This window comes from Erpetoichthys calabaricus, chromosome 7 (genome assembly GCF_900747795.2).
Source record: "Erpetoichthys calabaricus chromosome 7, fErpCal1.3, whole genome shotgun sequence".
Taxonomy (NCBI): Eukaryota; Metazoa; Chordata; class Cladistia; order Polypteriformes; family Polypteridae; genus Erpetoichthys; species Erpetoichthys calabaricus.
In genome coordinates, this window is record NC_041400.2 from 90,301,960 (window position 1) to 90,374,048 (window position 72,089).

The 72,089-nt window shown below is 37.7% G+C and overlaps 1 protein-coding gene across 1 annotated transcript; it reads right to left on the reverse strand.

Annotated features, from left to right (window-relative positions):
* Positions 1 to 4,002: 4,002 nt before the first annotated feature.
* LOC114654550 (caspase activity and apoptosis inhibitor 1) lies at positions 4,003 to 55,701 on the reverse strand. Its single transcript, XM_028805164.2, has 6 exons — positions 55,397 to 55,701; positions 50,345 to 50,533; positions 43,998 to 44,082; positions 17,540 to 17,618; positions 12,584 to 12,651; positions 4,003 to 4,585 (listed from the first exon to the last, which is right to left on the reverse strand). The coding sequence occupies exons 1-6, from the start codon at positions 55,496 to 55,498 to the stop codon at positions 4,176 to 4,178; spliced, it is 933 nt and encodes a 310-aa protein (XP_028660997.1). The 5' UTR covers positions 55,499 to 55,701; the 3' UTR covers positions 4,003 to 4,175.
* Between the last annotated feature and the right edge of the window lie 16,388 nt (positions 55,702 to 72,089).

Below are 72,089 nucleotides of genomic sequence, written 5' to 3' on the forward strand. Positions count from 1 at the left end.
ACACAACAAGCATAACACAGATTACTAAAACATTTTCCTACATGGTAATGGACCATCCATAAGCTAATGAACAGGCACAGCAACCTGGAAAAACTATATTTACTGTATGTATTTTCTCCATTTTACAATACTGTCCAAATAGAACTGCAAGACTACCTAACAGGGGTGGTCAAAAGCATCTTTTTACTATCCAAAAAAAGGAGATCATTTGTGCTATGGTGGTTGCAAATAGTGTCATTCAACTACAGGAGATACAGAGAGGTGTAATTGAAGACAACAATGTATTTTAGAACATCCTATTTGTAAGTGTCTCGACAATTGACAAGAGTGTTGAAAGGGCACCAAATGTGCATGAAACAAGTCTATAGGGTCCCATTTGAACGAAATGATGACAGAGTAAAGGAGCTGAGTTACCAATATGTAAAGGTAAAATATTTATTTGCATACTGTAATCTATAGTAAACAGTACAACTTTTAGTTATATTTCTGCATAGTACAATAAAGTGAGTAAAATCTAACAGGTTTGCATTTATTTGATGAAATGCTTTGTCCAAAAAATGTAAACAAAATAACATTTTACAACACAGTATGTATTATAATTGTTTTTTTTTTTCTGTTAGTGTATTGCATATAATGGATATGGACTCGAGGGAACCACTTCACAATTTCATATATGTTGATGAGGCAGCCTTCAATCTGGCTAAAGGCAGTAGGCATGGAAGGAATCTCATTGGTCACAGAGCTACTGTATTCCAGGCCAGCTGAGAGGGAAAATCACCATGTGTTCATCTATCTCTGACAACGGTGTGATTACTCATATTCCCCTAGCAGGCCCGTACAACATACAATATCTGTTGTCCTTTTTAGACATCCTGTACAGAGATCTTATACCTGAGAGGGGTTTAAATCTAGAATGATCTCCCAAAATATGTGATCATTTGGGATAATGTAAGTTTCCATCACTCACACACCATCAGAGAGTGGTTTACTAATCATGACAGGATGATCATGGAATTTCACCCACCCTATTCCCCCCTCCTTAATCCAAATGAGAAATTTTTTTCTGCTTGGCGGTGAAAGGTTTATGATCATCAGCCTCATACCCAGCTGAGCTTGCTGGATGCCATGACTGCAGCATGTGAACAGATAAATATGAACCCCTGCAGAGGATGGATCTGACATTTAACAAGGTATTTCCCACGCTGTTTTGCTAGAGAGAATATCCACTGTGATGTGGATGAAAATCTGTGGCCTGACAGAAATGAACATCAGGATGTGTAAAAAACGTATGGCTATGCCTACACTGGTGTGTTCTATGGAGTGTTTCCTCCGTTCATTTGCACCTTTTCCTTTATGCAATTTGTTGCTGTAAAATACATTCTTTTCTTTTTAACTATGTTATTGTAACAAATTTCTGTACAATACAGTATAAAAAATACTGTATCAGTATATCCAGTCTCTTTCAATCCCTGAACAGTACAATGAGTTGTCATTCTGATGGCACTGACAGTTTCACTGACACAAATATTTGCTTTTGGGGCATAGACTAAATATTTTGAGGAAGTTACTTGCTTTTGCAGGTAATACAAGGTGTTTTGCGATTTGCACATATTGTTGTGCAAATGTAAATTATGTTTCAAGAAATGCACCAAAGCGACTGAGAAAAAAATGTAAAATACCTGTTTTTTATTTGCTTTGACAGATTCAGTCTTCATATGGTGCTGTGCTGATTCTAGTATGTTCTGTTATTAAAGCAAATTTGTTTGAAGTGCCTGGTTTCTGCTGCCCCTTAAAAAGATATTTATTGTAGGATCAATTATTGGCCACTTTCATGCTACTAAAAGAAGATAATGTAATGCAGAAACACTGCAAAGCACTTCTAAAGATAATTTTACATGATGCAAACACACATCAACAACAAACATGTTTGTTTCAACAAGATCTAAGTCGAGAAAAGGAGAAACATGGGAGGGGAAAAAGCACAAGAAAAAAAAAAAAGTAACTGCTAATGAGGGCATCACTGGAAAGCCACCCTGTACTACTTGCCTACCTAATCAAGCTGTAACTGATTAGGTTATAATTACAGTGGGTATAGAAAAGAATCATCCCCATCAAAATATTCCCATTTTTTTTGCTTTACAGCCTTAAATGAAAACACACAAACCAGTATTTTTTCCAGCTTTACATACTCAATGCAATCTATAACATCCAAGTGAAAGATATCACACCTACAGTTCAGAAGAATTTTAAAAAATAAAAAACAAGAAATACTGAGATCAATCAAGGATCACCCCCCTCCTAAACAATATTTGTAAACTCAATCAGGTATAAGTAACCACCATTTCCATTGCAGACCATGGTTACTGGCTTCCACCTGTGATCAACTATAATCAGTGTAATTAGTGAAGCATAAAAACAGCTGTTCTGTTCTGCAACTGACAGCAAACAACGGACTATGGGTGGCAAGCCACTTTCAAAAGATCTCAGGGATGGAGTTGTGGACAGACATAAGGCAGGAGGTGGATACAAAAAAATCTCAAAGGCTTTATCAATCTCAAGGAGCACAGTAAAATCCATAATAAAGAAGTGGCAAGTGTTAGGTACTCCTAGGACCCTCCCTGGATCCGGCCGTCCCTCCAAACTGGATGGATGAGCAAGGAGGAAACTGGTAAGAGTGGCACCCAGAAGCCAATGGCCTCTTTGAAGGAGTTACAGGATTTTATGGTAAACAGTGGCCATTGTGTGCATGTGACAATTTCACAGGCGCTCCCAAGGAGGAAACTGGTAAGAGAGGCACCCAGAAGCCAATGGTCTCTTTGAAGGAGTTACAGGATTTTATGGTAAACAGTGGTCATTGTGTGCATGTGACAACAATTTCACAAGCGCTCCACAATTGTGGCTTGTTTGGGAGGGTCACAAGGAAAAAGCCACTTCTCAAGAAAGGCCACATTAAGGCTTGTTTGAGCTTTGCCAGAATGCACCTTGAAGATTCTGATGCCAAGAGGAAAAAAGGTCTTATGGTCAGATGAGACCACAATCGAACTATTTCGCCTCAATACCAAACAGTACACCTGGCGGAAATCCAAAGCAGCTCACCATCCACCACACACCTTACCTACAGTAAACCATCATGTTGTGGGGGTGTTTTTCTGCCGCAGGGCCTGGTGCTCTCGTTAGGGTAGAAGGAAAAATGGATGGGGCAAAATACCATCAAATTCCTGAGGAAAACCTGCTACCCTCTGTCAGAAAGTTGAAGATGGGCATAATGTTCACCTTTCAACACGACAACGACCCGAAGCACAAAGCAAAATTGACCACACAGTGGCTGTAGGAGAAAAAAGTGAATGTCCTCATGTGTCCCAGTCCTAAATCCCATTGAAAATCTGTGGAAAGATTTGAAGATAGCAGTCCACCAAAGCTCACCATCCAATTTGACCAAACTTGAACAGTTCTGTAAAGAAGAGTAGGCAAATACTGATAAGAGAAGTTTCCCAACAGGCTCAAGGCTGTCATTAAAGCAAAAGGTGGTTCAACAATATATATTGACATTTGGGTGATCCTTTATTAATCTCAGTATGTCTTGTTTTTTGATTTTTTATAATTTTTATAGGTTGCATTGAGTAAGTATAGCTGGGAAGAAATATTTTTTGTGTGTGTTTTCATTTAAGGCTGTAAAGCAAAAACAATGGGAATATTTTGATGGGGGTGAATCTTTTCTATACCCATTGTAAATATAAGGTACAGCTAAAAACTAAAATAATGGACTGATTTTAAAATTCCAAAAACATTATACACTTCACAAGGTTTACAAAATGTATTAACTAAAAAAGAACAGCTTTTACATGATAAGGCACTTTTAAAACTAAAATATTATCTTCCAATATTAAGAAGAAAACATCAAAACACAACTGTATTCTACAGACTTCAAATACATCTTAGGCCAGGTCAGGATAATTATAAAATAGTGTAAATCTGACTTGCTGTACACAGTTAAAAGATAAATAAGTAATAAAATAAATTTATTTTCTGAAATAACAGTCAGACATTTACCACATACTAAACACATTTTCAACATTATTTTATAAAGCCTTTTTCGCCAAATGGCAGTTAACAAATACCATCATGAACTGTTTTTCATTCCCTCAACAGAAATACGCTTCTTGAAACTTGATGCTTTAGCCCAGTGCCTGCTTCTTTGCTTCATTAGCCTTCATCAATGCCTTGATCGCTCTTGCCCTCATCTCTAGTTCAAGGAGTTCCAATTGCTGAACTGATGGCTGTAGTCCTGTTAAAGGTTTATTAGTGTCTAAGGCCTCAGCTGCAACTGCTACAGGCTCTACAGGTGGTGTTGATTTGGGGTCCACTTGATTGGGAACTGTTAAAGCCAGAATTTCATTTACACTCTTTTCAATATCCTTCTGTAGCTCTTTTTTGGGGTCTTGGTTTTGTATTTTTGCAGCTGCAGTATCACTTTCCTCTGTTATCTTCTCCTTTTCTTCAGTTTCTTCTTTATGTCCTTCTATATCACTGTCATATGTATCTGCATTAATACTGAGTGCATCACTTTCTTCCCCTGAAGCAGGTCCTTATACAAAAGAAAAAAAAAAACTAGTAAAGAGGGTCTAACATAGGACCATTTACAACAGAACTGCTGCGACAAATGTGCAATTTGTCCAAAAATAATCAAATTAAAATTTCATGAAATTGAGCTATAATGAACAAAAATATATGAAGTGCAATAATTCAGTTTATGTCAACAAAAATACATCAACAATCCATTGTATTGTAACAAGAATTGCTTGTAATATTACTTACTCAGCAAATAAACACAAATATCAACAAGTGATACTGTATGTGAAAATGGGATTTGAGAAAGATGATCCTTTCATACAAAAGGGGATTAAAGTGAAAAGGTATTCAGCATGACTTAATGATAACCCATGCTGTCTTAAATTAAAACATCAGAAACTGGAGTATAAATGGAGATTAGTAAAGTCGCACATTTACTAGTTTACATGGACTTAAAAGTACTATGTAAAATAAGAAAGGCATATTATGATTACTATTCCAGATCAATAGATGGAAATATAACCAACCCTCAAGTTTCACTTACAACAAACAACCTGACAAATAAAAAATGTAAACAGTTGAAGCAGTTATATTTAAAATTTATAACTTTAATAATTTGTTCTAATTCCTTGACACTAATAACAGATAATAATAATAATAATAACTTTACAGTATCAGATTACAAGTAATTATCCTATAGTTTTGCTAACAGTAGACCACAATGTCACCAACATGAAAATAAGAATTTCACTGTACTTTGTGCATGTGAGAATACTACTAATACTATTATTGGTACAACTACACTTAATTAAACTGACATTTCATTTCTAAAATTAAACCTACAACCTGTTCATTATTTGTGATAACTGCTCTGTTGAAAAACAAGGTTTCATCCGTCGACCAAGAAACACTGGACATAATTAATGTTCTAAATAATGAGAAACCAATTTCAGTCTTACTTTCTGTGTAAAGCTACAGAGGAAGTAGAAATCTTGGTAATTGCATCTTAAAAAATACAATCCTTATGAGAAATGTCTGTCTGGTTTTTAGTCCAGTCATTAAAAAACAGACTTAAATCCAACTGTGGATGACATTTTAATCTCCTCTTGTGACAGAAACCTCACCAACATTATACTTTTAGATTTAAGGGTGCTCTTGATGCTATTAACCAAAACATTCTAGTATAAAGGCTTGAGAATTTATTTTGACTGTCAGGCGCTGTATTTTGATTATATACTTACTTTTGTGAAATATTTTTAATTATATGCATTTTTTTTCTTTTAATATTTTATTTTCTAAATCCTGAAAAAGGTGATTATCTTGTAAAGGAACAACATGTTAAGAGCTTCCCTACCCTAAAATATGTCCTGCAATGTTTCCATATTTTAAGTAATTGGTGTATGACTAGGTTACTGGTGAACTGATGATAGTTAGCACTGAATGGAGCACAAAACAGGGAATATAAGGAAGATTTAGAGCAGGAATTGATTTCCATTGTAAGACAGGCTTGTGTGGAGTCATGAATTTCAGCAGATTTTCAAGATTTTATTGTGCGTACATTTGCTGCCCCGTAGTAAATTTGAAAGTTATGTAATGCCATACCACCTTATGCTTCAGATCTTTGTAGTGTCACCTTTTAAATGTGTAGATATTTTGAATTTCATATAATGATGTTATAATTGAGCCTAATTTCTTAAAAAATATTTTGTTTATCTTTATCAGGATACAAAAAGCAAATCAAAATGTATTTGTCACATACAAATTACACATAAGAATACAACATGTAGTGAAATGCTTAGTTGCTCAGCTCTAATGACAGTGTCTTGAATAAGAATATAAAGGGACGATAACAATAATACATGACATTATAAATAGTCAAAATCATTAATAAAATCGGAATATGTTATAAATAATAAATAACTAAATGAATAAATTAAATAACTTAAGATAACTTAATATAAGAGAGTTAACAGGATATAATGTAATTCTAGCCACTTTATCAAGATGAAGATGGACTGTGGGGAAGAAACTCCTCCTTTAGTCTCTCTGAACTAGACTTTAGGCAGCAGTAGCGTTTACTTCACCGCAACACAAGGAGGTCACTGTTCGGATGGCTGGTGTCACTGGTAATTTTCTTTGCCCTGGTTCGACATCGTTTGGTGTAGATTTCCTAGAAATAAGGAGTTACATACCCAGTAATATGTTCATCCTACGGCATCTCTCTTTTCAGGGTCTTGTGGTCCTGCTGTATGTTGTTTCCAAACCTGGCAGTAATCCTTACTGTCACAATATTTTGGATGACGGATGTGTAAATGTTCATCAATATCTGGGAGGGCAGCCTGAAGTCCCCGAGGCATCTAAGGTTGCAAATACGTTGTCGTGCCTTCTTCACCATAATGTTAATAAGCTTGGATCAGGTCATGTCCTCTGTGATGTGGACACAGAGGTATCTGAAACTATCCACCCTCTCCATCTGAGTGCTGTTAATACTGAAAGGACGGCAGTTATTCTATTGTTTTCTCCCAAAGTCCCCACTCAATTCCTTTAATTGCTGACACTCAGAAAGAAGTATACAGCTGTCCTGACTCCAGTGTTACAGACTCTCCACTTCATCCAGATAAGCCTGTCTATTGTCAATTGTAGATATTAAGGCTTGGGTGAATGCCTGGGGTAAAATTTTGCTTTCCTTAGCACTAATAAGCATTTTTATTAATAAAAAAGCCATCTTGATAAAAATGTTTTTAGAAAACAAAAAAATGGCTAGCCATCAAGGTTTGTAGTATTCCCAGTTTTGGGTAAGTTTATAGTATCCTGTATCTCTAAAAGTCCCAGAGGTTTTTCAAGTTCTTCCACACTTACAACATCAACCCTGTAGTATTTGTAATCTATCAAAAACACTCCTTAGGTTGTCTATAGTACACCCTATTTTTTTAACCAGTTATGTTGGTAATTTCAGTTATCATGTTGCAAAATTCTTGCTTGTGGATTCATGAATCTAAAATCCTATTGGTACTTTCTCTGAGTTCATAAAAATGATGTTGAGATTTAAAAATAAATTGTTCAGCTTCTCTTGTTGTCAAGAGAATTCTGATTGCAAAAATCAGTCCTTTATTAAAAAGAACCTTATCAGAAGATCTGGCATCTTAATGATCTATTCTGGAAATCTCTGATCAGTTCTAATGATTTCTTAGACTCTAGCTTGTTTTTGAGTAAGAGATATAAAATAATTTGCCCTCTTAAAACAGCCTTCATCATTTTCCAAAGAGCTCCCGTGGAAACAACTGAGGATACATTTGGCCTCCAAGAAATAATAAATTTGATTGGAGTTGAACTCTATAAGGTTTTCATCTTCTTACGACATGGTGTTAAGACACCAGTTAGAACACTAGAACAATGTAGACGAGAACAGGCCGTATCCCAACAAAGCTTGCCAGTCCTATCCACTTAAGCGAGTTGAGAGTATAAGCATCAATATAAGAGAAGAACGGTCGGAGGTGACAAGAGTGTTGTACTTACAAGATCGGATAGTGGGCAAGAAGTATTCAATGAAGAAATAATTCATTTTTGAGTAACGATGATGCATGGGTGAGAAGTAGTAATATTATCTTGAATTTGTATATAAAAATCTCCATTGATCTGATAGATTGTGATCCACAAAGAATTGACAAATTATCTTTGAAGTTTTAGATGTTACCGTACCTAATGTTGAAGGCCTAAACAAGTCTAGATTTCAAACACAATTAAAATCTACAGCCATTATTATTCAAGAGTGCTCATATTAGGAACTAGTGAAAATAAATACTTTCTTGTCACTATTAGGTGAATATATGTTTAAAAGAATTACTAGTTTAATACATTCCTGAAAACTTCAGTGTCAGACATTACATCTGTTGCTACAAATGGGATTGTCTAATGGATTAAAATTCCCACACCACTATTCTTTTTATTATAGCAGGAATTAAAGATTTGGTCAATCCAGCCTCTTTTCAGTCGAAATTGGTCCTCACTTATTAGGCAAGTCTTCTGTAAAAGAGCTATATTTGCCTTTAAGCCCATGAGATGGAAGAATACTTTTTTCTCTTCAGATTGTTATTGAGACTTTTGACATTCCAGCTTACAAATTTCAGTGACTGATCAGTGATATACTACTTCTGAGAATTACGGGATATTTTGTGATCTTAGGTAAAAGTGGTGTTTTTTCACTTTCCAGATTTTAGTTTTAACACTAATATCAAATACTTATTCATGGCAGTTATGGTCAGTGGCTATCACACAAATTGACATTTATAGCTGTGGGGGTAAAAGCAATACGAAAAACAACTTGCTATCCCCCCCACAAACAATTGGCCTCTCTAGATGAGGCTAAGATCAAATATCACAAAGTCCCTGTCCTCTAACATGTAAAACTCTGAAGACAGTACTTTGTCATTCTTGTATACAAATGCATAGTGTCTTCCACTGTTTTTTCTTCCCATTGCCTTTAGGAGTTGTATCTATACTATACTATACTATACTATCTTTAAAAGAGCTTTATATTATAAAATTAGCATATAACATATATAATATTATCTTAAAAATCTGAATGAAAAGAAAAAGATCAAGTGTATGATATTTTCACATTTTTAAATCAAACCAAAGCACTGAGATGTCGAACGTCTAAAGTGTGCACTGCATGATGCTTATAAAAAGTAATAAAGCCCAAGTTGACTTAAATATAAAGAATAAACGCCATTAATAACAAAGCTATTATGTTATGCGCTATCAACTGATGATTATATAATGCAAGAAATTTTTAAGTATTAATGAATAAATCATCTGCAGGAAAAGCAGGGGCAACCGACAAGCGTGGGAAATGCAAAATAGAAGCTACCAGTGGGAGCTGGATGATTAGCTCTAACGTATAAGACAAACATGTCAAAAAAAACTACTTTTTCTTTTAACTGGTCTGAAGTACCATTTCTTGGTTCGACAGAACATTTTATTTCAGTTTTAAAATATATATATATATGAATAAATAAATAAATACACATGCATGTTTTTTGTAAAGTAACTGTTTTAGTATTAGTAAATCATGTATAGGATTCTGGACTTTTATAAATGGAAAGCGAGTTCATAAAAATACATTAATACATTGACACTGAATTGAATATACATATATATTGGGCAGTACAAACTGAAATGAACCACAACTTCCAGCTAAAATATTTAAATAGTAAGTTAACCAATCAAAGAAATTGTATATGATGCTAGCTAGTACAAAAAGGTAAGAAACCCGGTAAAGTTAGAGTTTAATTTATTGAAATGTGGAAGTCTTAGTCATTGTCTGTTTGCACCTTTCAATGTTTCTATGTTAAAAGAGAGTCTATCCAAATATACAGAAGGTGATGGACTGCATTGAAGAGAGCATAATGTTTTGCCTAGGAGAGCATAATGTTACCAAAATTCCCATACTGTAGCACACCCTCCCACTCATGATGCAAGTCAATTTACAATAACAGCTAATACACTAACAGCAATAATATAGTGAAAGAAAACATATAAATCCTTTTAAAGTTGATAAAAACGTTAATTTGTATTTTTTTCTCTATTCATGTAAGAGTGTGCGCAGCAGAATGTGACTTTTGTAAATAGTTCAAATAATATGATTTTGTATATTCCAATTACAATGATTATTTCTTTTCCATTATTAGTTATTTCTATTGGTGTCTTTTGTATTTGTGACTGTGGCTAATAAGGAAGTAGTGCTGGTCACTAAACTTTCTGGAATTTTCTATTTATCTGCTGCACTCTGGGAATCGGTAGCTTATAATCATGCTAGTTTAAATTGGGAAAAGTGACTCAGGGTGAGGTACAAGTATAAGAGTGTTATAGAACCAAAACAATTGTTTTGAAATTTATCAGTTACCTGTAAAACCGTAAAAAATTGAGACAATTTAATGTAAAGATGGCTCTACGCTATGTCCCCATTCATAATTTCAACAGTAATATGTACTGTTGTAAAATGCACAAAATGACATTAACAGGGGTTACCAGAAAAATTTGTTCTCAAAAAGACTACACTTCACATTAAGTTCACATCAGCTGAAAAGCTTTTGAAGGACTGTACTCAACACCTCAAGCCTAAAATTGACCCTTTTAATGTCCACCAAATGCCATGAATTCTGAGTAATTCAAATGGCTGAGTCATATTTCATCTCTCAATTAAAAAGAAAGACCTGACATATGCTGCTGAAGCCATTTGCTGGAATTAATAGTTAAAAATCCCTCCAAGCACATGACACTAAAGAACATGTCACTGCTTTTTGAACTAGAAGGGTTATATACTTTTGCACTTAAGGATTCAAAGTTCACTGCTATATAAGCAAATTTCATTATTAATTTGCATTTATCTTTATATGTATGTATGTTATTCAGGTTATTTCCATTAAATATTTAAGTTATCTTTTTTTTATTTATCTAAGACGTGAAAAATAGAAATGTTCATATACTTCAAAGCAGCACTGTACTTCTATTTTTACCATAAGTTGACGGTTTAATTTTTAAATGCAGTTTGTGATGTCCACTATACTGGTATTTGCTTTTTAATTTACTTTAATAAGGGACATTTCCTACTGACAAATTCACAGCACTGTACACATTGACAAATACAAGTAAAATAATAATAACATAACCAATAACAACTGAAAACACCATGAACTACGCTACTGGTCAAAAGTTTTAGAACACTTCTGTTTTTTCATGTCTTAATGTTTCATGAAATTGAGGCATAGAAAAAAATAAGCAAACGTAAATAAAAAAAAATAATAAAAAAAAAAAGTCAAGGAATCATTGCAAATACAAATTGTATTCAAATTTTTGATTCAAAGTTGCCACCTTTTTGCTGATACAACAGCCAAACTGTGGCAACCCTTTTGCTTCAGAATTCCAGACACTGTATTCAAGTCACCAACTCTGCTTCCATCAAAAGAACCCTAGACCATCACATTCCTCCCCCATGTTTAAGAGTTGGTGTCACACACTGAGGAACCATCCTTTCACCAACTCAACAGTGTATAAACACCATAATGGTATTCATGCTCTGTCTCATTTAATTTGTTAATTGCTGTTTTCTTGCCATTATCACTGGAATTTACAACTTTCTACACACATAATTTAATTGCTGCAAAACATCAACAGGTTGTAACCTATGAATTTTTCCCAAAAGAAGGACCATTTGTAATATCCTGAAATTTCCTTTTTTCTGTTTTTGCTAACTTAAACTTTAAATTTAAACCTCTGACAGTTTACTGCTTACCTTTTCACCATTTTAGGCCATTCATTGCATTTCAACTGATTGAATTTGAAGAAACACTGGAAAAACTGAGGTGTTCTAAAATTTTTGACCGGTAGTGCATGTACAGAGCAAACTATTGTATTCTGGCTGGCATTACTGGAAAAACTCTGAGCTGAGCTATGGAAGCATTTGAGCAGAGTTGTATAATTAGGCTAAAAATAAGAGTTGACTGAGTTGCAAAATTCATGCAAACAGGACCAGGTTTTAAAGCCAGTCTCCTGCAACTGTAGGGAATCACAGTTGCAAAATACCACCATACCACCTGCTTTTGACCAAGTAGATTATATCAAAGATTTATTATACTACATACTCCCTCAAAACTACCAAAAATCCAAAAAAGTATAAACAGGAAAGAAAAACACATTTTTACAATCAGATTTGCTAGTCTGATACTGCACACGCAATTTTCTTTGGGAGGACTTTTGACATTGAAGGCAAGAAAATGCCTTAGCACACTAGCATTATTTTTTACGGACAGATTCCACACAAATGCCCAACTGCAACCACTTTTCAATATTAGAATACTGTGTATTTTATTTTAACTGTTTCCCTTCATTTAGAATAATCAACTTCAAGTTTAATATGAGATAAGAAAATCAAATTTCAACCAACAGAGATTGCATGTTCAAAGACTCTTTAACAAACACTTTTTAACTTTCAGTATGCCTCTCAGTAAGATACCTTGTTTATGTTCTTCATTTCCAACAGCCTGTTTGAATGAAGAAGTAGAATCCACTCTGTTATCCTGCCTGGGGAAAAATACAGTGTTATCAATAAGCAATACACTTAAATGTAAATGTGAAAGTATTCCGCGTTTAACAAATGATACACATCTACTTCCAATCTTTATTTTTGACTGAAAACTCAAATGTTCAAACAGACCACTTTTAGACACTAAATTGTGTGCTTGACAGCAGATACCTTCTTTTTAACAGACTTAAACAATCCTCACTGAAAATATTTTAGGATTTTTTTGTCCATTTCTTTCTCTTAACTCTACAGTTTCCTAGTCTCTTCTGATGACAAGCATTCCCAAATAATAAAGATATCACCACCACCACCACCACCACACATCACATTAGTTTTATGCAATACATGGAAACTTCCTCAAATTTCTGTCGATAATCTTTACTGTTTTAATGAAAACCTACTTCTAGTGATGGTACAGCTTTTATATTATATTATATTATACTAGCCAACCCGCGGCGTAGCATACGCCGCATAATTATGTATTGATGGGTGAACACTTCCTGAAAGACACAGTTGTCCAAATGGGGTTGGTTTTGAGGATACGACTGTAGGTGAATGAAAAGATGTAACTCTGGAGAGGGCAACATACAATACAGCGTTTTACACGCTGCATACAGGGATTCACATCGAAGTATAGACACTGCTAAGACCATGGAATACCCCTCGCAAACTGTTTTACACGCTGCATACAGCGATTCATATCCGCGACAAATTGTTTTACATGCTGCATACAGCGATTCACATCCTCGACAAATATGATTCTTCTTAGATGGTGCTGGCGCGTCCACCCTCACTCTCGAAGCATACACACTGCCTGGTCATGTGCCCACTCGCAAGAGCAACTAACAGAAACCCACCCACCAACTGTAAGACCATGGGATACCCCTCGCAAACTGTTCTACACGGCGCATACAGCGATTCTCATCTGCGACAAACTGTTTTACACGCTGCATACAGCGATTCTTATCTGCGACAAACTGTTTTACACGCTGCATACAGCGATTCACATCCGCGACAAACAAACTGTTTTACATGCTGCATACAGCGATTCACATCCGTGACAAACATGCCTCTTCTTAGATAGTCCTGCCACGTCCACCCTCGTTGTCGAAGCATACACACCTCCTGGTCATGTGCCCGCTCGCAAGAGAAACTCACAGAGACCCGCCCACCAACTCCAAGACCATGGCGTGTAAAACAGTTTGCGATGGTGGACGCGGTCGTGCGTCATAACCGAAAAGAATACACTGGAACCTTGGTTCACGACCATAATTCGTTCCAAAACTCTGGTCGTAAACCAATTTGGTCGTGAACCGATGCAATTTCTCCCATAGGATTGTATGCAAATACAATTAATTAGTTCCAGACTGTACAAACTGTATGTAAATATATATTTTAAGTTTTTAAGCACAAATATAGTTAAGTAAACCATAGAATGCACAGCGTAATAGTAAACTAAATGTAAAAACATTGAATAACACTGAGAAAACCTTGAACAACAGAGAAAACTAACACTGCAATAGTTTGCGCTATAGCAGTACCAACCGCTGGCTAAAAACACTTTTTTTTTTTTTTTTTAATGAGTTTTAAGCACAACAAAAAAAATGAACATTTGAAACAATCCGTAATTTAATAAACCACCAAGAAAAGTAACATTGCAATAATGCACACTACAAACCGATCGCTGTAAACAGAAGTGAAAACAAAATCAAGCCCAGTGCATTCTTTAACTGCCTTCCTACCTTATGAGTCCAGCCCCCTCTCTCTCCCGCTGCCTGTGTGTGTGCGTCTGTCTCTCTCTCGCGCTGCCTGTGTGTGTGTGTGCGTCTGTCTCTCTCTGGCGCTGCCTGTGTGTGTGCGTCTGTCTCTCTCTGGCGCTGCCTGTGTGTGTGCGCGCGGCTCTCTCTCTCTCTGGCGCTGCCTGTGTGTGTGCGCGCGGCTCGCTCTCTCTCTCTCTGGCGCTGCCAGTGTGTGCGCGCGGCTCTCTCTCTCTGGCGCTGCCAGTGTGTGCGCGCGGCTCTCTCTCTCTGGCGCTGCCAGTGTGTGCGCGCGGCTCTCTCTCTCTGGCGCTGCCAGTGTGTGCGCGCGGCTCTCTCTCTCTCTGGCGCTGCCAGTGTGTGCGCGCGGCTCTCTCTCTCTCTGGCGCTGCCAGTGTGTGCGCGCGGCTCTCTCTCTCTCTGGCGCTGCCAGTGTGCCTCTGTCTCTCTCTGGCGCTGCCTGTGTGTGTGCCTCTGTCTCTCTCTGGCGCTGCCTGTGTGTGTGCCTCTGTCTCTCTCTGGCGCTGCCTGTGTGTGTGCCTCTGTCTCTCTCTGGCGCTGCCTGTGTGTGTGCCTCTGTCTCTCTCTGGCGCTGCCTGTGTGTGTGCCTCTGTCTCTCTCTGACGCTGCCTGTGTGTGTGCCTCTGTCTCTCTCTGGCGCTGCCTGTGTGTGTGCCTCTGTCTCTCTCTGGCGCTGCCTGTGTGTGTGCCTCTGTCTCTCTCTCTCGCGCTGCCTCTGTGTGAACCGAGGTTCCACTGAGGTTGACTAATGAAAAGTCAACGTGGCTCAGAGGTGCATGTGGAGTGTAGCAGAGACGAACGTGAATGACGCCCAGTGTTGTGAGTTGCTGCGTCCGAGTTGGTGGGCGTGGCTCTGCGAGTTGTCGTCATATACAAATGGTCTTACAGTTGGTGGGCGTGGCGTGCTTTCCATGGGTGGCTACTTGTCGGCGGCTTAGTGAATTATATATATAGATTGTGAGAGCTTCACCCTTTTCCTAATCTGTGCATTTTATCACTTTACATTTCACAATTTTGGGTTTTCTTTTGTCCTCATTTCATACATGTCCTTCATATTTATTGTGTGACAATTGATAAATGAAATTGAGTTTTAACAAAGTAAATGTGACACTGACTTGATGTCACTGCTGTATAAACAAAGGAAGCTGATAAGGCAATTATATCCCCGTTACAAAAATGAATATCATAGTTGAAACCTTTAGGATTTATATTCTTTGTTGGGGATTTTGAAAGCTGATGTACAGTGACCATAGGCTAAATCCTCAAACTGGACACTGTCTTTGTAGAGTTTTAAAGTTTCCCAATTGAATTACAGGTTTAAAATCACTACTCCCTCTGGAAATACTGGTACCACCTTAAAAGCCAACAGGTTCCACTTCTAATAGACTGTAAAAGGAAATGTGTAACTGCAATACCCAGGATGGTAAAATTGGGAAACTAAATGCAGTTGGTGGGGATTGAAGAACACTATGTGATTCTGGTCAAAAGACAAGTTTTATGAGAAAAGATTTCTTCCAGCATGTTTTTATAGAAAAAATGAAGACCCCAAGAGAAATGTTTTTGTCAGCAGACAAACAAAAATGAAAGGTAAGTGGATGTGATGGTATGAGGATGTTTAATGTGAATAAAAGCCTTTTCTACGTTCTTGGTTCAAATACAAGGTAAAATGGCATCTGCATATGCATATTATGACATGTATAATCCGCATGTGAACTTGAACTTCATTGCTAGGCAACATAGTTGCTAGGAAATTCTCTTGGTGTTACATCTATACACTAACAATATACACAGTATTAAACAATACAATACACAATACATGACACCATCACAACATTAGATCCAGTAAATATAGACATATATAACAATATACAGTACCCACCTAGTAATATATTAAATTCTATATACAATAAGCATAAAATAACTATAACTAGAAATTAGGAGAAAATAGTGATGAATCAGAAATTGTGTTTAACCATAGTGACTGTAGCATTTGTGTGTGTGTTCTCCCCACGATGGACTGGAACCCTGTCCAGGGTTTGTTCCAGCCGTGCACCCCTCCAGGACTCTGTTAAGGGCAAACAGGTTAGAAAATGACACGACATGACATAGTGAGTGCAGTAGGAAATAAACCATCTCTATGTCTAGTAGTTCTTGCCTTTTTTCAAGTTTCCTCAAAGGTAATAACTGAAAAAGATAGTTGCCTGGGTGTGTGTAGTCTTTGCGTATGTTGCTGGAACCTGTGATGTACAAAGGACGTTAATGGAGTCCCATTTCAGGCCTACAATCTTTTCTGCTGTCCAAATAACAAACCAGTTTATATTTTGAATGAGCAGATATACTGCCATACCACACTGTTAAAGAGAAAGTGAGGATGCTTTTCAATGACGATTCTATAAAGCTGTACCAGCACTAAGTTAAACAGGTTAAACCTTCTAAGATGACAGAGTAAAAAAGTGAGTGAGTTGTGCCAAGAAATTTAAACAATTCTACGCTGTTGACAGTGACATCATTAATAACTAGGGAACTAGAAGGTGAAGAGTGTCTTCTAAAATCCACAATCATTTCTGCTGTTTTCAAGGGATTCAAGTTAAGACTGCCAAGGGTACACCAACTGGGCCACTCAATCCACCTCCCTCTGATAACGCTTGTCATGCTGTCTGTGATCAGGCCATCAACAAATTTCAGCAGTTTAGCAGATGAGTCACTGGAGGTGCAGTCATTGGTGTAGAGAGAGAAAAGGAAAGGCGACATAACACAGCCCTGAGTGCACTCATCTGCTCAAGGTCAGGGGGACTGACTGATATTCACCCATGATAAGGAAAATGACAATTCCTTTCAATATAAAAAGAATTCAGACTGGTAATAACTTTTAAAAAAGTTAACTATGGCATATATTAATTGAACTGCTTTGCTCTTAATCACTGCACATTAGCCCAAACATACATATTCTTAGCCACAGTAATACCTATAGTTATTAAAATTTCAGATCAGAATTTGGCAAAATCTGAACTTTTACCCAAAAACTGCAAGCTGTTGTGATTAAATAAAATTCTTACATGTAACAGGTTTAAACAGGAAACATCAATGTTTACTGTAAAAAAATACTTACTGTGTTTCTGTGTCAGTTTTCCTCATTTGTACTCCTTTCTCATCATCTTTAATCTCAGCAGATGGAGGCAAATCTTCACCTTAACATGTAAAGAAAAAGAAAACATAAATTCTGATTGTAAAAATGAAAAGTATAATTTAATATGCCTACTATTAAGAAACATAAAATGCATTTTAAAAGACTGTCCATGTACAGTCTGCATACTGTAACCATACCTTATGTGGGTTTTCCACCTGGTTGTCCAGTATTTGTTCCACACCCCCAAAGACATTTCTGTAATTTTGAGTGTGGGTCCGTGTGTGAGTGGGCTATGTGGCAGATACTGTCAAGATTGCCTCTAGACATCAGCCTCCCTGAATGGGTTTAAGCAAGTTTGAGAATGTCATGTCATTTTAATACAGTAATCCCTCCTCCATCGCGGGGGATGCGTTCCAGAGCCACCCGCGAAATAAGAAAATCCGCGAAGTAGAAACCATATGTTTATATGGTTATTTTTATATTGTCATGCTTGGGTCACAGATTTGCGCAGAAACACAGGAGGTTGTAGAGAGACAGGAACGTTATTCAAACACTGCAAACAAACATTTATCTCTTTTTCAAAAGTTTAAACTGTGCTCCATGACAAGACAGAGATGACAGTTCAGTCTCACAGTTAAAAGAATGCAAACATATCTTCCTCTTCAAAGGAGCAAACAAATCAATAGGGCTGTTTGCTTTTAAGTATGCAAAGCACCGCGGCACAAAGCTGTTGAAGGTGGCAGCTCACACCCCCTCCGTCAGGAGCAGAGAGAGAGAGAGAGAGAGAGAGAGAGAGAGAGAGAGAGAGAGAGAGAGAGAGAGAGACAGATAAAAAAATCAATACGTGCCCTTCGTGCTTTTAAGTATGCGAAGCACCGTGCTGCATGTTGCTTCACGAAGCAGCTGCACAGAAGGTAGCCAACGTGAAGATAATCTTTCAGCATTTTTAGACGAGCGTCCGTATCGTCTAGGTGTGCGAACAGCCCCCCTGCTCAATCCCCCTACGTCAGGATCAGAAAAAGTCAGCGCAAGAGAGAGAGAGAGAAAAGTAAGCTGGGTAGCTTCTCAGCCATCTGCCAATAGCGTCCCTTGTATGAAATCAACTGGGCAAACCAACTGAGGAAGCATGTACCAGAAATTAAAAGACCCATTGTCCGCAGAAATCCGCGAACCAGCAAAAAATCAGCGATATATATTTAAATATGCTTACATATAAAATCCGCGATAGAGTGAAGCCGCGAAAGGCGAAGCGCGATATAGCGAGGGATCACTGTACTGAGAAAAAAAAAAAAAAAAACACTTTACTATTATAATGGCTAAAGGGTATGTTTTTTTTAGATTATCCTACCTAGCATGTAATGTAAACGGGACAGATGCTGGCTCCCCTCAACCCTGAACCAGTTAACCTAGTTAGAAAATGATTGGACTAATCCAATTATGGTATCAATGCACATCAAATGCATTTGTCTACTATACACTGTGGAATACAAAGTAAATACAGTGCATCCGGAAAGTATTCACAGCGCATCACTTTTTCCACATTTTGTTATGTTACAGCCTTATTTCAAAATGGATTAAATTCATTTTTTCCTCAGAATTCTACACACAACACCCCATAATGACAACGTGAAAAAAGTTTACTTGAGATTTTTGCAAATTTATTAAAAATAAAAAAATTGAGAAAGCACATGTACATAAGTATTCACAGCCTTCGCCATGAAGCTCAAAACTGAGCTCAGGTGCATCCTGTTTCCCCTGATCATCCTTGAGATGTTTCTGCAGCTTAATTGGAGTCCACCTGTGGTAAATTCAGTTGATTGGACATGATTTGGAAAGGCACACACCTGTCTATACAAGGTCCCACAGTTGACAGTTCATGTCAGAGCACAAACCAAGCATGAAGTCAAAGGAATTGTCTGTAGACCACTGAGACAGAATTGTCTCAAGGCACAAATCTGGGGAAGGTTACAGAAAAATTTCTGCTGCTTTGAAGGTCCCAATGAACACAGTGGCCTCCATCATCTGTAAGTGGAAGAAGTTCGAAACCACCAGGACTCTTCCTAGAATTGGCCGGCCATCTAAACTGAGCGATTGGGGGAGAAGGGCCTTAGTCAGGGAGGTGACCAAGAACCTGATGGTCAATCTGTCAGAGCTCTAGAGGTCCTCTGTGGAGAGAGTAGAACCTTCCAGAAGGCCAACCGTCTCTGCAGCAATCCACCAATCAGGCCTGTATGGTAGAGTGGCCAGACGGAACCCACTCCTTAGTAAAAGGCACATGGCAGCCCGCCTGGAGTTTGCCAAAAGGCACTTGAAGGATTCTCAGACTATGAGAAAGAAAATTCTCTGGTCTGATGAGACAACGATTGAAGTCTTTGGTGTGACTGCCAGGCGTCACGTTTGGAGGAAACCAGGCACCGCTCATCACCAGGCCAAAACCATCCCTACAGTGAAGCATGGTGGTGGCAGCATCATGCTGTGGGGATGTTTTTCAGCAGCAGGGACTGGGAGACTAGTCAGGATGAAGGGAAAGATGACTGCAGCAATGTACAGAGACATCCTGGATGAAAACCTGCTCCAGAGAGCTCTTGACCTCAGACTGGGGCGAAGGTTCATCTTTCAGCAGGACAACGACCCTAAGCACACAGCCAAGATATCAAAGGACTGGCTTCAGGACAACTCTGTGAATGTCCTTGAGTGGCCCAGCCAGAGCCCAGACTTGAATCTGATTGAACAGCTCTGGAGAGATCTTAAAATGGCTGTGCACCGACGCTTCCCATCCAACCTGATGGAGCTTGAGAGGTGCTTTAAAGAGGAGTGGGCGAAACTGGCCAAGGATAGGTGTGCCAAGCTTGTGGCATCATATTCAAAAAGACTTGAGGCTGTAATTGCTGCTAAAGGTGCATCGACAAAGTATTGAGCAAAGGCTGTGAATACTTATGTACATGCGATTTCTCAGTTTTTTTATTTTTAATAAATTTGCAAAAACCTCAAGTAAACTTTTTTCACATTGTCATTATGGGGTGTTGTATGTAGAATTCTGAGGAAAAAAATGAATTTAATCCATTTTGGAATAAGGCTGTAACATAACAAAATGTGGAAAAAGTGATGCGTTGTGAATAATTTCCGGATGCACTGTATATCTCTTTGGAATGAAAGATTGAAAAGCTGTTCAGAAACTCATTGACATCACCTACAACAGAGCTTTATCTAGGTTGGCAAGAATGTAAAAGACTCCTATGCTAACTTTCACTACAGTACATTCAAGGACATACTGCAATACAATAAAACATACAACAGCATTATATATAACTGGGAACTAAAACAACTGTGGAGAGCTAACACGCAGAAACTCCATATCTGACTAATGGTCATTAAAAAAGAAAAGACTAAAAACCAGTATGTCCTGAAACATACAGGATTGTAGGCCCATTTCCTCAAAAAAGTCAAGCACAAAAAATACACAAAACAATGTTTCCTCTATATGCCTGTATACATATTAATTTATATACAGTAATCGCGGGGGTTGCGTTCCAGAGCCACCCGCGAAATAAGAAAATCCGCGAAGTAGAAACCATATATTTATATGGTTATTTTTATATTGTCATGCTTGGGTGACAGATTTGCGCAGAAACACAGGAGGCTGTAGAGAGACAGGAACGTTATTCAAACACTGCAAACAAACATTTGTCTCTTTTTCAAAAGTTTAAACTGTGCTCCATGACAAGACAGAGATGACAGTTCTGTCTCACAATTAAAAGAATGCAAACATATCTTCCTCTTCAAAGGAGTGCGTGTCAGGAGCACAGACTGTCACATAGATAGAGAAAACAATCTCTAGCAAACAAATCAATAGGGCTGTTTGGCTTTTAAGTATGCGAAGCACCGCGGCACAAAGCTGTTGAAGGCGGCAGCTCACACCCCCTCCGTCAGAAGCAGGGAGAGATAGAGAGAGACAGAGTTTGTTTTTCAGTCAAAAATCAATATGTGCCCTTCGAGCTTTTAAGTATGCGAAGCACCGTGCAGCATGTCGTTTCAGGAAGCAGCTGCACAAAAGATAGCAACGTGAAGGTAATCTTTCAGCATTTTTAGACGAGCGTCCATATCGTCTAGGTGTGCGAACAGCCCCCCTGCTCAATCCCCATACGTCAGGATCAGAGAAAGTCAGCGCAAGAGAGTGAGAAAAGTAAGCAATCTAGCTTCTCAGCCATCTGCCAATAGCGTCCCTTGTATGAAATCAACTGGGCAAACCAACTGAGGAAGCATGTACCAGAAATTAAAAGACCCATTGTCCGCAGAAATCCGCGAACCAGCAAAAAATCTGCGATATATATTTAAATATGCTTACATATAAAATCCGCGATGGAGTGAAGCCGCGAAAGGCGAAGCGCGATATAGCGAGGGATCACTGTACTAGTCTTTAGCTTTTTAATTTAAGAGAACATGTGATTTCAACAACACATGGTGAACATTTAACTTTACTATTATTTGAAGAGGTGATGCTTTAATTAAAGCTTCCTTCACATATAAATTGCATTTGTGTTAGCCGATTCACTATATTAGTACAATCCCTGGCAAAAATTATGGCATCACTATTCTTGAAGGATGTTCATTCAGCTGTTTTAATTTGCTGCAAAAAAAAAAAAAAAAAAAATCACAGATATGTCACAAAACTGTTTTATTTAAAAGCTGAAAACTCTGGCATGAAAAAAATGAAATTGCTGTAATTAATGCAATTTTTTTTTGTTCAGTCCAAGTAGAGGAAACCTTATGGAATCACTCAATGATGAGGAAAAAATTATGGAAGTATTAACCCCAAAAAAATACAATTAGTACTTTGTTCCAACTCCTCTGGCTTTTATGACAGCTTGAATTCTTTCAGGCATGGATTTCAATAATTAAAAATAATATTTTTCATGGGCAACTTATTTAACTGTAAAGTGATTTTGATAAATGTTTATGCACCCAATGTCAATGATAGGGAATTCATGCAAAATGTATTTGCATCTATTCCCAATGTGAACACTCATAAAATTATAATGGCTAGGGACTTCAATTGTGTTTTAAATCCACTCTTAGATAGGTCTCCTGTCACAGGGGGGATGACATCTAACACTGCAAAGAGAATTACACAGTTTTCAACTGACCACAACTTATCAGACCCCTGGAGGTTTCCAAACCCAAACTCAAGAACATATTCCTTATACTCACCAGTGCATCATTGCTACTCAAGAATTATTTCTTTATAGATAACAATTTCTTGCCTGCAATTAAATCTTGCAAGTACAACGCTATTGCTATTTCTGACCATGCCCCTCTGATCTTCGAGCTGAAATCATTATGCCCCACATACTCATCTCGCAGATGGCATTTTAACCAACTTCTATTAGCAGATGAGAACTGTACAGAACTTATACCAAAACAAATCAGTTTCTTCCTAGAGACAAATGCATCCTCAGAGATTTCTGCAGGAATACTCTGGAGAAACTCTGAAGGCTTTCTTAAGACGACAGATTATTACATATCTTTCCCACAGAAATAAATTAGAAACCAAGAAGGTATCAGAGCTAACCAGCGAAATTACTAGAATAGATCAAGAACATGCCAGGTGTCCTAGTGAAGCTCTTCATAAGAAAAGACAGGCTCTACATTCAGAGCTCAACCTCTTAACAACCAAAGAAACTGAACAACTCATTTTTAAATCAAGACATCATTACTATGAACACGGAGAGAAAGCTAATAAACTCTTAACTCAACAAATCCACAAGCAAGAAGTTTGCAATACAATCCCAGCAATCACCAACACGAACAGAGATAAAAATCATTGACCATAAAAATATAATGCACACATTTAGAGACTACTATAAATCCTTATATTCTACTGAGTTCAAAGAAGACAACACACAATCTAATGCATTTCTGGATACATTACAGATACCACAAATAGATACTTTTATTGCAGAGGAATTGGATAAACCTCTGGCGCTATCAGAATTACTAGATGCTATAAATACATTTTTCATTTTTTTTTTATTTATATAGCGCCTTTCCCATGCTCAAGGCACTTACAGAATATAACAAAGAACGGCAGCATATACAGTATATAGCATTGTACAAACCAGATAAATAAATAAAGAAGATTAAAGACAGTGAATTCTGAAAAAAAAACAGACAACATAATTGATGGTCTAGCACACACACACACAGGTTACATTAGCATCTTGACAGAGAAGTAAACTGAGAGAAGGGTAATAGAGTCAAGTAGAGCTAAAAGCCTTCCTGAACAGATGAGTTTTGAGTTGTTTTTTAAAACAATTCATGGAGTCAGCTGACCTGATTAATTTCGGTAGGTCATTCCAGAGTCTGGGCGCTATACAGCTGAAGGCCCTGTCACCCATGGAGTGTAGATTAGTGAGGGGCAGAACAAGATTGCCAGAATCAGAGGACCTTAGTGGGCGGGCAGGCAGCTAGTGATGGAGAAGGTCACTGATGTAGTTTGGCGCAAGGTTATTTAAGGCTTTGTAGGTTATTAGTAGGATTTTATATTTGATTCTGTAAGACACAGGAAGCCAGTGAAGACGGAGCAGGATGGGTGTGATGTGCTCGCTGCTGCTGGTTTGAGTAAGGACTCTGGCAGCTGAGTTTTGAATAAGCTAGAGCTGTGATAGAAGATTAGAAGGGGCACCTGCCAGTAGGGAATTACAATAATCGATGCGGGATGTGATAAAAGCATGGACAAGATTCTCAGCATTAGAGAAGGAAAGGAAGGAGCGAACACGGGATATGTTAAGGAGGTGAAAGTAAGAAAGTTTCTTAATGTGATTTATGTGGGTGGAATAAGAGAGGGAGGAATCAAAAATGATACCAAGATTTTTTACAGTAGAGGCAGGTCTGATGAGATCACGCAAAGATAGACTGGGAAGGAGCTCGTTTATTAAGTTGCATTTTAGTCCCAATTTGCAGGAGTTCAGTTTTATTGCAATTTAATTTTAAAGAGTTCTGCTCCATCCAGGTTTTAATTTCACTAAGGCAGGTTGTGAGCTGAGAAAGCTCTGATGAAGTTCCAATTTTAACATTGAAGTAGAGTTGAGTATCATCTGCATAAAAACGATAACCCAGTCCATAGCTGCAGATAATATGGCCAAGGGGAAGCATGTAAATAAAGAAAAGCAGAGGACCGAGGACAGGGCCTTGAGGGACTCCTTGTGTGACTGGCGCTGAGCTGGATCTGCTTTTGCCAAGACTAACAAACACTTGCCTATCAGTCAGATAGGACTTGAACCACTGGAGGGCAGTGCCAGAGATACCCAGCATGTTCTCCATTCTGGACAGTAGGATGTCATGTCTGACAGTGTCAAATGCTGCATTGAGGTCTAACAGAATTAATATGCTGCTTTGTCCAGAGTCTGCTGCCATAAGCAAATCATTGGTTACCCGTAGCAGAGCAGTTTCACAGCTGTGCCGTGCCCTGAAACCAGACTGAAAGGGTTCCATCAAATTATTAGAGGTTAGGTAATTGGTGAGTTGGGAAGCTACAACATGCTCAAGAACTTTTGACAGGAAAGGTAAGTGGGAAATAGGCCGGAAATTTTTAAGATTGTCAGCATCAAGACCAGACTTTTTTAACATTGGGGTTACGGAAGCAATTTTAAAAGTGAGTGGCACAGAGCCAGTGTCAAGGGATGAGTTTATTATTGTTGCAACAGTCGGGATTAGGGCATGAAGGCAGGATTTAAGTAGTGTGGTGGGGATGGGGTCCAGTACACAAGTAGTCAACCTGCTTTGTAAGATGAGGCCATTAACAAACGCAGATGTGACTGGTGAGAACTTAGAGAAGGAGCTGGATGGAGTGGGAAAACAGGGAGAGGTATAAACAGATGATGTATTTATGTTAGTTGAATTATTTAGATCGTTAATTTTGTTATGGAAAAAGTGGAGGAATTCCTCACAGACTTCAGTAGAAGAGGTAGTTGGGCCAGATGCGGGTTCGAGTAGTTTATTAACTACAGAGAACAAAACCCTTAGGTTATTATGGCCACTTTCTATTATTCTGCCGTAATGCGTGTTCTTGGCAGAGGTTAGTGCTTCTTTGTAAACTCTTTGGTGGTCAGAGAAAGCCTGGATGTGCACGGTGAAGCCAGTCTTACGTGACATTCTCTCAAGGCGTTGGCCAGCTGCTTTCATAGATCGCAATTCTGAGTCATACCAAGGAGCTGAACGTTTAAAGGAAACCTCCTTATGTTTTAAAGGAGCTGTTTTATCTAATGCTGAATGAAGGGCTGAGTTATAGTGGTCAACAAGACTATCTAGTGTTGATGGAATAGGTGAAGACAGTAAAAGATCAGAAATGGATCCAGAAAGGATAGAGGGACAGATATTTTTAAGGTTTCTGTAAGAAATTTGTCGTTTACAGGTAAGAGGAGGGAAAGGCTGTGAAACAGTGAAAAATACTGCTTTATGGTCGGAGAGTCCCAAATCAGTGCTGTAAATGTTGGCAACAGATAGTCCAGAAGTGCAGATCAGATCCAATATATGACCACCAGAGTGGGTGGGAAAATCAACATGTTGTGTCAAGTCAAAACAGTCCAGTAAGGATAGGAATTCATTTCTCAGTTTAGATGTGGGGGTGTCAATATGGATGTTGAAATCACCAAGAAGGATAATTCTCTGAAAGTAAGAGCTTAGGTGGGTCAAAAGTTCAATCAGATCGGATAAGAAGGATGCATTGTATTTTGGGGGACGATAAAGAACAATGAGTGAGACAGGACCTGATTTCGTTATTAGTTTAAGAGCCAGGCACTCAAAAGACAATGGACAGTCAATTGGGATCCGTTTAATGTTTAAGTCTGCTCTGACAATTACTGCAAGCCCACCGTCTTGTCTTGAGCTGCGAGGCTCTGTGTGGAAAGTGAAACCAATTGGAGTCACCTCTGTGAGAGACACAAATTCGTTTGGTTTTTGCCATGTCTCCGTTAAACACAGAATATCAAGCTTGGCGTCAGTGATGAGTTCTGACAGCACCAATGCTTTGCCATTAAGAGACCTCGAGTTAAACAATGCAATATTAGTTAATGAGGCTTCTTTTTGCACAGGACCGCGATCAGGGTTTATTTCCACATAACGTAAATTTGGCACACTGACACTTCTATTTCCAGGGTCATGAGAAGGATGGCGTATTCCTGAGCAAATGCTGCTGGTGGTCTTTTCATTCGCAGCTCGAGCTTCACTTCAGAGCGGGTAAGCAGCAGGCCCTGATGGCTACCCTGTCGAATTTTATGAGAAATTCTCCACTCAGCTAGCTCCCCTCTTATTAGCAACATTTACAGAATCTAGACACAATCAAATTCTACCTCAAACTTTTCGCCAAGTATTAATCACTGTCTTTCCAAAACAAAACAAAGACTTATTACAATGTGCGTCATACAGACCAATTTCACTTCTGAATAATGATGTTAAGATACTCTCCAAAGTCCTAGCTACAAGGATGGAGAAAGTGTTGCCTTCGGTAATATCACAAGATCAAACTAGATTTATTAAAGGCCGACATTTAGCTTCCAATCTCCGACGCCTGTTCAATGTAATATATTCACCTGCAAAAACAAACACCCCGGAGATATTATTATCATTGGATGCAGAAAAAGCATTTGATATGATTGAATGGAATTACCTTTTCACTACATTAGAGAAATTTGGGTTTGGCCCGAATATTTGTGCATGGATCAAACTACTGTATACCAATCCAGAAGCTTCAGTTTGTATTAACAACATTAGCTCAGACTATTTTAAACTAGAACGTGGTACCAGACAAGGATATCAGAGAAGGACTGGAGCAGAAAATTTCTCTATATGCAGATGATATGGTTTTGTACATATCAGAACCACAAAATACTGTGCCTGCAGTCTTAACAGCACTTACAGAATTTCAAAAGATCTCTGGTCTCAGAATTAATTTGAATAAAAGTGTGCTCTTTCCAGTGAATTCTCAAGCATACAATATTAGATTGGACACCTTCCCTTTTATTATTGCAGATCAGTTTCAAAACCTTAGGGGTAAATATCACAAGTAAGGTTTCTGTAAGAAATCTCTTTATCAACAAAATTTCGCCATCTGTATGGAAAAAATTAAGCAAGGCATGCATAGATGGTCAACACTCCACCTCACTTTAGCCGGAACAATTAACATTGTTAAGATGAATATCCTTCTCTTTTTATTTTAAAACATTCCAATATACATCAATACATCATTCTTTAAGCAATTAGATTCAACCATAACCTCATTTATTTGGAACCTAAAACATCTACGTATCCAAAGAGCGACTCTACAAAGACCTAAGACAGAAGGTGGCATGGCTCTTCCTAACTTTCAGTTTTACTACTGGGCAGCAAACATACAAGCTATAAAAACATGGACACAAATAGATGAACATACACAGGCTTGGTCAGCAATAGAAATAAAATCCTGTAGTACTTCTCTATATTCCCTGCTTTGTGCCCCAATAAATGCAAGTTATCGCCAATATACTACTAACCCAGTTGTGCTTCACTCACTCAGAATATGGAACCAATGTAGAAAGCATTTTAAGATGGAGAATCTTTTTACCTGTAGCACCTCTGCATGAGAACCACCTTTTTCAACCCTCACAAACATATGCAGTTTTTAATATCTGGAAAACATTTGGGATTAAAATTGCCTAGAGATCTTTATATAGATAACATCTTTGCATCCTATGAACAATTACATTTCAAATTTAATTTTCCAGCAACACATTTCTTTCACTATCTTCAAATTAGAAACTTTGTCAAACAGAACCTGCCCGGTTTTCCCCCATCTCCCACCTTCCTCTATGCTGGAAAAAATATTGCTCAGTCTCGAGGACTCAACCAGCATTTCTGCAATATATAAAATATTTCAACGATCCAAGAGGACAATGGGAAAAAGATCTCTCACTCAACATATCAGAAAAGGAGTGGAAGGTAGCAATGCAGAGAATTCATTCAAGCTCCATATGCGCAAAGCATATAATTATTTAGCTCAAAATTATATATTGAGCACATCTGTCTCGCTTGAAATTGTCCAAAATGTTTCCAGGGCAAGATCCAACCTGTCAATGCTGTAGTCAAGTTCCAGCCTCACTGGGTCACATATTCTGGGCCTGCAGCAAATTAACATCAATCTGAACAAAAAGTTTTAAGTTCCTTTCAGACAGCCTTGGTGTCACAATCTATCCACTCCACTAACAGCTGTGTTTGGTGTTCTTCCAGATGGACTTAAAGTGGAGAAGGACAAACAAACTGTGATTGCCTTCACTACACTATTGGCACGCAGACTTATTTTGCTAAACTGGAAGAATCCTAACTCTCCTCTTTTAAGTCAGTGGGTAACTATGTTTTATATTATTTGAAATTGGAAAAAATCTAATTCTCACTTAGAGGATCTGTGCAGAACTTTTTCAAAACCTGGCAGGATCTAATCAATAATATTTTAGAATAAGCTCTTAAAGCACTGAGGAAGTAGATTCTCTCCCCATTTCTTTTTCTTCTTCATTTATCTGTATCCGCCTATTAAACTCTTCAATTTATTTATTTTTACTATTTTTAAGTTTTAGTCCATTGGCCATGCTCTCTTTCTCAGGGGTGGAGGTGGGTTTGTTTTGAATCCTATTATTTTTTTGCAAAAATTGATCTATTTGTATGGAATGATTACAATAAAATCAATAAAATTAAAAATAATTATATTCTTCATCAATCATGTTTCAATGTTCTTGTTTAGCAGTTGACAGTTCAGCTTTTCAGGATGGAGCCTTGTCATGGACCATTTTTTTTTCCATTTCTACCATAAATTTGCAATCGGACTGAGATCTGATCCTGGCTATGTCATTGAGTTGATATGGCTTTCCTAAAACGTTTTAATGCTCTTTGTTCTGTGGCAAGAGGCATTATTGTCCTGAAAAATGACTTCATCATCAACAAACCTATTTTCAATTGATGGAATGAGAAAAGTGTCCCACAACATTTTTATGTACACCTGTGTACTTACTGCAGAGGTAATGATTGCCATCTACCCTGGGTCTTTACCGGACTTGCAACCCAATATCAGCAATGAGTGTGGAAATTAAGTTTTCTCCAGGCAGTCATCTTTATATCTTTCATTGGAATGGCAACAAACTAAAGTTCCAGCCATCTCCATTAGCCAGTGCAGATTCATGATTCATCACTGAATATTATAGTGCATGACTGCTTCCCTTTAGTCCACTGTAACCTTTTTTTTCTGTGTAGGTGTTAATGAAGCTTTACGTTTGGCTTTTCTGCATTTTAAATCCCATTTCCTTCAGCCGATTTCTTACAGTTTGGTCACAAACATTGACCCGTTTCTGCCCATTTGTTTTTAATTTATTTTGTGGTGCATTTTCTATTTTCCAGGCATAATGCTTTGTGTTTTCTGTCCTGACACTCTGATATCTTCCTTGGTCTACGTGTATGTTTCCAACATTCCCATAGTTTGTACCTGCTCCAAATTTTAGACACAGCATACTGGAAACAACCAACATATTTGCCACATACTGTGTTAATCCCTTACATTGTTTCAACTGACAGCTCTCTTGTTTGGGCCATGTTTCCTGTCAATCAACCAGGTGCAACAGTTCATTAACATCTGCAAGCACTCGGTTTTAACTGCGGACTAATTAGCCCATATAACTTGAGCAAGTATTTGTTTTAGAAATGCACATTAACAGGTGATTCCATAGTGTTTCTCCATCGTTAAGTGATTCCAAAATTTTTTGCTCTGAGCAAAAATTTGCCATTACAGTAATCCCTCGCTACTTCGCGGTTCACTTTCACGGATTCACGACTTCGCGGATTTTATATGTAAGCATATCTAAATATATAACGCAGATTTTTCGCTGCTTCGCGGGTTTCTGCGGACAATGGGTCTTTTTACTTCTGGTACTTGCTTCCTCAGTTGGTTTGCCCAGTTGATTTCATATAAGAGATGCTATTGGCGGATGGCTGAGAAGTTACCCAATCAGAGCACGCAGTTAAGTTCCTGTGTGCTGCTGATTGTCTCAGCAACGGAGTGCTGCATTAACCAGGAAGTCTCATTTCACTCATTCAGCATTAACATGCTGCTGCTTCAGGGGCCGTGTCCAAGCACCAACAGAAGATGCAAATGATTGCAGAAAAGGTAAAAGTTTTGGATATGTTGAAGGAAGGGAACAGCTACACCACTGCAGGACACCATTACAGCATCAATGAGTCCACGATTCTTTTTATTTAAAAAGGAGGAAAAGCATATAAGATCTACGGCCGCAGTGTCCTTTAACCAGGGCGCAAAACGAGTTGCAAGTGGACGTGATAAGGCAGTAGTCTGGATGGAATCTGCTTTAGGAATCTTTGCAACAAGGTCGACAACGTCATGACCGCCTACAAGCTGCTACGTGTACTTCTCTATACAGTAAGTGTAAACTTATCTACCGATTTCATATTGCTTAGCAGTTGTCCCTGTTATTAATAGAGTAAAGGGTGGGTTGTAAACAATACAGGGAGGGTTTAAAAACGTCCAAATACACGTTAAATAATTAAATAAATATGGTGTCCCTACTTCGCGGAAATTCAGTTATCGCGGTCGGCCTTGGAACCTATCTCCCGCGATAAATGAGGGATTACTGTAATTACAACAATTTAATTAATTTTTGAGGCATGTTTTACAATTCCAGAATGTGCAACTGTTAAATAAAATAGTTTTGTGCCTTATCTGTGATTTGTTTCTTAGCAACAAAGTAAAACAGTTGAACGAGTAGTGACACCATAGTTTGGTACTGTACATACAATATTTTTTTTCACCTGTTTTGTTCTTAACAATGCATGAAACATTTAAGTTTTTTTTTTTTTATTTTATTAAATTTGCCTCCATAAATAATGCAGTCAGTAAACATCAACCCTATATGCAGTTTAAGTAAACTATGATTCAATGTATATTGCTTTTGATCTAAATGCTGCAAAACTTTGATCTGTAATCTTTTACCATTTCAAACTATTACATTCCAATCTGACTAAGTTACCATTTTTCCAGGATGTGCTGCTCGGTGAGATTCACACCCAAAATCCTCATTATTTCTATTGATTGTGTTTGAATTCAAAAGAAAACACTTTCCTGTAAAATTACATTTTGTAATGACCATCAACAAAAGTTAAAGTCAAATACTAGGAAAAGCAAGAATTGATCTATGCCAGGAATTTTTTTACTCATGGCCAACTGTACTGTGGTATGCAAATGTTTGGGCACCCCTGCTTAAAAAGTGTCTTAATGTGAATAGTAATCCTTTGTACATTTTGAGATGTGTTTTGGATCATTGTCTTGTTATGGGATCCATCTTCTTTTTAACTTCAACCTTTCTACAGATGGCGTGATGTTTGCTTCCAGAATTTGCTGGTATTTAGTAGAATCCATTTTTCTCTCTACCAATGACATGTTCCCTGTGCTGCATGCTGCAACAGAAGCCCAAAGCATGATTGATCCGCTACCATGCTTAAGTAGTTGGAGAGGTGTTCTTTTCCTGGAATTTGGCACCCATTTTTCCCCAAACATACCTTTGCACAGTTCTATTTTGATTTCATCAGTCCATATGACTTTTTTCCAAGATGCATCAGACTTGTTTAGATACTCATTTGCAAACTTTAGGCACTGAATTTTAGGCTAGGTTTTCTTCTGTTGACTCTACCATGAAGGTCACATTTGTTTAGGTGTGGTTGTGCAGAAGAATAGTGCACCACCACTCCAGAGTCTCCTAAACCTTCCTGAAGGTCGAACAGTCAAACAGGGGCTTTTATTTGCATTTCTAGCAATCCAACAAGCAGTTCTTTTAGACAGTTTTTTTGGTCCTCCAAACCTCAACTTGACCTCCACCATTCATATTAAAATTGCAATTTCTTAATAACATTACAAACTGAGGAAACAGCTACCTGAAAACACTGTGTTATATCTTTGTAGCCTTCTACTGATTTGTGAGCATCAATTACTTTTCAGAGTGCTAGCAGCTGCTTAGAGGAGCCCATGTCTGCTGATTGTTGGGACAAGGTTTGAGGAGTCAGAGAATTTATACAGTTTTGGAATTTGTGTCACCTCTGGTTTTCTAACGATGACTGTGAACAAGCCATAGCCTTAAAAAGCTACGAGGGCAAACCCAAAAGTAAGGTGTCCAAAGCGGTGGGGATGTAGAGAAACTGTTCGTACGGCTGTTGGCCACACTGTTGTGATTGGTGCTTCCTCCACTCCCAAACAAGCATGTGTGGCTTCGCTGGGATGCTCAATCTTGGCTTGGCAGCCCTTGAAAGTGGAGCTCCCGTTGAATGCTACCACCAAGTACGAAGTTCGCGCAGGAGACTGTCAATTTCCGACGAGACAGTCGTGAAGGTTGAGGAAAACATGCGTAAAGATCGGCGGTTGGAACTTCATCACCCACACACCCTATAGTCCGGACTTGGCACCCAGTGACTACCACCTGTTACCCAAGTTGAAAGAACATCTGTCCGGAAGGCGATTCTGCTCCGACAAAGAGGTGAAAGATGAGGTTCAACGCTTCCTGAAGGACATGGCGGCAAGCTGGGCATTCTAAAACTACCACAGTGTCTACAAAAATGCATCGACCGAAATGGCGATTATGTAGAAAAACAAATAAGTCTTTAACCTTTAAAATGATGTAAACATTATAGAAAATAAACGGTTGTTTGTATTTCTAAAAAAATAGGAGACCTTACTTTTGGGATTGCCCTCGTAATTAAGGTCTGGGACCTTAGAAGAGTTATCTGCGACCACAAATATCTTGGAAAGCCACACTTTTGAATGGCCCTCCTCATCCTGCATAAAATGCTGAAAAGAAATGTGTCATGTTTAACTTTATGTCTTTTGGTGATCACTTCTGCTCACTTAACTACTCAATGTAACAGACTTTTTAAGCATGGGTGCCCAAACTGTTGCATATCATTGTATGTGGCATAGTCAAGAGTAAGGAGCTCTTGTGATTTAATATTAGCCCCAGGTTAAAAAAAAAAACAAAAAAAACAACAAATACCGAATACAGAAAAGTACTCAGCTACATTTTACTTCTAATACATTTGATTACATGACAGCACTATAACCAAGGCCCAAGACTGGGTAAAATAGTTAATATTTGAAGTAAATAAAAAAGTATATTACATTAAACATTCAATGGCAAATATGTTTTCTGGAGGTATCTGAAGTTCATCTTTTCAAATCATGCCAAGTTCATCTCCTTTGACCCTAATTTTTGCTTTAAGGAAATAAAGTTAAACTGTCCTATAAATATCACTCTATAAAGTGATGTCTCACTTAAGGGAAAAAGATGTGAATCTTTAAGCCCGGTTTCAGTAAAAAAGTGGATATCACATTTTGTTAATAAAATATTGTCATTAACTAAACATGCTTCATTTTCAAATAAGCTAATGTTTACTGCAAAACATTTTAAAATGATCTGAAGTTCCCATTTCTGGATGTGTTACTTGCCTAGTGAAAGATTTAACTTTAATAACTCGATGAATTACTACTTCAGTTTTTTGGCTACAATCTTAATTTGTAATTTTGAATACACATCATGACAAATGGGCACATACACTTTTCAGTTTGTTAATAACGTACTAGGTTCTTGGCACATTTTCCTGTTTGTACAATCTTTCTTTCTGTATCCTCTAAAGTACTTACAAGTATTTCAGCAGAAAAATGTGAAAAAGTGGATACACTCAATTTAGAATCCATGCCACATGTAACGTTACAATTGTGCTTTATAGTGGAAAGGCTCTGGGGAAACGGTCCTTAACATATAAACAACATTCTCAGATACAAAAGATTTTCTCCCATAGACCCGCAATTATGTGAAATCTCTGCCGCTACTTTTATTTTCCTATTGCTGTACTTAATAAACTTTGGGGAAACACACTTTAAAGTTGCACCCATAAGTACAATCCACTACCTTGTCAGTAGTTCCATCAGACTTCACCCAGGTGTAATAGCTTATCTGTTGGAAGCTTTTCCCCCTCACACCTGATTGACCTAGCCAAGAAAGGAACGCAGTTCCCAGACCCGGGGGTACAATAGAGCAAATGTGCAAGCATGAAACCAGGCTTAAGAAGTTTTAATCTTTAAGCATTAGTCCAATAGCTGTTGCAATAAGCAAAAGCAAATAAAGTGTGTGGCAATTCACAACATTCAACTAGGAATATCCTGTAGTTCTGTGTAGTAGAATCACATCTAAAAACACATCTAAATTATGCCGATATACAGTACAGGCAGCTCTTGTCTTGTGTTGCTCGAATATTTCAGTAGTGATTCAAAGCATGACTTTCCCTTATGTTGTCAGATCACCCACTGACTTTACAAAGCTAATCTAAGGAATGGTGTGGTCCTGTCCCCAAAACACTATTCAGAACACTTCAGTTTTTATGGAAATGCACACAGTTTAATGTTTCAGAAAATCAAGGCACAGAACAAATAAACAATGGTAAATAAAAAAAAAATAAGTCAAGGAATCATTAAGTGTATAAGATTTTATTAAAATTATTGATTCATCTAAGTTGCCACCTTTTGCTGATATAACAGCCAAACTGTGGTAATCCTTTAGATTTAGAATGCCAGTTACTCTGTGCAAGTCACAAACTCTGCCTCCAGCAAAAGAACCCCAGATTATCACTCTTCCTCTTCCATGTTTGACAATTGGTGTCACACACTTAGAAACCATCCTTTCACCAACTTGAAAGGGCATGATGAACCGAAGACTTCAAAATTTGATTAATTGGTCCATAATACTTTCTTCCAGTCTGCAGTAGTCCACAGTCGGAACTTCAAGGCCCTATTTTGTCCTTTAAGGAATGGCTTTCTTATTGCTACTACCATCAAACCTGCAGCATAAAGTCTGCGATTCACAGCAGAAACTGAGATTTGCTTTTTTCAACCACTGTTAAGCTATGCTTGAAGCTGTTATGCTGTGAGGCACCTATCACGCAAGCTGGTGACCCTCAGAAACCAGTCTTCTGATTGGGTTGTGACTTTAGGTCTGCCAGGACTCTTCCTATCAGTGATTCTTATTTTTTTTTTTTTGCAATTTCTGTAAATGAAAGGCCTACACTTCTAAGAGTACTAACAGTCTGTCTCATTTAATTCGTTAACAGCAGTTTTCTTGACATTATCACTGGAATTTACAACTTTCTTCACTGTAATATTGTCCAAGTAGTAGTTCAGAGGGTGTAGTAACACAGTCTGTTCCAACTTTGCTTTAAGAAAAGTAATCAACAGAAGTTGGGACATGTGTGCAAATTATCTGCTTCAACTTGCAAGGCATAATTTAATTTAATTGCTGCAGAATATCAGTAGGTTGTAACCTATTAGTTGTTCCCTGAAGAAGGGCCATTTATAATATTCTGAAATTTCCTTTTTTCATTTTTTGCTAACCTAAACTTAAATTTAAACCTCTGTCAGTTTCCTGCTTACTTTTTCACCACTTCATTGCATTTCAACTGATTAAATCTGAAGAAAAACTGGAAAAACTGTGGTGTTCTAAAACTTCTGACTGGTAGTGTAAATCTTACCTGTCCACAAGGCACCATTTGCCTTTTATTCCGGAGCACATAAAACTAAACTTCTTGTCTCCAAGGTAGTCAACTCTGCTTTTCAGAACTCATAAAACAATCTTACGTTTTTGACATTAGAAGCAGGGTGGCTATAACTCCAACTCTTATCAGTAGCCAAGTAACATTCTACACAGTATTCTGAAAACAAAATAAGGGCTTATACTGCTACAGAGTTTTTGACACTTTCTGCTCAAACTAATGACTAAAGAATTCATGCAATTCTTATAAACTGCTCAAAAAAATTAAAGGAACACTTTGAAAACACATCAGGTCTCAATGGGAAAAAAAATCACACTGGCCATCTATACTGATATGGACTGGGTAATGTGTTAGGAATGAAAGAATGCCATAGCGTTTGATGGAAATAAAAATTGCCAACCTACAGAGGGCTGAATTCAAAGACACCCACGAAAATCAAAGTGAAGAAATGATGCAGCAGGCTAGTCCATTTCACAGAAATTTCATTGCAGCAACTCAAAATCGTACTCAGTAGTTTGTATGGCCCCCACGTGCTTGTATGCATGCCTGACAACAGATGGTGTCCTGGGGGATCTCCTCCCAGATCTGGACCAGTCTAAGTGCAACCTGGCGGCGTCAGATGGACCGAAACATAATGTCCCAGAGGTGTCCTATTGGATTCAGGTCAGACGAGTGTGGGGACCAGTCAATGGTATCAATTCCTTTCAGCCTCCAGGAACTGCCTGCATACTCTCGCAATATGAGGCTGGGCATTGTCGTGCACCAGGGGGAACCAAGGACCCACTGCACCAGCATAGGGTCTGACAATGGGTTCAAGGATTTCATCCGGATACCTAATAGCAGTCAAGGTGCCGTTGTCTAGCCTGTAGATGTCTGTGCATCCCTCCACAGATATGCCTCCCCAGACCATCACTGACCCATCATCAAAACGGTAATGCTGAACGATGTGACAGGCAGCATAACGTTTTCCACAGCTTCCCCACACCCTTTTATGTCTGTCACTGTGCTCAGGGTGAACCTGCTCTCATCTGTGAAAAGCACAGGGCGCCAGTGGTAGACCTGCTAATTCTGGTATTTTATGGCAAATGCCAATCGAGCTCCATGGTGATGGGCAGTGAGCACAGGGCCCACTAGAGGACGTTGCGCCCTCAGGCCACCATCATGAAGTCTGTTTCTGATTGTTTGGTCAGAGACACTACACTCTCTCTAGTGGGCTGCTGGAGGTCATTTTGTTGGGCTCTGCCAGTGCTCATCCTGTTCCTCCTTGCCCAAAGGAGCAAATACCGGTCCTGCTGATGGGTTAAGGACCTTCTACGGCCCTGTCCAGCTCTCCTAGAGTGACTGTCTGTGTCTAGGAATATCCTCCATGCCCTGGAGACTGTGCTGGGAGACACAGCAAACCTTCTGGCAGTGGCACGTATTGATGTGCCATCTAAGACAAGTTGGACTACCTGTGCAACCTCTATAGGGTCCAGGTATCGCCTCATGCTACCAGTAGTGACACTGATTGTAGCCAAATGCAAAACTAGTGAAAAAACAGTCCGAAAATATGAGGAGGGAAAAATGTCAGTGGCCTCCACCTGTTAAACCATTCCTGTTTAGGAAGTCGTCTCATTGTTGCCCCTCTAGTGCACCTGTTATTAATTTCATTAACACCAAAGCAGCTGAAACTGATTAACAACCCCCACTGCTACTTAACTGACCAGATCAATATCCCAGAAGATTCACTGACTTGATGCTATACTCTGATTAAAAAGTATTCCTTTAATTTTTCAGCAGTTTAAATATACAAAAGCATTAACAGTCCATGAATATTTTCTTTTAATCTGCTTTAGCACAGAAAACAAAGTGACTTTATAAAAGTCCTTATTCAAAGTTTAATTCACACAGTTAGACATTGTATGAAAAGTTCTGAACTGATGGAATAGGCTTCACCTTCTATACATGGTTCTCTATGATCAATCTCAGTACTAACATTTGATTCATCAGAGACTTTCTAAGTCACTTTTTTATCGTTACAGATAAAAACTTCAGAATGCTCCAATGACATGAGATTAACATTAGAAGGTTCACAGACAACACCAATGAGCACTGTCTTTTAAAAATGTCATTTATTTCATTAGACTTGTCCCAAAATAGCTGCACTTTTTTCTAAATAGCTGAACTGTAAATGCTGTTGTTGTTATAACTCTTGTCACGCATATGCAATAAGGGAGTGTGCTGGAAGCTCTGCAACAGATGTAAAAAATGAAACACAGCCACAAACTCTTCCTTCTATCACCCCGGAGAGGAAAACATCCCACTCCATAAAACTGACCTCGCCTCCTTGGCCGCAGAAGACTTCTACTTGGAGACCTGGCCTGGCTTGCAAGCTTAGGGCTATTTACCTTCTGGTTTTTGCTTTTCTCTCATTATTTATTAGCAGTGGTGATATTAATCAGGGTGCTCAAATAGGACCTTAAACCTTTTATATGTCACTTTCATCTGTTCTCTTTCACACTCAAATTGTACTGAAAAAACATGATTAATGATTTTTTTTTTTTTAATACATGAATGAAACCCTATTACCACCACAAGCAATGCTACTGAACGCTGGTACCTATGCTTGCACATCATTTTTACTTTCACAAATCCTCTCATGCCACTATCAACATTACTGAATACTGCTGGACAAATCTGAGTTGCTGTTTCTCTTCTTCAGACAACTAGAAAATAAATCACAAAAAAACTGTCACACTTAAAATTACATTGTTTCACTATGCATGATGAGAAAATAATAAACAAATCTGAAAAAGTGTCAAGTGCTTCAGTTATTTCAGTTAAGTAAAAAAAATTACTACAAACGCAATTGAAATGGCATCATAATATTTTCATACAACTTAGAACAGGAGGTACACAGCCAGCATCAATCTGACATTAGTTCAGGAGAACACGCAAGATGGCACACTGTAGATAGAGCAAGCCATGAGTGAAGAACACAGTGCTGGAAGGTGGCTCACTCACATTTTCAGACACTGCAGTCCCAACAATGTTGTAAAAGCAAGAATAAACAGTTGATTTTCTCTGCTTCCATTACATGAACATAATTCCACACATTAAAACAAATAATAATTTGAGTACAGTTATAAACACATAAACAATCACTCTTGAATTATTAATTTTTTCTTAATGTTAAATTTGAATGGATTTGCCTGTTTTCTTCTATGATTCTTGCCCTTCTCTTTAAAACCCTGTTGATTCCCAAGCTGCTTTCATCCACAGGATCACATATCACTAGCAGTATTTTTTTATTCTTCATACCATTTTTGGTAACCCTTGAAAAGTATATAAAAAGCCCATGAAAAGCATTTGGGAAATGCTAAGACTGACAAGTTTAGCTCCAACTATCATACCAAAATTTAAATTCATTGTGGTCTCTCATTTTGTCCATTACAATGCTCAACTGAACACTAACTGGTGTGCTAGATTTAAACCACATACAGCTATTATGTAAAAAATAATGTGTTGGAATATACTATGTGAAGTAACTAATAAACTGGCCTAAACACATAAACACCACTACAATTCTGACATAGGAAATAAAAGTTGTAAACCTCAATCAGTGAATTTGCCAGAAATTAAACACAAAATGCACCAACCTATGGTCTAAATGTCAAATGTTGAAAAAACCCAAAATCAGAAATGCTACAATGCCAATGTCAACTCCGGTTTGTTTTTGTTTCAGAACAATTCAATTCAATTCTCTCTGATTGAAAAATTAAGCCATTTTTACTGCAAGACTTCACAAATCTTCATTATATGTTTTGAGCTGAATTGACTAATTTTTTTTATGCCTGATCAAGCTGCTCAAATCATTCCCATACTGATCTACAATTCATTCAAAGAAAAATAGTAAGCCTTACAAGTAGATCTAAAAGGTATGTCCATAGAGCAGATAAGATAAAGTAACTGTCAATTGAAAAGTAATTTTATTTAAATATATAGAAGACACTTTACAAATTACTACTTTTCTCACAACAATTTTACAGGTCTAATAAAAACCGCAATTCTCTAAATAGCCTAAACCCAACTTTTTTTCAGGGAAGTCCTGCAAATCATTATGAGACATGAAGCTTTACCTTGCATTTTCTAGCACTAATTAGCGATTTACTAAAAGATTTTCAAATACATTACGATTGTGTATGCTCTTGCCCTGAAAAAGTTACATTTGAAAAGTTACATTTCGATTGCCACAGTTCGCTCTGCCTCACAATGTAAGAGCCAGAAGTACAGAAAATCTATAAGGTTAAAAGTAGGAAATATTGCCAGGACAAACTGGACTACCTGTGCTGATGTGATGTTCCACATCTGGGATAAAGGAAGCCCTGAGGTGGTGTACACTGATGGCAGCAAAGAAGGAGACCAGTCCAAGTGTTACATGAAATATACTCTAAACGTTTTCCTGATACAAGAGATTTCTGCACTACATGGACATTACAGAAAAAAAAATTTTAATTGACATACTTCAAAACAGTAACACATATAGCGAGCCAAGGGGGACCATCTAGGACTACAAAAACCCCAGGCAATAACATTCATAACCTTATTTGTCATAAAAGAGTTTTCCAAACTAGTAAAAGTATCATTGCCAGTTAGTGACTATAAAGCCTACAGAGATAACTGGTGTTCTAGTTGGCTGCATGCTCCCATACAGACACCAATACTTAAAACAGTTCTTACTACAAATATATCTAGGTTGATTTATCTTAATTTTATAAAAGTTCCAATGACAAAATAATCTATTAAAAAACAAACCAACCCTCCACAATGCATTAATAACAACAATACATACAACACTAAGTAGCTGAAAAAATAAAAAAAATATATAAATGCATTTATATATATATATATATATATATATATATATATACACACACATACATACATACATACATACATACATACATACATACATACATACATATATATATATATATATATATATATATACATACACACACACACACAGTTAGGTCCATAAATATTTGGACAGAGAGAACTTTTTTCTGATTTTGGTTCTGTACATTACCACAATGAATTATAAATGAAACAACTCGGATGCAGTTGAACTGCAGACTCTCAGTTTTAATTCAGTGGGGTGAACAAAACAATTGCATAAAAATGTGAGGCAACTAAAGCATTTTTTTAACACAATCCCTTCATTTCAGGGGCTCAAAAGTAATTGGACAAATTAAATAACTGGAAATAAAATGTTCATTTCTAATACTTGGTTGAAAACCCTTTGCTGGCAATGACAGCCTGAAGTCTTGAACTCATGGACATCACCAGATGCTGGGTTTCCTCCTTTTTAAATGCTCTGCCAGGCCTTTACTGCAGCGGCATTAAGTTGCAGTTTGTTTGCGGCCCTTTGTGTCTGAAGTTTAGTCTTCAACAAGTGAAATGCATTCTCAATTGGGTTAAGATCAGGTGACTGACTTGGCCATTCAAGAATTTTCCACTTCTTTGCTTTAATAAACTCCTGAGTTGCTTTGGCTGTATGTTTTGGGTCATTGTCCATCTGTATCATGAAACGCCGCCCAATCAATTTGACTGCATTTAGCTGGATTTGAGCAGACAGTATGTCTCTGAACACCTCAGAATTCATTCGGCTGCTTCTGTCCTGTGTCACGTCATCAATAAACACTAGTGTCCCAGTGCCACTGGTAGCCATGCACATCCAAGCCATCACACTGCCTCCAACGTGTTTAACAGATGATGTGGTATATGCTTTGGATAATGAGCTGTTCCACGCCTTCTCCATACTTTTTTCTTGCCATCATTCTGGTAGAGGTTGATCTTGGTTTCATCTGTCCAAAGAATGTTTTTCCAGATGTTCTTTAGCAAAGTCCAATCTAGCCTTTCTATTCTTGAGGCTTATGAATGGCTTGCACCTTGCAGTGCACCCTCTGTATTTACTTTCATGCAGTCTTCTCTTTATGGTAGACTTGAATATCGATACGCTTAACCCCTGGAGAGTGTTGTTCACTTGGTCGGCTGTTGTGAAGGGGGTTTCTCTTCACCATGGAAATGATTCTGCGATCATCCACCACTGTTGTCTTCCGTGGGCATCCAGGTCTTTTTGCGTTGTGGAGTTCACCAGTGCTTGCTTTCTTCCTCAGGATGTACCAAACTGTAGATTTTGCCACTCGTAATATTGTATCAATTTCTCGGATAGGCTTTTTCTGTTTTCGCAGCTTAAGGATGGCTTCTTTCACCTGCATGGAGAGCTCCTTTGACCGCATGTTGTCTGTTCACAGCAAAATCTTCCACATGCAAGCACCTCACCTCAAATCAACTCCAGGCCTTTTATCTGCTTAATTGATAATGACATAACGATGGACTTGCCCACACCTGCCCATGAAATAGCCTTTGAGTCAATTGTGCAATTACTTTTGAGCAGCTGAAATGAAGGGATTGTGTTAAAAAAATGCTTTAGTTGCCTCACATTTTTTGCAATCATTTTGTTCACCCCACTGAATTAAAGCTGAAAGTCTGCAGTTCAATTGCATCTGAGTTGTTTCATTTAAAATTCATTGTGGTAATGTACGGAACCAAAATTAGAAAAAAGTTGCCTTTGTCCAAATATTTATGAACCTAACTGTGTGTGTGTGTGTGTATGTATATATATATATATATATATATATATATATATGGGCGGCGCAGTGGGTAGCGCTGCTGCCTCGCAGTTGGGAGACCTGGGGACCTGGGTTCGCTTCCCGGGTCCTCCCTGCGTGGAGTTTGCATGTTCTCCCCGTGTCTGCGTGGGTTTCCTCCGGGCGCTCCGGTTTCCTCCCACAGTCCAAAGACATGTAGGTTAGGTGGATTGGCGATTCTAAATTGGTCCTAGTGTGTGCTTGGTGTGTGGGTGTGTTTGTGTGTGTCCTGCAGTGGGTTGGCACCCTGCCTGGGATTGGTTCCTGCCTTGTGCCCTGCGTTGGAAGGGATTGGCTCCAGCAGACCCCCGTGACCCTGTGTTCGGATTCAGCGGGTTGGAAAATGGATGGATGGATGGATATATATATATATATATATATATATATATATATATATATATATATATATATATTTATATATATATATACACACACACATACACACGTTTTTTTTAGTTGCTAACAGAAGTAACTTGACCTGATTCAAAATCAGTCTGAGTCACCTAACTACTATTAATGACAGCGATAAAAAAAAAAAAGAAAGAAAGAAAAAGGAAAAATTATGAGCACAGAAGAAAAGAAGGATTTGTTTTACAGGTTGCTGTGTCATGATTTTGTATTCAATGTGTTCAAATGCGTTCAGTTCCATTGACAATTTTCCCTGTTTAACACTGAAGGCTTCATAAAAGTATCATGAAAATTGTTATATATTTAATAACTCAAAACAAAACATTAAGTGAACATAAAGTTTATTGATTTATTATACTCATTTATTTAAAAAAAGGATATATGGTTGAGTGAAAACAATAAAGGCACACATGAGAAGAAAAGCTAAACCTTTTACTCTGTAAACCTCAGAAACAGAATTGGTTATTTTCAAACAAGAAGGTGAGATGTAAAATTGCATTTTCAGAAACAAAAAACAGCTAAATTAAAACTTTAAAAATTAACTTGAAAAGGAAAATAAAAATTTAAAACATTTAATACCAAAACTGATTTCTTTTGAATTGTAAATGTGATTTGTCAATGGTGTAAAAATAGTGAATACAGAAATGCATTATTAGTAGTTTATGCACTTACACTTATTACATGTAATAAATGTCTTTCAAAGTATTGTTTCAATGACAGTTTACCTTCAAGAATTTGGAGAAGATTTTTCTCTGAAATTTGCTCTAGTTGATCCATGCAAAGTTTTTTGATTTCATCATAAGAACAGTTCTGAAAATTGAGAGACAGAAACTATGTAACTATTTAATACTTCATGCAAACAGATAATAGATGAAAAATGTAATTTGGAAGTGGAAAATCCAGTACATATTACATATGTGAACATTCCACTGTAAATCTCCCATACTATTAAAGTATTTTAAGAAATCTAAGTACTATATATGTATAACACACCAATCAGCCAAAACACTAAAACCACTTACAGGTGATGTGAATAACACTGATTATTTTTTACAATGGCACCTATCAAGAGGTAGGAGCACATCACAGCTTGCGATGGGGCTGTGCAGCTGCAGACCAGTCAGATTGCCCATGCTGACCCCTGTCCACCTGCAAAAGCACCTACAATTGGCATATAAATGTCAGAATTGGACTACAGAGCAATGGATGAATATGGCCTAGTCTGATGAATCACATCTTCTTTTAGATCAGGTAGATGGCTGGGTGTGTGTGCGTCTTTTACCTGGAGAAGAGATGGCAGCAGGATGCACTGTGTAAAGAAGGCAAACAAGCTGAGGCAGTGATATGCTCAGGGTAGGGGGCAAAAAAATAAAAAAAACCAAAACACATGCATAAATATAGTAAATACATATTTTAATAACAAAAATGTTGTAGTACAATTAATAATTAAAAATGGTTTAAAACTACAAGTGATGGGTGAGTAGTACACCAGCAGAAAAGGACACTGGTACAAATATTCATATATAATTTCTACCATGGTTGAGCACATCAAGAAGTCACCTTTGTTACATGTCCTTTTGACATAGCATCTGCCAATACAACTGTAGAGATGAAAGTCCACATGGCCTTCAACTTGCTATAGCTAAATTTGAATGTTCCCTTGCAGTTAAAGGTATATACCTTATATGTCTTAAAACTGATAGTGTGTTTGTTTCAGCAATCATATATATATTATATATATATATATATATATATATATATATATATATATATATATATATATATATAAAAACACATGCATATTGCAGAAAATGCATGCAATAACAATAATTGTGAACTGCTGAATCAGATAGCTGTACAGCTCCGGGTATTTTTGTTAAATTTTGCATTTTTATAGCAATTCAACCTTTGAGGCATAACGAACAGCACGACAAGATGGAGATTCTGACCCAGACCTGAAAAGAAAAGAAGGCAGCCTGTGTAGTGTAAAGATTTGTCAGGACAGTGATGACCCTAGAAGAAGAAGAGTGACATCATCTGAGAGCTACAGTGGAGTTGATCAGGGTCCTTTCTTAAGGGGACAATAAGCCGACCTTTCAAGGTCTAAAATTGCATTTGTGATGTGATTTAATATCTGTTTGCAGATATTTTCCATAGTCTATGGTAATAATAATAAGGCATTCTTGCATTAACCTTTAAGCAAACTAAGCACATGCATAGGGCACCAAACGAAAGTGACCAGAAAACTATGTATAAATAAAGTTAAAAGTAGGCAAAAATAAATATTATTTTCACATCTTTTGATCCATGTATGTTGAAATGCTGGAAATCCTCAAGGTTAGAAAGTGATTAAATGGAAGATGTTTTGTTTGGTACAAATAAGGATATATTTATATTTTGAATATTTACATTTAAGCAGTACTTAACTGCCAATATCAATTAATTGAATCATACTGTGAGCATACTGTATGGAAACTGGAGCACCAGTGAGCCCCAAACCCAAACACACAACCAGAGTCTCGGGTTCAAATAAGGAATGGTTTTAATATCTACAATTCCTCAGTTAAGTCCTTAATATCTACAATTCCTCAGTTAAGTGCAAAGTATAAAGCACAGGTTCTCTCTCTTCCACAATTCACTTCACAATACCTCTCCTTTCACCACTACACTGTCCTCCTCCAGTTGAATGTTGCCTACCTTCCTCTCAGCTCTGATTCATCTGGATAAGGGAGTTTGGTCCCTTTTATTACGGACCCTGGAGTACTTCCGGTGCCAGGGTTGCTGCCTGTTGGAAGCACTTCTGGTTCATACAGAAGTCCAACATAACAGGGACCACATCTCCCTGCAGCGCCCTCTTATGGCAACCATGGACCCCAGAAGGGCTGTTCTGCCAGACTACATCACCCAGAATGCCCTAATGGTTTCTTACTGGGTAATAATATCTGGGGCCGCTGCCATCTAGCATCCTGGGGGAATAAAGAGTCCCCAGCGACATTTTCTTCTTCCAGTGAGCTGTCCATCTCTTCCGGGTCTGGAACCTCTCTCTCCCCTGGCCAGGATGCATGTCTGCATGCTAGGAGCCAGTTAAGGTAATACATATTTTTTGTTAGACAAATAATGAAAACTACTTTTGTTTAAATTAAGCTTTGCTTCAGATAAGTACATGACAGAGTAAATTAAACAATATGACAGCTTATAATTATGAGAAGTGTTTTATTTTCTTTTACGCCATGGATAAATATTTTCTGTACATATTTTATTATTTTAAAAAGTATGTATTTTAAGGCTATTTTATTTACTTTATTATTTTTATGGTCACTAAACAAATCAACTTGAATAATTCAATTTTCTCAATAGAAAATTAACAGATAGCATCTGTGGTCTATAGTTTAGATGATAAAAATACCAAAGTTAAACACATTAATATACAACACAGAGCTTCTATGCATCCGGTTATGTGTGAGCTTAGTGTAAAAATTTTTTTAAAAGGGTAATAAAAAACAAAAAGAATCTGCCAAATAAGTAACATAAAATTAGTGCCAGGTACCAGCCCTGAAGACTGTTTCTGGAGAGAAACAGTAGGGCATAGAGACGTGATCTTCACGTTAAGATCACAGAAGACGGTTAAAAGACCCACAAGGACCTTAAACATGAAACATTGTGCCAAGAGATTGACCCAGGACCGTCTTGCGATGACGCAGAACATGAGATTCTTGCAAGATACGCCCTACTTACAATCAATATCAAATAAGACAACGGGGCAGCAAAACATTCAGTCTTGTGAAGGATTTGAGCACACACAGATCCATGGCCTCAGCGCATATAAAGCGTATAAGGACAATACATTATAAATGAAACATTGACGACTAAGCAAAGAAAAAAGCAGCACAGAGAAAAGAGACTCAAAAGCGTTGGAGAGAAGAAAGAGCAAAAAAGAAAAAATAATCTAGGTGCAAATTCAGAAAATAAGGAAAGTAATTATCAGCCCGTAACAACTGGAATTGAAACAAAGCACATCCAATCGGGCTCAGAATTAAAAGACAGAGTAAAAGACAAAGTAGAACTTCATAAACACGTTCACAAACGTTGGCGCTATACACATGCAGAGCAGATTATGAAAGCAGTGGAATTCAAAAATTTATCTCAGAAAGTCCAGTCTGGCTTCTGTACTAGTCACAGTACAGAAACTGCACTAACCCAAAGGAAATTCTACTGTAATTATGTTGCTATATTTAAATACAGTGTTTGGCACCATTAACGATTCTATTCTATTACAGTGGCTAGAAAATTACGTTGGACTCTCAGGTGCTGTTGTTATCTTTTTTTAGTTCACATTTATCAAATCGTTTTCAGTATGTACATGGGTTGACAGTACTCTATAACAATATTCAAAACTTAAATACTCATTTACACTCATATGCAGGTGAAAACAAGCTATACTTTCTTTTAGACCCGGAGTGTCCAACTCCGGTCCTGTTGGGCCATAGTGGCTGCAGGTTTTCATTCTAGTCATCTTTTTAATTAGTGAGCCGTTATTGCTGCCGATTAACTTGTTTTGCCTTAGTTTTAACTGACGTGACTCATACCCCTTAGTTGTTTCTTTTTCCTTAATGAGAAGCCAAATAATAATGACACACAAAACAAGCCGCCACATGATCATCTAACCTGAAAATAAAGAAAAGGTGAAGGTCTCAGTCATGTTGGTATGCTCAAGTCACTAAAACATCTTGACAGTGGTCTTAGGAAAAACAGAAAATCAACAGTCTGCTGTGGCAGAATGGAAGCGGCAACAAATCATAATATTCAATGGCTTTAATTAACAGCAACTCATTAAGAAACTGTTTGGAGTGAAACTGGCTGGAGTTTGATGTTCCAATTTAGCTGGTCATCTGTTGGCTCATTTCACATCTCATTTCTGTTTGGCTGTCATTTAATGAAGAAATGAATCAATTGAGAGGACTGAATCCTTAGAAACAGGGTAATTAAAATGAAGAGAAAAGGAGTTAATTAGCAGTAAAATCTGCTCGCTGATTAGGAAAACAGAATGAAAACCTGCAGCCACTGCGGAACACCAGGACTGGACTTGGACACCCCTGTTTTAGACCAAATGAGAGTTCTCCAATAGCATCCTTAATTAATTTTATCAGTGAGTTAAACAAGTGGATGGATGACACATACTTGTTTCTGAATACAAACAAAACAGTAATGTTATTTAATGAAGACTACAAAAATATTCTGTTATTTTTGACGTCAAATTATGTGAACATTAATTTTACTGAACATCCACACAACTTCGGCATTACCTTTGAAACCAGCATATCTTTTAAAACACACATTATAAAACTATCTAAAAAATGTTTTTTCCAACTTAAAGAGTTTTGGAAAACTAGGATGGGTTCTAAACATAGAGGATTCCATTTATTTCTAGTAGGACTAACTAATGTGTTTAAACGATACGCAGCTTTCAGTTAATTCAAAATGCTGCTATAAGAATAATTACAAGAAATACAAAGTACAACCACATAACTGTTCTTAAGGCTTTACACGGGCTTTTACTTAAGTTTAAGGCTTACTTCAAATTCATCCTTACATATAATGCCTTTAATGGCCAAGGCCCAGCTTATCAATCTGAGTCTATCATTACTTGCAAACCAGAGTGCACACTGAGATCTCAAGACACAGGACTACTACGATTACAGGGATCTTTATGTAAAAGATGCCCCTTCAGTCTCAGCTTTTAAATTCAGGCTGAAGACTCACTACAATATTTTTGAATACAGTAATTAGAGCTGGTTAGCTATGGATATTCCAGCTCTATTGATAAGTCATTTACATAAAAATGAAAGTAAATCAATAATTATGAACCATTACTAACTATCCTCTACTCTGTTTCTGCAAGTGAATTTTCTTGTGAAATATTAACAGCACTCATTGAGGAGCAATATATAAAAATTGAATAGAACTGAATTCTCTTCAACCACTTTATTCCCTTTCAGGTTGCTAGAATTATCCCAGCAACACTGCACAGAAGGAAGGAATCAGCCAAAGATAAGACATAGGATAAGTTTCTTGTTAGGTACGCATATACCCATAATAACTTATACAAGGTCAGTACCACACAAACAGTGCCCAGGTATATTTATATAAACATATACAGTGGAACCTCGGGTCACGAACAACGTACAAATCAGGTTACAACCAAAAAGTTCGCCAAACTTTTGCATCTGTTCACGACCACACACTCGGGTAATGAACAAGCCAGTTTCCCTTCCAGTTCGTATGCGCCGATGATTTCCGTACATGTTCAGTCTCTCCCTGCGCTTTCCCTGTGCAGCGAGCGAGAGAGAGCGCGAGTGTATATATATTTACATACAGCTCGTACGGTCCGAAACATATTAATTGTATTTACATACAATCCTATGGGGGAAATTACTTCGGGTCACGACCAAATCGGGTTGCGACCAGAGTTTTGGAACGAATTATGGTCGTGACTCGAGGTTCCACTGTATATGCTAACAATTGGTAATTATAAACCAAAAAATTTAAAAAGATATTGGGGAAAAAACTTCTCTTTATAAACCCATGATTAGGATAAAAATACAGTAGGACCAAAGAAGCAATACCTTTAAAGGCAGCTTCATCTAAGTTAAAATAAAGAGAAATAGAGCAGCTGAAAGAAGAAGAAGAAGAAGATTAGCTTTTTGCTTTCCAACTCAAAATGGCAGTCATTTGACCAAATACTCCTAAATCAGGTTTTGACAGGAACTGAAGAAACAAAGAAAGCATCTGAGAAAACTTCTTGACAGACTTTCTGCGTACCATCAAATGTGGTCAAAAATTAAGAAAAGCAGGAGCAAATGTGTCACCCTTTTTATAATGAAATATATCATAAGCATTTCACTATAAATAAGTAAATAAACCAAATAATGCAAACAAGGTTTGCATTTTGCACATTGTATTAAGAAATCATGTCACAGAGTGGGTATGTGGGGCATCAAAGAAAAATTACATGGTTTTCTTCTATTTTTAACATGACAATCTACCAACAAATAAAGTCAAAAAAGGAAATTACCTTTAATTCATCAGGAAGCATTTTTTGAAGTGTTTTTTCTCCTATAACTCTGAAGCACTGTTCCAGCATCTCTTTCCTGTCAGTGATATAGGCACTAATAGGTTTGAAAGGCACACTTAAGTTTAATCCTCCTTCCTCAATATCACTTGGCTCTTCTACACCCTCATTCTCACGATCACTTTTCACATCCTGTTAAAAACAATGACATTACACAATTACACATCTATGAGTTTCTACACTTGTTAAAGAGAGGAAAATTTTACACTTGAGTCTTTTTTACTATTACATTATCTATATACTGTATATAAAATTCTTTTCGTGTTTGAAACGGAAATTACGTATGACCACACGATATGGTAATTACCTATGACCACAGAACATATTATAATACAGCAACTAATCACTTCGTTTGTGGATGCCATTTTTATATCGTCTTTAGGAATTGTTATTATTTGTGTGCGCCCCGCGTCGCCCTCTCCCACCCCTCCTCTCTGCACTACAGCGCTGAGCCGTCCGCCGCTAGGCGCATTCCGACAGAGAAGTTTTATTTATTCGTCCATGTGACTGTCACTGAAACTGCCACATTGTAACTTTTTTTTAGTTGCCAGTACTTGATAGTAGAAGAGATGAGGAAAACAGCTTTGCGTCTTTCTACTTTTTAACTGCGCTGAGCTGTAAACAATGTGAAGACGAGACCGCCTTCAGCTGCGAGGGCTCGTGAGAACAAAGTGGACGCTGGGAGGCGCAGAATGTCGGGCTGCTCCGCCGAATCGAGAGCTTCGCAGTTTCGGGCAGCATCCTCGCTTCTCACACTGTTTGTGACACTTCCAAGTCCTTTGTCGGCTCCTGGGAGAGTGGAAATCTTTGCGAATGAGTGTAATCAGCGCCACTGAAGCAGGACTCTGTTTGTAAATTGCCCTGCACAACTACTTACTGTCCCTTAAGGTAAGTTCGGGTCACTAAAACCCCACAACATTCAAGGTTGCTTTTGTGATTAATTATTTTAACAAGTAAATCACAGGCATGTAGTGCAAGGTTGTCAGGCAAAAATTTGGATGATCACATAGAAAATGTCATTTCTATACCACAGCGGTCGTGTATCGCCTTTCACAAGGGATCTACTACTTACCTGTTGTGTTATAGCGCCTTTAAAATGTAGTTTACCCGAAACCACTCCAGTAGTGCTCAATGTATCTTTACTTCTTAAATGTTAACGTTGTACTGTTTAATAACTTATAGACTACATTTTATTTTTTTCCCTTGCACTCAGTGAGCGAAGCCACTGGGTAATCAACTAGTTATATTATAAAACAGTGTACAATAAAGTATATTTTGATTATTACTGCAAAGCTCACAAGGCTCAAATATCAATGACACTTACTGCTTAAAATGTCACTTTTAAGAACATTATTATTTCCATTTGATCATTTCTTAGGTCTAGCCTTTATCTTGGCAGTACTGGCCACAATGCAGGAATCAGCCTAGGATGGGCCACTAATCCTTTCCGGGGAAAACCAACTCAAACATGGTTGACTTAAAATATTCCCAATACATATATTTGTGGATTTTAGAAAGAAACAAGAGTTATCACAGCCCCGGTATTTAACCAATTTAAGGAAACATATCTATCTAGCCTAATCTATGCATGCATTAAGAAAATACAAATATTCTGAGTCTGTTGCAGTGTCCTCTGAGCTGAAGATAATCCCATACTGGTCTGGTCTTAGAATATATTTAAAGTAATAAGACTAACCTTGGAGATTAGCACTGTTGCAGTGTGCCTCAGTGCTGTAAACTAGCACAAGATCAAGTCTTAGGACTAGGTGCAGTTGCAGTGTGCTTCTTGGAGTCAGAGAAAGGGAACAAATTTGCGTGCTCACTTAGATCACCTCATTAGCAGGTTTAACAAACTTAGTATGTGTAATAAAAAGGTTTTCTCTGTAACAGGAGAAGGGATGAAATAAAGGAGTAAGAGGGGGTTGGTCGCTTCAGTGCAAAACCAGCTACAAAGATTGGAATGTTTGGGATGATAGCGAAAGAATGTGCAAAAACTTCTTTCTCATAAAGGGTTTCAGAATGTTTTAGGGAAAGGTTAATTAATGCAAGATGTTTTTCTGTAAGTTGTTTTGATGTCTCTAAGAAGGGTTGTTTTAGGCTTAGTAGAGATAACACATAAGTTGTCCCGTGGGAAGATGTGTGCAGAAACTGATCACTTCTGTATACACTGCTTACACGTAAGCCATTTTGGGCAAGGACACTCAATTAGTATATAAGGGACGGTTCCGCCCTCAGTTTCTTTGGAAGCTCAACCGTGGGGAACGTGCACACCGCCCGGTATTGGACCAGGCTCACGAGTTGATCCTCTGACGAGACTGACACGCGGGCTCCCTCAGTCTACTGGTCTAGGATGATGGCTCTGGGTCTTTTGATATTACTGTAAGTATAGTATAAGTCATATATGTATATTACTGGAAGTCAATAGTACAATTTCTATATCTGCATGTATATTGCTATTATATTGTATGTAACTGATATTATATTTGAACAAGTAAACACAATTGAAGTATTGGACCTTTCCTCTCTGATTCCTGCCTGCTTATTTTCTCTTAAAACCTTGGAACCATTTTCCCAAACTAAAACTAAAACAGTATGTTAGGTGATGTTACAAAATAAATTCTGCACGCATCAGACAGATTGTTACAGACACAAAAAAGAACAAATATACCATTAAAAAATAATTAACCCATATTTTATATTTGGACCAAAGTATAGCGTAATACTGATTCAAGTATATTAAACTTGTTGCCGCAAAAAAAAAACAAGCAATGCATTTATTTTACGCAATACAAGAAACAGAAAAATATAGATCAACATACATTTAAAAATTAACCTTCAGTAAAAAGACAAAGACAGAGCACACGTTCCGACAGTGCAAATTAAAAGATGGTGGTAGTTTCCTTCATACTGTATTCCTCTGGAGTGTTGTGGAGGTATCCTTGAAGGTGTCCTCCATATCCGATATGAGATCTCTCACAATATACATTATATAGTGCCTGGGCTTTACTGTGAAGCCTGCACTGATTTTATAGACTTTGGATACTGCTGGATTAATCTGGTTATAAGGAAAAATCTGGATGCATAATACATGACAAGTATTAAGTCTTCTTTACTATCTACATAACTGAGAAGATTAGTTATAGCATTACCAGATTAAGACCCCCACAGGCTCCAAGGTGTCAAACGCATATACTTACACTCTATTAACGAGGTACCACTGAACCAGAACAAAGCTGCTGCTTTTAAGAAAGGGCAAAATGTTAGAAATGCTAGGACTGTAGCAGAAACACTGCTAGTTTTTTAATAAAAGATACATTTCTACAGCATAATCTGCAGGTCAGTAGGTAGCAGCAGATTAAATCTAAAGTGATTCTGACCTTCCAGTCTGGAGTTTGGTGGGGGTTAGGGTTAAATCGGCAGGGGTAGTATCAACATCCTAAAATCCTGTTGCAAATACAGTTAAATAATATTGCCTAAAGTTCAATACAGTAATATGCAAATATAAATAAATAGGCTCTCCTAACAGTATGACAGAATTACATAAATACCTTTTGGTTGGAGTGACACTTGTGCATGCAAAGGTGAGTAATGATTTGGTAAGGGAAGTTAATTAAGTACAACACCTGCAATACTTTTTTCTTGCATAAACCTTGGTGTGATAATGCTTTACATATGATTCTGGTAATGTTTACTTTTCATTATTACTTTCTATATATATATTTCATAGCCTTTTCGAACACATGACGTGAGTAACATTTACAATAACCACAGCAACACTCTAATGTAGCTTAATAATTGTAATTATTATTTCTGAGCAGCTGCACATCGTTATTTGACGCAGGGCAAGGCATTAAATGCCAGCATGACACTGTTAATGGGCAATCAGACAGACAGCTGAGAAAACCCAGGAGAAACACAAAACAACATAACTAGCTGCAAATTAGTTAAATTTGGTATTGATCTTGTTCCACTGTTCACTGCAACAGCACTTAGACCTATGGATCGTCTACAATTAATATTATACCATATAGTCTGGTCTTGACTTGCAGCTAGTACAGTACTACCATCTCAGGTACACTGTAGCTGACCCTCTGATATTTCCATGTTGTTGGCTTTATGCCCCAAGATTCCACCTTATTAGGCAGACCTAAACTATAGCCTGCACCCTTCCCAATTATTTACCAAAACATCATTACAAATGCGCCACAAACAGACCTGCTGCTCATTGCATGAGAATGCGCGGACTTAAGGGCTACATCTAATTTACATACAAAAGTTGTTCCAAAAATGAGTGCATACACACTTTGAATGATAATGAATAAAATGTTCATTAAGATGCATCTAAGTTTTATAATTCATTCTAATCACTAAGCTTATGTGCTGGGAAAGCTAAATTTGTGCACAATATCCTTGTACCTGTCCTTAATCACTTCTTCTCACTTAAAATAATATTCGCAGACTTATTTCTGTACGTCTTCATTTTAAATTGTGTGCAATGATACTAGTCTCATGATTTCTAAAAAATGCACTTTTATATTTAAAACAAGGTACTAAATTTTCCCTATTGGACTTGCCTTCAACCTACAGTAATGCAATTTGCACGAGAAAACGTGAAGAAGTTCGCCACAATGCATTTCTATTCTCAGTGTAAAAGGCACTTTATTAAATAAATATTAACTGATGACGCCAATATTAACAATCTAAAATAGTATATTAATTTCAGGAGAAATTGGCTGCAGATCCAACTAAAATGTTTCAAGTGAGAATTCACGAAAGGCTATGAATTTTACTGTATGCCGACCTCTGTTGCGAAAGATTTTTTTATGCTGTTAAAATTATTACGTTTTTCCTTTATTCATATAAAATCTGCACGTATAAAAATATAAAAATGACATAACTCCAAAATTACATTTAAGGATGATAACATGGTTATTGTTTGCAATACAAATCCAACAAATTATTTTTTACAGTATTTCTGAAATATTTCTCTTGTACCTTTGGTCTGGATTCTGTGCTTCGCCTCTTTCTATCTAGATGCCGTCCATCGGAGTGAGAATGTTTTCGTTTTTTCTCTTTTGACGACTTTTTACCTGTCATTATATCACAATCTGCTTATATCGACAACAAGTAATTACGCTACATTCAAAATAAAGTCCAATCACAGAGCAGTGGTTTATAGGATGCTGTCAGATAAGGCAAAACGCAAGGAGGACCAAAATATAAACAGACTTTACCGAACAACGAGCATACTATTAATGTCGCACTATTTTGACATCAGGAATTATACTCGTATAACTGGGTAATTTTTTTGTTGTCCATCCTATAGAAACATACTTCCGGTGTGGACATGTGGTTAAGTTTACCCTATGACTAGATGTAACGCCAAATGCTGATTTAACAGGCCAATTAGAACTTCCTGTCTCGGTCTCGCGCTGTTTTAAGTCATAGTATGGGAGCTCGCATGGTGCAAACGGAGCGAACAACATGATGAAACTCGCTGAATATAACGTGCCCATTGGTATTGATGTGTATTTTGATTCAGTTTTTACATATGACTCACATTTTCTGAGTGGAAAGTCTGAAAATATCCATTTACACTAAAGGTTTAAAAGTTAATAACGGTACGTGGATAGCAGAACACAGACGTACTAGTTAAATTATTTTTAAATGTTGATTATTGTAACTTGATAGATTTTGTCATTTTTTTCTGTATTCGGAAAAATATTATCCAATTTTTTTCTTTCTTCTATACCAAGTGACCACATCTGCTCTTAGAAATAATAATACACGATTGCTGTTTACCAGCTGTGGATTGATACTTTACATTGATGTAAAGAAAGGCATTACACATGAAAGTCGAATAAAAATTTGTCATAAACACATTTTACATACAGTAAAATATTTAGTGAAATGCTTAGTTGCTCCACTCCAATGACTCTGCCTTGAAGAAGAATATAAATGGTCAAATGTCTTATGTTTCTAATTTTGTACATTAAATGTTTCTATGTTGAACTTTAATTAGCTGTTATTTTTAAATGTAATTAATGAATTAAGCATGTGAATTAAACTGAATATTCATGATGACCGATAACAAAAAGAAAAAGCAGAAACATCCCTTTTATTAGCATTAAGGGTGGGCAGAGCCTGCAGTAACTAGAATTAGCAACAATAATGTATACAAATGAAGTATGTAGAATATTTGCCTGGTGAAGGGTCTTCGCATAAGCCATTCACAGATACCTTCACTAAGCAGAGGTCACTCATTTTGCCACCACACTGTCCAAATGATAGTGCAATTGATTTAATTATTAGGAGCACTTCTACCAAAGGAAAATATTTATGCACTGTCACGTTCAGAAACAAAGGTAATGTATAACTGTTTTAAGGAAAATCACACTATTGGTTACTGTATATTAGACTGCAATAGTCCTATTGCAGGTGGCTTTTTTTGAGAAAAAAATATAGCTTCATAGATTCACAAGACCCCTGTGAAGAATAATTACTAACTTCCGCTCATAGCAGTGCTTTTAAAATAAGGTCCACTATTTCTACTAAGCTAAATTTGAGCAGTTCATGCAGAATAACTTCACATTCACATTTGTATTCAAGAGGGTGATGTTTGGAAGACTTTTTCCCTATCACTATGAGAGACTCATTGTGCCATATGATCTTGCTAATGCCCCTGCTGTATTTCACAGCTTTGTAAATTATCATTTTTGCAATATTTTGGGAATATATGTGTTGGTATATATCAGTATTGTGAAACAGTATGTGCCCCCTTCCTTGTTTTCTCTGCTCTTGTGTATTTTAAGCAATTGGTGACTTCAGACTTTTTGGCATAATTCTATATTACAGAAAGGAAACATGGGTGAATTCAAAATATTTTTGTTTCATTATTCAAGGAACAAAATTATCCAACACTCCTTTTATACACGTAAAAAGGTAATTGCCCCCATACTTTCAGTACTTGATTGCAGAATATTTAGCAGCAATAATTGCAACTTAATGCCTCCTATAGGGCGGCACGGTGGCGCAGTGGTAGTGCTGCTGCCTCACAGTTAGGAGACCCGGGTTCGCTTCCCGGGTCCTCCCTGCGTGGAGTTTGCATGTTCTCCCCGTGTCTGCGTGGGTTTCCTCCCACAGTCCAAAGACATGCAGGTTAGGTGGATTGGTGATTCTAAATTGGCCCTAGTGTGTGCTTGGTGTGTGGGTGTGTTTGTGTGTGTCCTGCAGTGGATTGGCACCCTGCCCAGGATTGGTTCCCTGCCTTGTGCCCTGTGTTGGCTGGGATTGGCTCCAGCAGACCCCCGTGACCCTGTGTTCGGATTCAGTGGGTTGGAAAATGGATGGATGGATGGATGCCTCCTATAATTTGATATATCAGTCTTTCTCATCACTGTTGAGCAATTTTATCCCACTCTGCTATAATTCAGACATACTAGTAGGTTTCTGCACATCTCCGGTTCTGCCACAGCATCTCTACTGTATTCAAGTCAGGGCTTTGATTAAGCCACTCAAAAACGTTAATTTTTTTTTTCTGTGTCAATTAGTTATAGACTTGCTTTTGTGGTTTAGGTAATTGTCCTACTGCATAATCTCAACTATACTTAAGCTTTAGGTCATGGACAGATGACCAGACATTTTCCTTAGGAATATGCTGGTAAAGTGTAGAATTCATGGTTCCTTTAATGATGGCAGGTCTTCAAGGTCCCGTGGCAGTATAGTATTCCTATACCATCACACTACCACCCTATGTTTTAATGTAGATATGATGTTCTTACTGTACTCACTAAAGCCAGACATAGTTGGACATGTGTTGTCTAAATATTTGACATGTCAGTCCATAGAACACTAATAATGTTGGGATCATCAAGGTGTTTCTTTGCACATGCAAGAAAAGCACTGATGCTATTATTGGATAGTAGTAATTTCCACCTTGCTACTCTCCCATTAATCCCATTTTTACTCAGTCTCTTTCTTATTGTGGAGTCATGAATACTGACTTTAGTTGAGGCTAGAAAGGCCTTTAGTGTTTTAGATATTTATCTGGGATCCTCTGTGACTGCTTTAATGAGTTATTGCTGTGCCCTTTGGGTACTTTTGATAAGCCAGTCTTTCTTGGGAAGAGTCAGTGGTATTCCAGATGTTCTCTATTTGGAGATAATGGCTGTCACTAAGATACAGAGGAGTCCCCAAGCCTTAGAAATGGCTTTGCAACCATTTACTGATTGATAGGTTTCAACAACATTTTTCCCTCCTCTCTTTTGGAATTTCCTTTGATTGAAGCATAGTGTTCTTCAGAGAAACGTGATGACTAGGAATGGTACAGTACCAACACTTTTGTATTCAGTACCAATACCAGTGAAATTTTTCAGTACTTTATAACTATTTGATATCACTGCAAAAAAAGAAATCACATTCAATGTCTTTTTATTAAAAGTACCTCCATTATTCAAATGAACAATATTGTTGTTTTTTTTGTAATAGAATATAAAATATGCAACCCCAAATCAGAAAAAGTTGGGATGGCATGGAAAATGCAAATTAAAAACGTCCACAGTAATTCTTAAATTTACTTTGACTTTTATTTCATTGGAGACAGTATGAACCCAAGATATTTTATGTTTTGTCTGGTCAACTTTATTTCATTTGTTAATATAAATACATTCCTGCATTTCAGGCTTGCAACACATAGCAAAAAAAGTTGAGATGGGGGAAAATTAGGGCCAGTAATGTGGTAAATTAAATAATGATGTGATTTGAAATAGGTGATGTCAACAGGTGATAATAATCATAATTTGGTACAAAAGCAGTATCCTCGAAAGGCTGAGTCTTTGAGGAGCAAAGATGGGCAGAGGATCTCCAGTTTGAGAACAAATATGAGAAAAATATAAAATGTTTAAAAATAATGTTCCTCCAAGAAAGATTGGAAGGGATCTGCATATTTCTCCCTCTACAGTGCATAATATCATTAAACTGTTCAAGGAATTTGCAGGAATTTCAGTGCGTAAAAGGCTAGGGTGCAAGCCTAAGCTGAACACCCACAATCTCCAGTCTCTCAGATGGGACTTAATCAAGAACTGTCACTGATCAATAGCTGATTTAACCACATGGGCAAGGGATTAATTGGCAAACCTTTGTCAAGCACTGCAATGTGGTGTTACATTCACAAATGCCACTTAAAACTCTGTGCAAAAAAGAAGCTTTATGTTAACCATGTCCAGAAGCAGTGTCAACTTCTCTGGGCTCCAAGGCATGTGAGATGGACCATCACACATTGGAAATGTGCAGTGTGGTCAGACGAATCAGTATTCCAAATATTTTTTGAAAGAAATGGACACTGTTTTCCAGACCAAAGACAAAAAGGACCATCCAGGCTTTTATCAGCAACAAGTCCAAAAGTCAGGGTCTGTCATGGTATGGGCTTGTTTCAGTGCCCTTGGCAAAGGTAATTTATACTTCTATGATAGCAGCATTGATGCAGAAATGTACATGGAGATTTTAACATAGGCTGCCTTCAAGACAACATCTTTTCCAAGAACATCCATGCATTTTTCAACAAGACAATGCAAAACCACATTCTGCACACATTAAAAAAGGCATGGCTTGGAAAAAGAGGGTATGGGTACTGGATTGGCGTGGAGAATTTTGAAATGAAAAATGCAACAACGACAACCCTGTACTGTTGCACAGCTTAAGACATGTCTGCAAGAAGAATCAGACAAATAACACCTGAAACGCTTCATTGCTTGGTACCGTCAGTGCCAAAATAACTTTTAGGTGTTATGAGAAGGAATGGCAACAGTACAAATTGGTGAATGCTTTAACATCCCAACTTTTTTTTGGAATGTTTTTCCAGGCATGAAATCCAGGAAAGGATGTATATTAACAAATGAAATAAAGAGGACAAAACATGAAATATCTTGGGATCATACTGTCTGCAATAAAATAAAAGGCAAAGTAAAATTAAGAATCACTGCATTTTTTTTTATTTGCATTTTCCATACTGTCCCCACCTTTTTATGATTTGGGGTTGTATAAATAGTAATATAAACAACATCTTTAAAATACTGGAATATGAATTAAGCAATTACACGTGGCTTTCATAAATATCAAAATACAATGAAGGGAATTTAATTTTAATATGTGATAGACATGGGGATTTCCCCAATGTAACACCACATTGAAGGAGTGTTCTTCTCTGATATTTTTCATTCCAGTCACTGAAAAATACTGCTTAAATCAATGCTAAAAATGATCATTTAATAATTATTATATCTATACTATTGAATTAGTTCATGATAATTCAGGATAGTTTAATTTAAACAAACTGGTTTTCTAACAGTATGTTTTTAAAGTCTGTTTTGTCAGAAAATAACTCTGTTCGGTTTGAAACATTTGTTATTGTAATATTTGTATTTGCATCATTAGTTGGTTAAAAAACTTACTAAGGAGTGGTATTTAATGAATACGTCAAATTATTTAAATTTTCAAATATCACAAACTCATAACACTTTAATTGTCCCTCCTTTTTTTACATTTGTCTAAACATTTCCTGTTTGAAATGAGCCATATCAGTTTTACATTGCTGTATTATCTCAGAACTCTTGTATTACAGCCTTTGTTGTGCTGTTTTATCTTAAGTATGGTAAGTGATCAGACTTTGTAATTGCATATGCCTTTGCACAAATTGATAATTAGAAAATTATCTGAACTGACATTACCTGTAGTCAATTAATCTTAAACTTTCAAATATGTGACCTACATGCATTTTATTGGTTATCCTCATGGAAATTAGTTTGCTTTAAAAGATAATCAAATGACACAAATTTAGTGTTTGCATCTTCATATTTAAAAGTGAAGTATGCTGTTTTGGCCAGCTTGTTGACATTGTGTTACTGTTAACACAGTACTTGGCATTTTAAAGGGAGATGTGCTTTGTGCGTTGAAGCATTGAAACACTAACTGAATTTTATTTTGGTATTAAGTAGTATTAGGGTGTTGTACAGTGTTAGCCATTATGAATGTAGTGAGAAGTCAAGTAAAATGACACCTTTTATTGGCTAACTAAAAAAGTTTAAATATGCAAGCTTTCAAGGCAACTCAGGCCCCTTCTAAGATGTGATTTCTCACTACATTTTCGTATTAACAAATTGAACAGCTCATTTAATTTCGGAGTAGACAAGCCAAGTAGCCACGTCATTTGAAATTTGCCTCGGTTTTTACTTACTACAACTGCTGTTAGCACTGCTAGTGTGCAGTTTTCTCCCACATCAAACATTCTTATGTGCCTATTTGTAGATGCATGCAAGGTTTCCCCCACAACCCTGAACTGTATACAACAGTTAGAAAATGAATGTATGCTCAAATGGACATCAGTAGACATGCTCGTTACAATTAGACAGTGAATGCAAAGACCTGTTCCTTTAATCTTGCCATCATTTTATTTCCTGTCACAAATTTGTGACACTACAAGATAAACAGTTGCAACTAATATCTGATTGATCACATCATTGTGCTCTCAAATCACACAAATCTATTTCTGTACTAACTTCATAATGAGGTAAAATTGGCAGAAAAGAAAGCATAAGTGTTTGTGTGTTGGCTTTTTTTAATAAGCACAATTCCTGCAATCACATGCTAAAATTTTCCTGTCTTGAACAGAAAGTATTTCCAGACATGACTTCTGCTGTTTTTCTTTTCGATATGTTGATGTGGTGTCACACATGTACGTTTTGGAGATAACCTCAGGGCTCATCAAATGATAATTCCTCCCTGAGCTGAGAGTTGGCACTGTTGTTTAATGCTTCTCCTCCCTTCGTTTCAGCAGATCTTATGACTGTCAACGGGATGACAACTGACATTACTTCTGTGTTCTGAACACCTTGAACTAGCCACTTCCACCTTGGCTTCCTCTTAAGGAGTTCCACTGCCATCCTGAGTCAGACTAATATGGAAATTGCATCTGGAAAGATGTCTCTATAAAGATTTAAACTCCTTTTTGTTATTTTCCATCAAATATACCAGGTTCATCTTACAGTACCCCAGCTCTTTATCATCTCTTCTTGGGTGGAGTGGTAGCTCTGTGAATCTGTGGTGGTATCTAGAAAGTTATCGGTTTGAATCCCAGAAGGGATCCTACTCCATTGGGCCCTTGAGCAAGGCACTTAACCTGTAAAATGGCTGACAAGTGCTCTGACCCTCAAAGCTCACATAAAAAAAAAATCCCTCAGAGATTAACAAAGCATATCAAATCAAAAATGTATTTCTTATAGCAGTTCTGTATTATCACCACTATGAGAAAATTTTACATGTAGTTTTTACGTATGTTTTTCTCGTGTATTTCTGTGCCTTCCAAAGTAATTCATCTGCTTGCAGTCACTCATGAGTGTAGTAATGACTTGATACCACTGATACTGGAAAAAAAAGCTAATGCCTTTAGGTTTTCAGAATTTCGGTATTAACCTGGTATCGAAGTTTCGGTTTTTGTGACATCCCTAGAGACAACTTCTTCACTGTAATGATGAGTGTCAATATATGGCAATCAGGCCTGGCTGTGCTTAGTCTACCAAGTCTAATGATCAGTTAACTTTAGTCAGTTGTTTCAGTGAGATCAATTACCTTTTTTCTTAAATATTTTAAGTAGCAGTTTAGAAATGGTGTTATACTGTATGTTTACAATGATTCTGTTTATCTAATATTATATTTTGTCTAAAGATCTGACGACATTCATTGTGACAAATATATACAAACATTTAAAGGTACCATGAAGTGGGCAAATACTTTTTCATAGCACTCTATGATGTTCTGTTTTTCTACTGATATAGAAAAACATGTTGAACATTGTACAGATGTTGAGTCTAGGATCATTAAACACCCTTTTTGTAAAAATTAGAGTAGTGTCAAGTCAAGTCAAGTTTGGGAGCATGCACTGGTACAGTGCATTGCCACACCCACTACATGACGAAACAACTCAGGATCCTGGTTTGCAACCCCCCAGGCAGACACGCTGTCCAGTCCTACCCTCCGGAAATGACCCTCTATCTGCCGCAGCCAGGTGTTACGTGGGCGACCCCTTGGCCTGGACCAGCCACTCGGGTCCCCAACAATGAGGATTTTACAAGCCGGATCACCCTTGGGGAAACGCGGCACATGGCCGTAGTGCCATAACTGATGCTCCCTCACAATGCAGGTAATGTGCCTCATTCGGGACTCCATGAGCAACCGCTCATTCAACACAAAGTCAAACCAACGGTACCCAAGGATTTTCCGGAGAGACACAGTACCAAAAGAGTCCAGTCTTTGTCTCAGGTCACTGTATAGCGTCCATGTCTCGCAACAATATAGCAAGACAGGAAGCACCAGGACTCTAAAGACTTGGACCTTCGTCCTTTTGCATAGATATCGGGAGCGCCACACACCCCTTTCCAGCGACCTCATGACCCCCCATGCTCTCCCAATCCGTCTACTGACTTCATAGGAAGAGTCACCAGAGACATGAATGTCACTGCCAAGGTAAGTAAACCCCTAGGCAAGGTCAACACTCACTCCGCAAACAGACACACTGCTGATGGCTGTGCCCAAGAGGTCATTAAAGGCCTGGATCTTGGTTTTTATCCAGGACACTCGCAAGCCCAGACACTCAGACTCCTCGCTCAGTCTCTCGAGCGCCCCGATCAGAGCCTCCTTGACTTTGCTGACGATGCTGTGATCTTCGCGGAGTCAGAGTAGTGTGAATTTAATAAATGTTCAGTTATTTTCCTTTCTCTCCCCAATTGAAATTGAAGTGAAAGTCTACGGTAATTCTGGAATCCTCACACTTCAATTAAACAAGTTCAGAGATGAATTTGATTTGATTAAGTATTACAGAAGGCTAATTAGAGATTTAAGTTATATAGGTGCTCTTATTATAATTGTATAAGATAGTAATTTTTGCTGCCTTAACTAAGAAGACCTGAAGACTTTTCTAGTCATAGCCAAGTTTTCAACACCACTCCAATATAAGGCAGCTTGATATAAACTTCTCATTTGAACTTGAAGTAGATGCCTCTAGTATTGTAGTGGAGGCTATTCTGTCACAATGTTTTTCCAGTATTGGAAAATTTCATCCTTGTCCATGCTACTTTAAAACCTCACCTCTCACTGAGTATAATTATGATGTTGGAAACAAGAAAATAACTAATCTAAAAATGCTAAATGTGTATATGCCCAGCAAGTATGATAGGCCTTTTTTCAGTAGATTTAATTACACCATCTGTTTTAGAGCAGGTGGAAAGACTCAAAACAGAGATGCTCTGTCCCGGCAGTTTGAGGAGGAGGACCAGAACCAATAATTCCAATAATTCCAGAGGAAAAATATGTGGTGTTCACATGTCTTAAAGGACCTGAGGATGTAGATAAGGCAATTAAATCTAACACTGATTTGCTTAGATATCCGTATGTCTTTCAAGAATTCATTTTTGTCATAGATTAGATATGAAAGGGTTTGTGGATTTTCGGAATAAAATTAATAATCAAATGTGATTTGTTAGTGGTTACCTATGACTAAAGATATTGTAGAATATATTTCTGTGTGTTTTATGTGTACAGTGATCCCTCGCTATATCGCGCTTCGCCTTTCTTTCGCGGCTTCACTCCATCGCGGATTTTATATGTAAGCATATTTAAATATATATTGCGGATTTTTTGCTGGTTCGCGGATTTCTGAGGACAATGGGTCTTTTAATTTCTGGTACATGCTTCCTCAGTTGGTTTGCCCAGTTGATTTCATACAAGGGACGCTATTGGCAGATGGCTGAGAAGCTACCCAACTTACTTTTCTCTTTCTCTCTCTTGCGCTTTCTCTGATCCTGACGTAGGGGGTATGAGCAGGGGGGCTGTTCGCACACCTAGACGATACGGACGCTCGTCTAAAAATGCTGAAAGATTATCTTCACGTTGCTACCTTCTGTGCAGCTGCTTAGTGAAGCGACATGCTGCACAGTGCTTCGCATACTTAAAAGCTCGAAGGGCACGTATTGATTTTTGCATGTTTGTTTTTCTCTGTCTCGCTCTATCTCTCTCTCTCTCTCCCTGCTCCTGACGGAGGGGGTGTGAGCTGCCGCCTTCAACAGCTTTGTGCCGCGGTGCTTCGCATACTTAAAAGCCAAACAGCCCTATTGATTTGTTTGCTAGAGATTGTTTTCTCTATCTATGTGACAGTCTGTGCTCCTGACACGCACTCTTTTGAAGAGGAAGATATGTTTGCATTCTTTTAATTGTGAGACAGAACTGTCATCTCTGTCTTGTCATGGAGCACAGTTTAAACTTTTGAAAAAGAGACAAATGTTTGTTTGCAGTGTTTGAATAACGTTCCTGTCTCTCTACAACCTCCTGTGTTTCTGCGCAAATCTGTCACCCAAGCATGACAATATAAAAATAACCATATAAACATATGGTTTCTACTTCGCGGATTTTCTTATTTCGCGGGTGGCTCTGGAACGCAACCCCCGCGATGGAGGAGGGATTACTGTAATCGCAATAAATGTCCAGTATAGTCCCCTATTAGCCTTTTATAATAATTACCACCTCTACAGAAACCATGGAAAGACATTTTTTTAGATTTCCTAACAGACTTGCGTTCCCTGCAAGGTAACTAAAATAGAAATTTAGACCAGTTTCAAGGAGTGCACATTTTATTTTCCCGTAGAAATTGCCAAGATCCAAAGTGTATTTCTAAAAGAAGTTCTTTGTTCAATGGATTTCCAAATTCAATAGTTTCCGATCATTAACCCCAATTTATGTTGCACTTTTGAATATACTTTTTTGGTAAGAAGGGTATTTATTTCTAACTTACATCCAAGAGGGTAACAGTCAGACAGAACAGATAAAACAGGATCTAGAGGAGATCTTATGACACACAATAGAGTTGTCACAGTCTAATTGGTCCAAATTCTTTTCTATAGCAGGACTATTAATATATCAAGGAACTTTGAAAAGTCCTGCCACAGGATGTTTGGATGTCTGCCTGGCTTTGAATCTCATGAAATAGATGTTGACTTATGAATATGAAAATCAATCCATTTTGAATGCTAAATGTAAGAGTACCTCAGTATTTTATTTGGTTTATTGGCAGGGCTACAGCTCTGAAGCTGGATCATGAAAACACACTAAAGATGTTCATACACCTGGTCTGTTTCAAGAATTCTGTTGCCATTTTCCACAAAAGCTAGACGGGCATATTTAGAACCTATAGTTAAACAGAAGTTTTTTGTGGCGCATTTACTTTGTTGACCACTGTTATTCAAGTCATTTTTGTTTTTGAATGTTTGTATGTTTATTTCTTCTTGATTATTTATTTAACAATTATTCAGGTTAAGTAATTTTATTCTTTATTCATTTTATTTTATTTTATTTTGTAAGGTTGCCACTGTTTTGTGACTGCCTTGGTATGGCCATGGCCTTTTAGCCTACAGTTGCTGTCCCTGTTGCCAATCACATGACACAGCAGTTGCACAACATATCATGTCATTACTCTCCACCTGAGTTTTAGATTCTCTTAAATAGGAAACCAACTTTCTAGTACTAGTTAGGGGAAAAAAGGGACTTTTACCACATTTTTTATTATTGTTTTGGCTCTGCTTATCAATTTTTAGTATTTTTTCTAGTCAATTAGACTGTGATTCAGTCTCCTTTAAACTAGACTTAAATTCTCTCCATTAATCTTCTATACATATTAATAAAAGGTAAAGCCCTCACTGACTCACTGACTGACTGACTGACTGACTCACTCACTCATCACTAATTCTCAAACTTCCCGTGTAGGTGGAAGGCTGAAATTTGGCAGGCTCATTCCTTACAGCTTACTTACAAAAGTTAGGCAGGTTTCATTTCGAAATTCTACGCGTAATGGTCATAACTGGAACATATTTTTTGTACATATACTGTAATGGAGGAGGCGGAGTCACGTATCGCGTCATCACGCCTCCTACGTAATCACGTGAACTAAAAACAAGGAAGAGATTTACAGCACGAGTCACACGCGGGAACGAAGGTAAATGACGTTAATTTTTGACTGTCTTTTAATACTGTGTAAGCATACATATTAACACATGTGCAATTAAACGTGTGCATTTACGGGGTGATTTCTCAGGCTTAAAAGCTCGCCTTTTACTAAAAAGGTAAATGCAAAACTATTTTCAATCATTCTATGATCTGCTTCTCACAACTGAAGGCACCGTGGCTGATGGTAAATGACGTTAATTTTTGAGTGTCTTTTAATACTGTGTAAGCATACATATTAACACGTGCAATTAAACGTGTGCATTTACGGGGTGATTTCTCAGGCTTAAAAGCTCGCCTTTTATCAAACGCGGGAACAAAGGTAAATCACGTTCTTCACTGTCTTTTAATACTGTGTAACCATACATATTAACACATGTGCAATTAAACGTGTGCATTTACTGGGTGATTTCTCAGGCTTAAAAGCTCGCCTTTTACTAAAAAGGTAAATGCAAAACTATTTTCAATCATTCTATGATCTGCTTCTCACAACTGAAGGCACCGTGGCTGATGTTACGTCACTTGCTGTCCAACCATAAGCGTTACCTGGTAGGTAGCCGGACACTCACTTCACTCCCTTTCGAGAATCGAACCTCTGAGGTTTTCTTTTGTTCTTAATTAAAATTTAAAAGCAATACTTTACCGCTGCTAAGCCCCTCTAGCGCTGACGTCTGAGGTTCGATTACCGTAAGCAAGTGCAGTGAGTGTGTAATTACATTCACGGCATTCGTAGTCTGATTCACAATCTGATTGTATGGGTGGTTACCTACCAGGTAACGCTTATACTTGGCCACCAAGTCAGGTCGAAGTGATCACTCGAGTAAAAGCAGCTTCACAAAAAAACTGATCCTTAACAAACTGTTATTAGTATATTTTCCCTCAATTTAAAAACGTTTTATTTTCTTAATAAAAATTTAAAAGCGGTACTTCGCCGGTGCGAAGCGTGTGGATTTGACCGACTGCCACATACAGACATATTCATGAGTTCAGGTACTTCGGAAAGAAAGCACCGTGTAAACCTAAAGTTTAAATTAACTTCATAGACCTACAAAAGGTTGCCATTCATTTGAGGCAAGATTGCTTTTCTTCTGTACAACTATACGTTGCATTCTCAAGAGTGTGCTTGCACGGCTTCAGATATATATATATCTATAATAATAAAAGGCAAAGCCCTCACTGACTGACTGACTGACTCACTCACTCACTGACTGACTGACTGACTCATCACTAATTCTCCAACTTCCCGTGTAGATGGAAGGCTGAAATTTGGCAGGCTCATTCCTTACAGCTTACTTACAAAAGTTAGGCAGGTTTCATTTCGAAATTCAAAGCGTAATGGTCATAACTGGAACCTCTTTTTTGTCCATATACTGTAATGGAAGGCAGCAAGATGGCCGTAGGAGACTGAGTTGCGTGTCGCGTCATCACGCCTCCCACGTAATCACGTGAACTGACTGTGAACTCAGTACGTAGAAAAGAAGGAGGAGCCCCAAAGAGCGCTGAAGAAAACACTCATTACACAATTGACAAGGCAGCGAAACAATAAGAAGCGAGTGAGTGACGCATGCAAGCATCTTCATAAGACACGAGGTATAAAAAAGCACGGTGTAAACCGTAAGTCTAAATTAACTTTATAGAAACGCTCCCGCTGCCGTTTGCAATACCATATTCGCGAGATACAAGTTTAATGAGAAGACACGAGGTATAAAAAAGCACGGTATAAACCTAACCTTAAATTAACTTTATAGAAACGCTCCCGCTGCCGTTTGCAATGCCATATTCGCGAGATACAAGTTTAATGAGAAGACACGAGGTATAAACTACAGTTTGCATCACTTTGTAACAGAGTTAAAATTGCTGTAGCGAGAAACTTTTAACTGCCGGGTCTTAGCTAACATTAAATAAACCCGTGGACATCGCAACATCACACAAGAGAGCGGCTCACGTGAAGTGACTGAACGCAGCAGGAGTGATCACTTCCATGAATCAAACCTGTTCAAAAAACACATTACACAATTGATAAGGTAGGAAAAGAATATGAAACAAAGCACGGTATAAACCGTAACTTTAAATTAAGTTTATAGAAACGCTGTCGTTTGCAATACCATATTCGCCCCTGCGAAGCGCGGTGATTTTGCTATATATATTAAACTATTTCAACCATTGTATGATCTGCTTCTCGCAACTGAAAGAGGGCACCGTGGCAGAAGTTAGCCGACTTGCGAAGCGCGGTGATTTTGCTATATATATTAAACTATTTCAACCATTGTATGATCTGCTTCTCGCAACTGAAAGAGGGCACCGTGGCAGAAGTTAGCCGACTTGCTCACCAACCACAAGCGTTACCTGGTAGGTAACCACCCATACAATCAGATTGTGAATCAGACTACGAATGCCTGCAATGTAATTACCCCGATCTACATGCTGTCAAATGAACGAACCACACGCCGTAGCACAACGTTAGGGGCTTCGCCTCTACGTCCGAGGATCGATTCCAGTAAGGGAGTGCAGTGACTGTGTACTCCTAATGAGCCCACAATTACGGCGAAACACGTGTCGCATACTATGCATCTTCAAAGCACGGTGTAAACAGTAAGTTTAAATTGAGTTTATAGAAACGCTCCCGCTGCCGTTTGCAATACCATATTAGATGACTTTGTAACAGAGTTAAAATTCCTGGAGCGATAAATTTTTAACTGCCGGGTCATGTCGCGTGTTCTTGGGTAGGTACACCAAAAAATGTATACATTTATGCATGTAATGGGCAAACAAAAAATGTACTATACCCGAAAGCACTACAGTAGTACTCAATGTATCTTTACTTCTTAAATGTTAATGTTTTACTGTTTAATAATTTATACGCTTCTTATATGTTATTCAGATTCTTTTATCAAAATACCAGTAACAGCGCACTGCACGATAACGTGGAGTGAATATACTTGACATGACCATTCATAGTATTTATCCTCTTTCTCTGTACGTTTACCATTCGTTTGCTCAGAGGTTGATGAGCTTGCTGCTTAATGAGCAGCTCTTCACCCTAGCGTCCCGCTGCTTCTCTTCTTTCGTCGGCATCTTTTCCCGTTAAAACTGATTTTTTTTAAAACTTAGTATGTTTTCTTTCATTTTTCAGTTAAGCTGGCACTTAAGTCTTCAATCTGCCTCAAGAATGATTAGCGGAGGTGGTAGACAATGAAAACGTCAGCCGTACGCATCCGCCACGCACGCACTGGTGCGCGCAGCTGTCAGTTGACTCTACAATAAAATAAAATAAAGATAAAAAGAGCAATAACTTGCAGCACCGCTATTCAATTACACTTGCCTAACGCCTCTCCTAAGGGGAAATACTGTGTGATCTGGGCATCCGTCAAAGCAGCAATCACAAGCCCGATTAGAAAGCGGGAAGCTGTGATTTGTCCTCTCCCTCCCATGTAACAATCGCAGCCCGTGTTGCAACGCACTATGTATGTATATGTATATATGTGTATGTGTGTGTATATGTATGTGTATATATATATATATATATATATATATATATATATATATATATATATATTTGTTCATATGTGTGGGAAAGCGAATAGTAGACGTGACGTAGTATATGTGTACCAAATTTCAAGTCAATAGGTGAAACTGTTTGCGAGCTACAGGTGATTTAAAATCCTGGACAGACAAACGAATAGCCACGGTAGCGTATTATAGAAGAACATTTTACTGTTTAATAATTTATATTTATATGCAATGTGCTTCTTATATATTACTTCATATTCTCATATGATAATGATGTTAATGTTGTTTATATTGATTTCTATGTTATTGTAAGTGCCCTTTATTTGTGGAAAAAAAAATTTGGCAATTAAACTTATTTTATACATACATTTTATTTTTTTCTCTTGCACTCAGTGAGCGAATCCACTGGGTAATCAGCTATATATATATAGATAGATATGTATGTATGTGTATATATATATATATAGATAGATAGATATATGTGTATGTATGTAGATAGATATGTATGTATATGTATATATGTGTATATATATGTAGATATACAAATATGTATATGTATATATGTGTATATATATGTAGATATACAAATAAGTATATGTATATATGTGTATATATATGTAGATATACAAATATGTATATGTATATATGTGTCTGTATGTGTATATATATGTTGATATATGTATATATATATGTGGATGTGTATATGTATATATATATATGTATATATGTTTATGTATATATATGTTTACATAACCTCTTTAACACACTACTTCTCCGCTGCGAAGCGCGGGTATTTTGCTAGTATATCTATAATAATAAAAGGCAAAGCCCTCACTTACTGATTCACTCACTCACTGACTGACTGACTCACTCATCACTAATTGTCCAACTTCCCGTGTAGGTGGAAGGCTGAAATTTGGCAGGCTCATTCCTTACAGCTTACTTACAAAAGTTAGGCAGGTTTCATTTCAAAATTATACGCGTAATGGTCATAACTGGAACCTCTTTTTTGTCCATATACTGTAAAGGAAGGCAGCAAGATGGCCGTAGGAGACTGAGTTGCGTGTCGCGTCATCACGCCTCCCACGTAATCACGCCTCCCACGTAATCACGTGAACTGACTGTGAACTCAGTACGT

Excerpts from the sequence above, each read along its gene's own strand:
- LOC114654550 (XM_028805164.2), bottom strand. The coding sequence starts at position 55,498 with ATGACAGGTAAAAAGTCGTCAAAAGAGAAAAAACGAAAACATTCTCAC. Across the intron at positions 50,534-55,396 it reads GCACAGAATCCAGACCAAAG|GATGTGAAAAGTGATCGTGA; the intron begins GTACAAGAGAAA and ends TGTTTTTAACAG. Across the intron at positions 44,083-50,344 it reads TGCTTCCTGATGAATTAAAG|AACTGTTCTTATGATGAAAT; the intron begins GTAATTTCCTTT and ends CTCAATTTTCAG.